At 35.2% G+C, this 72,089-nt stretch overlaps 2 protein-coding genes, 1 long non-coding RNA gene, 1 other non-coding gene and 1 pseudogene across 4 annotated transcripts in view; 3 read left to right on the top strand and 2 right to left on the bottom strand.

The window, feature by feature from the left end:
• The first annotated feature begins 13,592 nt into the window (after nucleotides 1–13,592).
• On the top strand, nucleotides 13,593–13,700 carry LOC146954962 (small nucleolar RNA R71). The gene has a single exon (XR_015025244.1). It is a non-coding gene; the product is annotated as a small nucleolar RNA R71 (small nucleolar RNA).
• A 26,506-nt stretch (nucleotides 13,701–40,206) lies between these two features.
• Nucleotides 40,207–41,620, top strand: LOC146954961 (uncharacterized). Its single transcript, XR_015015675.1, has 3 exons — nucleotides 40,207–40,420; nucleotides 40,664–40,718; nucleotides 41,408–41,620. It is a non-coding gene; the product is annotated as an uncharacterized LOC146954961 (long non-coding RNA).
• Nucleotides 41,621–42,689: 1,069 nt separating this feature from the next.
• LOC146954960 (ARM repeat superfamily protein) lies at nucleotides 42,690–58,475 on the top strand. The gene is made up of 18 exons (XM_085719321.1): nucleotides 42,690–43,253; nucleotides 43,926–44,472; nucleotides 45,024–45,275; nucleotides 46,188–46,279; nucleotides 48,056–48,266; nucleotides 52,117–52,298; nucleotides 52,399–52,620; nucleotides 52,865–53,031; nucleotides 54,195–54,288; nucleotides 54,388–54,444; nucleotides 54,521–54,652; nucleotides 55,550–55,621; nucleotides 55,740–55,853; nucleotides 56,322–56,483; nucleotides 56,572–56,700; nucleotides 56,835–56,936; nucleotides 57,575–57,648; nucleotides 57,742–58,475. The coding sequence occupies exons 1-18, from the start codon at nucleotides 42,768–42,770 to the stop codon at nucleotides 58,055–58,057; spliced, it is 3,411 nt and encodes a 1,136-aa protein (XP_085575447.1). The 5' UTR covers nucleotides 42,690–42,767; the 3' UTR covers nucleotides 58,058–58,475.
• A 5,992-nt stretch (nucleotides 58,476–64,467) lies between these two features.
• Nucleotides 64,468–66,321, bottom strand: LOC146954959 (uncharacterized; annotated as a pseudogene).
• A 4,048-nt stretch (nucleotides 66,322–70,369) lies between these two features.
• Nucleotides 70,370–72,089, bottom strand: part of LOC146954958 (Tyrosyl-tRNA synthetase, class Ib, bacterial/mitochondrial) — a 6,821-nt gene continuing 5,101 nt past the window's right edge. Inside the window, exons 7-10 of the mRNA XM_085719337.1 lie at nucleotides 71,619–71,764; nucleotides 71,357–71,462; nucleotides 70,684–70,743; nucleotides 70,370–70,576 (exon numbers count right to left, since the gene is read on the bottom strand). Coding sequence (XP_085575463.1) covers nucleotides 70,556–70,576; nucleotides 70,684–70,743; nucleotides 71,357–71,462; nucleotides 71,619–71,764 — 333 coding nt within the window. The 3' untranslated portion in view covers nucleotides 70,370–70,555. The remainder of the gene's footprint in view (nucleotides 70,577–70,683; nucleotides 70,744–71,356; nucleotides 71,463–71,618; nucleotides 71,765–72,089) is intronic.

Below are 72,089 nucleotides of genomic sequence, written 5' to 3'. Positions count from 1 at the left end.
GCTCTTCGTATGGGTAACTTGCAGGTAATCAAGATTAGCTGCGGTCGTGGGTGACTATCTCTCACTGTGTCCTTAGGTGCTCTGATACGTAACGGGATGAGAGTTTTGACATTGTTTCTATTCCTTGCGTATTGTTTTATGAGATTTTATAATAAAGATGTTGGACTGTACTAGTTATTATGTTTTAGACTATTTATGAGATTTTTATGATGAGGCTTTAGTGCCAAAGACTATTTTTAGATGTTGAATAATTCCGCTGTAAGATATTAAGTACTTTGTTGATTGAATTTTGAAGAATAAATTATTATTTATTCTTTTATGATTTTTTTTAAGAAATGTGACATTCCGTTTTGTGAAGAAAAATCTCTGATTTTATTAAGAAATATTTACGTTGGGAAATCGGGGTGTTACAATTGGTATCAGAGCAGGTCGGTCTGTCCGGCCAAGTAGATGAGTCGTGTGTCGTGTCGTCATGTTTTCTAGTTAGTAGTTATGTTTTATTATGTGATCATGTTTAACTGACTACCTTTGATGTGGTTTTTTGTGTTTGTTTGAAGAAGCAATAACTAAATTTATTTTCTCTTGTGCTTTGAATTTCGAGGACGAAATTCTTTTAAGTTGGGGAGAGTTGTAACGCCCTCCTTTTTATTTAATTATTTTTATTAAGTTAGGGTTTATTTATGTGATTTATTTTAAATATGTGATGTGTTGGTATTATATTAGGTGGCTTTATTCTATTATTTATTAGAATATGAGAATTATTAGTGTAAGTAGAATTGGAGGTTAGAATAGAAAAAAAAGAATAAGTTATTGGGCCTAAATAGATTTAGGAAGAATGATTAGTATTATAAATAAGGAAGCTTAGGTTAGAAAGAGTTTTTTTTACGTTAAACCACTTTTTGGAGAAAGAGGAGAACTCAGAGAGAGCTAGGAACGAAGAACACTGCTTTTGATTTCAGAAAAACAATCTAAGGTAAGGGTGAGACTATCTTTCACTAATATTAAGTCTGTAGATGATTAGATTGCATCTAACATGTTTTAGGATGAGTTTTGTAAGATTATGAGAATTAGGGTTGAGTGAGAATTGATGATTAGGTGATGAAAAACCGTTGAATTGATTTAAAGGGGGGAGTTTTATTCATCATAAGGGTTGTGTATTCATGTGGCTAGTGAAGGATTGTTAATTTTCGTTGTTTTTTTATATTTCTTTGATGAATCTATGATTAAATTTGTGTTCTTCTATGATGTTGTGATTATATGTTTAATTGTCGTTTTTGAATTGTGATGTTTCATGTTGAATTAGTGGTTGATATTTGGTTAATTCTCTAATTAGTAAATGAACCCTGTATTAGAATCGATGCCATTATCTAGGAACCAATGTGAATATGTTTTACGATAATTGCTACTAGAATATATTCTGAGTTAGTTTTTGTTTTGTTCATAAGTTGCGATTCCTTATTCCTTATAGGTTCATGAACTGAAGTTTATAGGTACTATTTTTTCTAATTGTTGACATGGCACGTGTTTAATCTCGTCTTATTTGAATTGGAAGTGACAAGATCATGTCTAAAGAAATCTATGTATCCAGAATATGTTAAGAGATTGGGATTAATGAAGTAAGGACAATTGATTTTAAAACAATATTCAAATAGAATATGGTACCATGATATTAGCTTCTAGTAAATGTTCACCTTTTGATTTTGTTTTCATATATACCACTTGTACTTATTCTGGTACGCTAGTGGAATTTACAAGAAGTAGTTTTATTTATTTATTTTGAAGTTAGGTATGACACGGTCCAAACACCTATATCCTAATTTATCTATTATCTTTGAACTAGTGTGAATTAATGTATTATAGTCCCATACATGTCTCTACCGTATGGCCTCTGATGTGAAACAAAGAGATAATAACTTACATGATTGAAATAATGTGTATTACAAGATGAATTAATTGAAGATGTGTTGTATAAAGAATTGCTATTTGGAAGATGTGTGATTTAAATATGTGTTATTTATGATGCTTATGTTGATGTGATGTTTAAGATGTTGATGTTTATCATTTGATACTGTTAAGTTATGATGCTGATAAGATGTGACTTTATAAGTGTTGCATATGTTGTTGTTGATCTTATTTAAGATGTAAATGTCGGTCTAAGTCAAAGAGTTTGTTAAGTCGTCGAGTCGTTATGAAGTCATCAAGTTGTTAAGATGTTATGTTGTCAAGATCTTAAGATGTCATAGATGTTCATTAAGTTTCTAAGACGTAAGATGTTGAGTCCATGCATACTCATTTAAAGATGAGGGCTCATGCCCTGGAGCTTTTCCTCAACCACGACGATGGAGCTTTTGCTCAACCAGAGACGAGGGCTCATGCCCTAGGAGCTTTTGCTCAATAGCGACGAGGGCTTATGCCCTAGGAGTATATTTATGCTCATAAGCGACAAGGGCTTATGCCCTAGATTGGTACCACATGCATTTGCATTTTCATGATGATTGAAGATGGTTTAAGACGTTAAGAGTTGCATAGTCGAGTCTAGATGCATTGTCAAGTCAAGTTGTTAAGTTGTGATGTTTTAACGAATTACTTTGTGATGCCTTTTAGTAAGATGATATGTGACGATGATTGTGACTGCTATATGATGATATATTGCTAAGATGAAATGATGATGTCTATGTATTTGATTATAATTGTTAAATTATAAGATGTTTATGTTGTTAAATGTAATTTATGATTTATGAGCTTAATATTATTGTTTGAGAAATCTCACCCCTTCTGCTTGAAAATGTTGCTCTTCGTATGGGTAACTTGCAGGTAATCAAGATTAGCTGCGGTCGTGGGTGACTATCTCTCACTGTGTCCTCAGGTGCTCTGATACGTAACGGGATGAGAGTTTTGACATTGTTTCTATTCCTTGCGTATTGTTTTATGAGATTTTATAATAAAGATGTTGGACTGAACTAGTTATTATGTTTTAGACTATTTATGAGATTTTTATGATAAGGCTTTAGTGCCAAAGACTATTTTTAGATGTTGAATAATTCCGCTGTAAGATATTAAGTACTTTGTTGATTGAATTTTGAAGAATAAATTATTATTTATTCTTTTATGATTTTTTTTTAAGAAATGTGACATTCCGTTTTGTGAAGAAAAATCTCTGATTTTATTAAGAAATATTTACGTTGGGAAATCGGGGTGTTACAATTGGTATCAGAGCAGGTCGGTCCGTCCGGCCAAGTAGATGAGTCGTGTGTCGTGTCGTCATGTTTTCTAGTTAGTAGTTATGTTTTATTATGTGATCATGTTTAACTGACTACCTTTGATGTGGTTTTTTGTGTTTGTTTGAAGAAGCAATAACTAAATTTATTTTCTCTTGTGCTTTGAATTTCGAGGACGAAATTCTTTTAAGTTGGGGAGAGTTGTAACGCCCTCCTTTTTATTTAATTATTTTTATTAAGTTAGGGTTTATTTATGTGATTTATTTTAAATATGTGATGTGTTGGTATTATATTAGGTGGCTTTATTCTATTATTTATTAGAATATGAGAATTATTAGTGTAAGTAGAATTGGAGGTTAGAATAGAAAAAAAAGAATAAGTTATTGGGCCTAAATAGATTTAGGAAGAATGATTAGTATTATAAATAAGGAAGCTTAGGTTAGAAAGAGTTTTTTTTACGTTAAACCACTTTTTGGAGAAAGAGGAGAACTCAGAGAGAGCTAGGAACGAAGAACGCTGCTTTTGATTTCAGAAAAACAATCTAAGGTAAGGGTGAGACTATCTTTCACTAATATTAAGTCTGTAGATCATTAGATTGCATCTAACATGTTTTAGGATGAGTTTTGTAAGATTATGAGAATTAGGGTTGAGTGAGAATTGATGATTAGGTGATGAAAAACCGTTGAATTGATTTAAAGGGGGGAGTTTTATTCATCATAAGGGTTGTGTATTCATGTGGCTAGTGAAGGATTGTTAATTTTCGTTGTTTTTTTATATTTCTTTGATGAATCTATGATTAAATTTGTGTTCTTTTATGATGTTGTGATTATATGTTTAATTGTCGTTTTTGAATTGTGATGTTTCATGTTGAATTAGTGGTTGATATTTGGTTAATTCTCTAATTAGTAAATGAACCCTGTATTAGAATCGATGCCATTATCTAGGAACCAATGTGAATATGTTTTACGATAATTGCTACTAGAATATATTCTGAGTTAGTTTTTGTTTTGTTCATAAGTTGCGATTCCTTATTCCTTATAGGTTCATGAACTGAAGTTTATAGGTACTATTTTTTCTAATTGTTGACATGGCACGTGTTTAATCTCGTCTTATTTGAATTGGAAGTGACAAGATCATGTCTAAAGAAATCTATGTATCCAGAATATGTTAAGAGATTGGGATTAATGAAGTAAGGACAATTGATTTTAAAACAATATTCAAATAGAATATGGTACCATGATATTAGCTTCTAGTAAATGTTCACCTTTTGATTTTGTTTCCATATATACCACTTGTACTTATTCTGGTACGCTAGTGGAATTTACAAGAAGTAGTTTTATTTATTTATTTTGAAGTTAGGTATGACACGGTCCAAACACCTATATCCTAATTTATCTATTATCTTTGAACTAGTGTGAATTAATGTATTATAGTCCCATACATGTCTCTACCGTATGGCCTCTGATGTGAAACAAAGAGATAATAACTTACATGCTTGAAATAATGTGTATTACAAGATGAATTAATTGAAGATGTGTTGTATAAAGAATTGCTATTTGGAAGATGTGTGATTTAAATATGTGTTATTTATGATGCTTATGTTGATGTGATGTTTAAGATGTTGATGTTTATCATTTGATACTGTTAAGTTATGATGCTGATAAGATGTGACTTTATAAGTGTTGCATATGTTGTTGTTGATCTTATTTAAGATGTAAATGTCGGTCTAAGTCAAAGAGTTTGTTAAGTCGTCGAGTCGTTATGAAGTCATCAAGTTGTTAAGATGTTATGTTGTCAAGATGTTAAGATGTCATAGTTGTTCATTAAGTTTCTAAGACGTAAGATGTTGAGTCCATGCATACTCATTTAAAGATGAGGGCTCATGCCCTGGAGCTTTTCCTCAACCACGACGATGGAGCTTTTCCTCAACCAGAGACGAGGGCTCATGCCCTAGGAGCTTTTGCTCAATAGCGACGAGGGCTTATGCCCTAGGAGTATATTTATGCTCATAAGCGACGAGGGCTTATGCCCTAGATTGGTACCACATGCATTTGCATTTTCATGATGATTGAAGATGGTTTAAGACGTTAAGAGTTGCATAGTCGAGTCTAGATGCATTGTCAAGTCAAGTTGTTAAGTTGTGATGTTTTAACGAATTACTTTGTGATGCCTTTTAGTAAGATGATATGTGACGATGATTGTGACTGCTATATGATGATATATTGCTAAGATGAAATGATGATGTCTATGTATTTGATTATAATTGTTAAATTATAAGATGTTTATGTTGTTAAATGTAATTTATGATTTATGAGCTTAATATTATTGTTTGAGAAATCTCACCCCTTCTGCTTGAAAATGTTGCTCTTCGTATGGGTAACTTGCAGGTAATCAAGATTAGCTGCGGTCGTGGGTGACTATCTCTCACTGTGTCCTTAGGTGCTCTGATACGTAACGGGATGAGAGTTTTGACATTGTTTCTATTCCTTGCGTATTGTTTTATGAGATTTTATAATAAAGATGTTGGACTGAACTAGTTATTATGTTTTAGACTATTTATGAGATTTTTATGATGAGGCTTTAGTGCCAAAGACTATTTTTAGATGTTGAATAATTCCACTGTAAGATATTAAGTACTTTGTTGATTGAATTTTGAAGAATAAATTATTATTTATTCTTTTATGATTTTTTTTAAGAAATGTGACATTCCGTTTTGTGAAGAAAAATCTCTGATTTTATTAAGAAATATTTACGTTGGGAAATCGGGGTGTTACAATTGGTATCAGAGCAGGTCGGTCCGTCCGGCCAAGTAGATGAGTCGTGTGTCGTGTCGTCATGTTTTCTAGTTAGTAGTTATGTTTTATTATGTGATCATGTTTAACTGACTACCTTTGATGTGGTTTTTTGTGTTTGTTTGAAGAAGCAATAACTAAATTTATTTTCTCTTGTGCTTTGAATTTCGAGGACGAAATTCTTTTAAGTTGGGGAGAGTTGTAACGCCCTCCTTTTTATTTAATTATTTTTATTAAGTTAGGGTTTATTTATGTGATTTATTTTAAATATGTGATGTGTTGGTATTATATTAGGTGGCTTTATTCTATTATTTATTAGAATATGAGAATTATTAGTGTAAGTAGAATTGGAGGTTAGAATAGAAAAAAAAGAATAAGTTATTGGGCCTAAATAGATTTAGGAAGAATGATTAGTATTATAAATAAGGAAGCTTAGGTTAGAAAGAGTTTTTTTTACGTTAAACCACTTTTTGGAGAAAGAGGAGAACTCAGAGAGAGCTAGGAACGAAGAACGCTGCTTTTGATTTCAGAAAAACAATCTAAGGTAAGGGTGAGACTATCTTTCACTAATATTAAGTCTGTAGATCATTAGATTGCATCTAACATGTTTTAGGATGAGTTTTGTAAGATTATGAGAATTAGGGTTGAGTGAGAATTGATGATTAGGTGATGAAAAACCGTTGAATTGATTTAAAGGGGGGAGTTTTATTCATCATAAGGGTTGTGTATTCATGTGGCTAGTGAAGGATTGTTAATTTTCGTTGTTTTTTTATATTTCTTTGATGAATCTATGATTAAATTTGTGTTCTTTTATGATGTTGTGATTATATGTTTAATTGTCGTTTTTGAATTGTGATGTTTCATGTTGAATTAGTGGTTGATATTTGGTTAATTCTCTAATTAGTAAATGAACCCTGTATTAGAATCGATGCCATTATCTAGGAACCAATGTGAATATGTTTTACGATAATTGCTACTAGAATATATTCTGAGTTAGTTTTTGTTTTGTTCATAAGTTGCGATTCCTTATTCCTTATAGGTTCATGAACTGAAGTTTATAGGTACTATTTTTTCTAATTGTTGACATGGCACGTGTTTAATCTCGTCTTATTTGAATTGGAAGTGACAAGATCATGTCTAAAGAAATCTATGTATCCAGAATATGTTAAGAGATTGGGATTAATGAAGTAAGGACAATTGATTTTAAAACAATATTCAAATAGAATATGGTACCATGATATTAGCTTCTAGTAAATGTTCACCTTTTGATTTTGTTTTCATATATACCACTTGTACTTATTCTGGTACGCTAGTGGAATTTACAAGAAGTAGTTTTATTTATTTATTTTGAAGTTAGGTATGACACGGTCCAAACACCTATATCCTAATTTATCTATTATCTTTGAACTAGTGTGAATTAATGTATTATAGTCCCATACATGTCTCTACCGTATGGCCTCTGATGTGAAACAAAGAGATAATAACTTACATGCTTGAAATAATGTGTATTACAAGATGAATTAATTGAAGATGTGTTGTATAAAGAATTGCTATTTGGAAGATGTGTGATTTAAATATGTGTTATTTATGATGCTTATGTTGATGTGATGTTTAAGATGTTGATGTTTATCATTTGATACTGTTAAGTTATGATGCTGATAAGATGTGACTTTATAAGTGTTGCATATGTTGTTGTTGATCTTATTTAAGATGTAAATGTCGGTCTAAGTCAAAGAGTTTGTTAAGTCGTCGAGTCGTTATGAAGTCATCAAGTTGTTAAGATGTTATGTTGTCAAGATGTTAAGACGTCATAGATGTTCATTAAGTTTCTAAGACGTAAGATGTTGAGTCCATGCATACTCATTTAAAGATGAGGGCTCATGCCCTGGAGCTTTTCCTCAACCACGACGATGGAGCTTTTGCTCAACCAGAGACGAGGGCTCATGCCCTAGGAGCTTTTGCTCAATAGCGACGAGGGCTTATGCCCTAGGAGTATATTTATGCTCATAAGCGACGAGGGCTTATGCCCTAGATTGGTACCACATGCATTTGCATTTTCATGATGATTGAAGATGGTTTAAGACGTTAAGAGTTGCATAGTCGAGTCTAGATGCATTGTCAAGTCAAGTTGTTAAGTTGTGATGTTTTAACGAATTACTTTGTGATGCCTTTTAGTAAGATGATATGTGACGATGATTGTGACTGCTATATGATGAAATATTGCTAAGATGAAATGATGATGTCTATGTATTTGATTATAATTGTTAAATTATAAGATGTTTATGTTGTTAAATGTAATTTATGATTTATGAGCTTAATATTATTGTTTGAGAAATCTCACCCCTTCTGCTTGAAAATGTTGCTCTTCGTATGGGTAACTTGCAGGTAATCAAGATTAGCTGCGGTCGTGGGTGACTATCTCTCACTGTGTCCTTAGGTGCTCTGATACGTAACGGGATGAGAGTTTTGACATTGTTTCTATTCCTTGCGTATTGTTTTATGAGATTTTATAATAAAGATGTTGGACTGAACTAGTTATTATGTTTTAGACTATTTATGAGATTTTTATGATGAGGCTTTAGTGCCAAAGACTATTTTTAGATGTTGAATAATTCCGCTGTAAGATATTAAGTACTTTGTTGATTGAATTTTGAAGAATAAATTATTATTTATTCTTTTATGATTTTTTTTAAGAAATGTGACATTCCGTTTTGTGAAGAAAAATCTCTGATTTTATTAAGAAATATTTACGTTGGGAAAACGGGGTGTTACAATTGGTATCAGAGCAGGTCGGTCCGTCCGGCCAAGTAGATGAGTCGTGTGTCGTGTCGTCATGTTTTCTAGTTAGTAGTTATGTTTTATTATGTGATCATGTTTAACTGACTACCTTTGATGTGGTTTTTTGTGTTTGTTTGAAGAAGCAATAACTAAATTTATTTTCTCTTGTGCTTTGAATTTCGAGGACGAAATTCTTTTAAGTTGGGGAGAGTTGTAACGCCCTCCTTTTTATTTAATTATTTTTATTAAGTTAGGGTTTATTTATGTGATTTATTTTAAATATGCGATGTGTTGGTATTATATTAGGTGGCTTTATTCTATTATTTATTAGAATATGAGAATTATTAGTGTAAGTAGAATTGGAGGTTAGAATAGAAAAAAAAGAATAAGTTATTGGGCCTAAATAGATTTAGGAAGAATGATTAGTATTATAAATAAGGAAGCTTAGGTTAGAAAGAGTTTTTTTTACGTTAAACCGCTTTTGGGAGAAAGAGGAGAACTCAGAGAGAGCTAGGAACGAAGAACGCTGCTTTTGATTTCAGAAAAACAATCTAAGGTAAGGGTGAGACTATCTTTCACTAATATTAAGTCTGTAGATCATTAGATTGCATCTAACGTGTTTTAGGATGAGTTTTGTAAGATTATGAGAATTAGGGTTGAGTGAGAATTGATGATTAGGTGATGAAAAACCGTTGAATTGATTTAAAGGGGGGAGTTTTATTCATCATAAGGGTTGTGTATTCATGTGGCTAGTGAAGGATTGTTAATTTTCGTTGTTTTTTTATATTTCTTTGATGAATCTATGATTAAATTTGTGTTCTTTTATGATGTTGTGATTATATGTTTAATTGTCGTTTTTGAATTGTGATGTTTCATGTTGAATTAGTGGTTGATATTTGGTTAATTCTCTAATTAGTAAATGAACCCCGTATTAGAATCGATGCCATTATTAGGAACCAATGTGAATATGTTTTACGATAATTGCTACTAGAATATATTCTGAGTTAGTTTTTGTTTTGTTCATAAGTTGCGATTCCTTATTCCTTATAGGTTCATGAACTGAAGTTTATATGTTCTATTTTTTCTAATTGTTGACATGGCACGTGTTTAATCTCGTCTTATTTGAATTGGAAGTGACAAGATCATGTCTAAAGAAATCTATGTATCCAGAATATGTTAAGAGATTGGGATTAATGAAGTAAGGACAATTGATTTTAAAACAATATTCAAATAGAATATGGTACCATGATATTAGCTTCTAGTAAATGTTCACCTTTTGATTTTGTTTTCATATATACCACTTGTACTTATTCTGGTACGCTAGTGGAATTTACAAGAAGTAGTTTTATTTATTTATTTTGAAGTTAGGTATGACACGGTCAAAACACCTATATCCTAATTTATCTATTATCTTTGAACTAGTGTGAATTAATGTATTATAGTCCCATACATGTCTCTACCGTATGGCCTCTGATGTGAAACAAAGAGATAATAACTTACATGCTTGAAATAATGTGTATTACAAGATGAATTAAGATGTGTTATATAAAGAAGTGCTATTTGGAAGATGTGTGATTTAAATATGTGTTATTTATGATGCTTATGTTGATGCGATGTTTAAGACGTTGATGTTTATCATTTGATACTGTTAAGTTATGATGCTGATATGATGTGACTTTATAAGTGTTGCATATGTTGTTGTTGATCTTATTTAAGATGTAAATGTCGGTCTAAGTCAAAGAGTTTGTTAAGTCGTCGAGTCGTTATGAAGTTATCAAGTTGTTAAGATGTTATGTTGTCAAGATGTTAAGATGTCATAGATGTTCATGAAGTTTCTAAGACGTAAGATGTTGAGTCCATGCATACTCATTTAAAGATGAGGGCTCATGCCCTAGAGCTTTTGCTCAACCACGACGATGAGCTTTTGCTCAACCAGAGACGAGGGCTCATGCCCTAGGAGCTTTTGCTCAATAGCGATGAGGGCTTATGCCCTAGATTGGTACCACATGCATTTGCATTTTCATGATGATTCAAGATGGTTTAAGACGTTAAGAGTTGCATAGTCGAGTCTAGATGCATTGTCAAGTCAAGTTGTTAAGTTGTGATGTTTTAACGAATTACTTTGTGATGCCTTTTAGTAAGATGATATGTGACGATGATTGTGACTGCTATATGATGATATATTGCTAAGATGAAATGATGATGTCTATGTATTTGATTGTAATTGTTAAATTATAAGATGTTTATGTTGTTAAATGTAATTTATGATTTATGAGCTTAATATTATTGTTTGAGAAATCTCACCCCTTCTGCTTGAAAATGTTGCTCTTCGTATGGGTAACTTGCAGGTAATCAAGATTAGCTGCGGTCGTGGGTGACTATCTCTCACTGTGTTCTTAGGTGCTTTGATACGTAACGGGATGGGAGTTTTGACATTGTTTCTATTCCTTACGTATTGTTTTATGAGATTTTATAATAAAGATGTTGGACTGAACTAGTTATTATGTTTTAGACTATTTATGAGACTTTTATGATGAGGCTTTAGTGCCAAAGACTATTTTTAGATGTTGAATAATTCCGCTGTAAGATATTAAGTACTTTGTTGATTGAATTTTGAAGAATAAATTATTATTTATTCTTTTATGATTTTTTTTAAGAAATGTGACATTCCGTTTTGTGAAGAAAAATCTCTGATTTTATTAAGAAATATTTAAGTTGGGAAAACGGGAATAACTCTTTATCCATGATCTGTGAGATGTGATCATCAGTCTACCCACATAATAGTCTCTATGCTTTAATGATATCCTACTTATCAATAAAGCTTGACTACGGATACTTTAAGAATAATTTGCTTATGTTTAACGGGGTCTCACAATTAAGTTATACTTAATGTTCCATTAAATGGACTAACTATTCTAGGGACTTTATTATTTTGAAACAAAACAAAATCAATAAAGAAATGCCTTATTATTATATATTCACAACATATATTTATATCAATATCATGATACAAAGCCAAACCCAATCAACATAGATTGGCTATTAGGGCTTACTCCAACAAAGGTTGGTTTAGTGATGTGGTTGGGGTTTAAGGAAGGTTTTTGAGTTTAATGATGAAGATTGGTGAAGAAATTGGGTTAGGGTTTAATGGACTATGATTTTGGTGTTTGGATGGGTGAAGGTTGGTTTTGATTGGTGGCTTATGTTTGGAATGATGAATGAGGATGATTTGGTTAAGAATTTGTTGGATTTGGTGGAGTTATGGAGGTTTGAAGGTTGGGGATTAATGGAGTTTTTAGAGAGAAGTGAGTGAAGGTAGAGAGATGTTTGTGTGTGAGAATGAATGAAGAAGAGAAAAATTGTGGTTATAGGCAACAAGGGATCGGGCACGGCCGTGCCAACCTTGGCACGGGCTGTGCCAACATTCTGGAATTTTGTTGGTGTTTGGCTTTAAAAATCTGGCACGGTCGTGCCAGCCTTAGCACGGGCCGTGCCAACCTTCTGGTCCAGGGGGCTTCAAAATTTTCAACTTTTCTCGAATCATACTCGGACAATTACCTACAAAACATTTAAAACAACAGAAAACAAACAAAATAAAGCAAATAAATGCATGGGTTGCCTCCCACGAAGCGCTTGTTTAGAGTCATTAGCTTGACGGTTAGAAAGTGGTTTAACTATCCTATACCCAATCTTTCAGAAAGGGACAATAACATCAAACTAACATTCTCTCCCAAATCACACATGGCTTTTTCTATAGTTTCAGATCCTATGACACAAGGTATGAAAAGCTCCCTAGATTCCTAAGTTTAGGTGGCAATTTGTTTGAGGTATTTCAATAAAATTCCTAAACTGGTCATCTAACTTGGATTTAACAAAACCTTGTGTTAAAGGAATTTCAGGCTCATGAGATGGTGAAACAAGTGACTTATCATTCTCTCCTATGGCTTTCTCCCCTTGAGGCTCATCATTCCCTATCTCTCCTTCATTGTTCTTAGTGTTGACAACGGAGTCTTCTAATTGTTTACCATCCCTAAGAGTAATAGTACTTAATTGGCCTTTGGGGTTGGTTTCAGTTTGACATGGAAAGACTCCCGGTGTTTGAGAAAGGGTGGCTACTTGTTGGGCCACTTGTGAGATTTGGGTTTCAAGCATTTTAGAATGAGTAGCAATAGAATCAACTTTGGTATTGAGTTTGGAAAGAGATTCAGTCAGAAATCCAGTTTGGTGTTTGAGTTCTTGAAGCTGTTTAGATTGATTTGCAATAGAATTTTCCAACAAAATTTCCAAATTAGATTTCTGAGTGACTCTCTGGTTGATTGCATAGCCAGGTGGTGCTACTTGTCCATAGGGATTTTGATTTTTGTTAAAGTTTTGGTTTTGCCTCATCCCTTGGTTGTATTGAGTATAGTTCATTTGCTCAACACCATTGATAGCACTACCTAGTTGGCAATCAACACCAACATGACCAGATATACCACAGATTTCACAAGAAGGAGATGCAGAAGTAGAATTGATGGCACTAACATTTAGTTTTTCAAATTTTTGGGTTAGTGCATCAAGCTTAGCAACAAGGTGATCATAGTTAAAGACTTCGTACATACCTGCCTCCTTTTTGGAGGATGAAGAACTAGTGATGGCTCTCTCGTCGGTCCACTTGTAATGATTTTGAGCCATGTCTTCAATCAAGGCGTATGCCTCCGTATAATTCTTGTTCATTAGAGCTCCACCTGCAGCTGCATCAACATAAATTTTTGTGGTACACAAAAGGCCATTATAAAAAATGTGAATAATAAGCCAATTCTCTAAACCATGATCGGGACAAAGTCTAAGCATTTCTTTGAAACGCTCCCAAGCATTGTAAAGAGATTCTCCATCTTTTTTAGTGAATTGTATGATTTGTTTCCTTAAGTGAACAGTTTTGGAATGAGGAAAGAATCGGGCAAGAAAAGCTTGCTTCATTTGATGCCATGAAGTGATAGAACCTGATTCCAATGAATGAAACCAAGAACTAGCTCTACCCCCTAAGGAAAAAGGAAAGTAGTGCAGCCTTACGACCTCTTGGTTTGCATTCACGATTCCACTGAGTCTTAAAAAAGTTGACACATGAAAATTCGGATCCTCAGTGGGTGATCCGAAAAATTGATTTTGCTGCACTAAGTGAATAAGTGCAGGTTCTATTTCAAAATTGTCCTCAACCGTTGGGTACACAATAGCATCGTATGACTCATTTGAAGATGGGATTGCATACTCTTTGAGAGTGTGTTCCTCAGCCATATCTTTATTACTTTATGCTTCCCAAGAAGTTAAAGGCAAAAGAAGAAATAGAAAAAGAAAGAAAGAAAGAGAAAAAGAAGAAAAGAAAAAGAATAAAATAAAATAAAAAGATTTTTTTTTAATAGAGAGAGAGAGAGATTTTTTATTTTTTTTAGTTAAGGAAAAGAAAAGGAAATAAAATATTTTATATATATATATAATTTTTTTTTTGGTCTAATCGTTAAAAAAAATTAATCAAATTGCAATAACTCCCCGGCAACGGCGCCAAAAACTTGATAGGCCAAATCGCAAGTGCACGGTCTATCGAAGTAGTAGTAAAAAGAGTATCGTTCCGCTAGGGAGTTATGAATTCAATTAACTTTTAGAAAATGATTAGAAAAGAAGAAAGATTATAAAATAGGGGGTTTTTAAATAAGAGAAAATAACAATAATAAAATAAAAGGAGCCTTGGGATTATTGGTTCATCCTAATGACAAGTCCTTTGCAAGGAAACCCTTAAACTTATAACTTTATGTTAGTCCCAATTTCTAAAGACAAGTTTCTCTTAAACGTATCAAAGCTTCTCTCGAAGTCAGTGAGTGTATCCCTCCAACAACCACACCTATTCTCATGGGTGATTGCCTTTGGGACCCTTGAAGATCGAAACTTTGTATGTCTCAAGGTTTGCTAGACTATTCTCATGTTTCGCAATCCTTGTCTAAATTCACTTGTTCGAATATCAAAGCTCCGCGTTCGCTTTATGAATTGATATTTGAGATAATGGATTAACAATTATCAAACCCTCCGCGTTCGCTTCCACAGTTTGATAATGGTTAATTCATGTTAAAGCGGTGAATTTAGATTAGAAATTAGGGTTACATAAAATTAAGGTTTAAGGCTTGGCTTGATTCGGATTACGTCATTAGACTTATCCAACAATCCCAAGACAAAGAAAGCTACTCACTAACGTTCATTGTAGATATGGAGAAGAAGAGGAAGAAGAACATAATATAAATAACAAGAAAATAAAGATGAACTTTTATTCAAAGAAACAATTGTCACATATTATTTCCAAGAACAAAAGATGAATATTTGTGATGGACAGCTACTCTATTTATAGCTTTACAATTGACTTAAAATCTAAGCAACTATAAGGGCATTCCGGTAAAACTAAAACAGGGTAACTTGGCCTTCAAGCAAAAGCAGTCCTGGGAGGTGGCACGGCCGTGCCAACATTGGCACGGGCCATGCCAAGCTTCTGACTTTGGGGCAGAGTATTTTTGTCTCCGAATCTTTCGTATTTTTGCTCCAAATCAGCTCCAGACTCCTTTCTTTTGCTCCAAGACACCTTTCATCATATATTCGTTCCTGAAATATAAAATATGCAATTGAAGTAAAATAGTTCAAAAAGGAAATAATATTTAAATAAAATAAAACTAAATCTAATTAAAACGAAACTAAATAATGCATAAAAATAGACTAAATAGAGCTCGTCATACAACAATCAAGATTCATGCAATGTGATATGTCTAAACTCGACACGTACATGCATGTGGTACCAAATCACCTCAAGGTCGTCACCTTCGATGCAACAAAAACATCGTAATCACCTCAATTGGATATAAAATCCGCCACCATCAGTCATGAATGCATGAACATATGACTCGACTACAATGCATATGTTCACATAAACAAATCACCTCATGTTATACCCTAATTTTGGACCTAAAAATACTTGTTCAAAATTTTCTTTCATCTTTGATATATGTCTATTATTCTTGAAGAATTGCCAATTTGCTATTGTTTACACTGACATTTTACTTTGCTTTATCTCTCAACTTAGCTTTACAAATCTTTTCAACTGTGTATTTGTCCATGTTTTCTTGCATTTCAAGTCATCCAAAACTTTTTCTTGCATTTCAAGTCATTTGAATTTGTCTCTAATCAATTGCATCTTTCTCTGCATTTTATTTCAATTTTGTTTGCAAAATTCATGAAAAAGGGTATTTTAGTCATTTCCTGCATTCAAATTCATTTTAGTCCTTTGAAAATTGTTTGAGTCTTTCCAATTGGTCTGAATAAGTCTTTGTTTCAATCCCATGCTAAAATCCATTTCAAAAGAAAAATCACAGTTGAAGTCATTTTGAGTCAGTTTGGCCCCAAGGGGCATTTTAGTCATATCCTGTGTTAAAACTTTGTTTAAATCCCTAAAACTTGTCTCTGAGTCTTTTCATTTAGTTTGTATAAACTCTTGCCCTAATTCCCTGTTAAAAAACCATTTTAAAATTGCATTTGAGTCATTCTGAGTCATTTTAGTCTCTAGGGGCATTTTAGTCATTTCACACAAAATTTCGACAGAGAGAGGTTACTTTGAAGTACCTCATTTAAGTAATTGGTTCATTTTAGTCCATTTTGTGTTTTTTTATTGGTTTCACTTTACGTTATTTTCCATTTCCCAATTTTAATTCAATTTTATTTTTAATTTTCATTTTAGTCCTCAAATTCCTAATAATTGCATTTTAGTCCCTAAAGTCTTTTTTATTTTGCATTTTGGTCCATTTCTTTTATTTCAGTCCTTTAAGTTTTTTTTCAATTTACGGTTAAGTCCTTTAGTCCAAAAGTTTGCACTCCAGTCCTTTTTTTTCAAATTTACAGATTGGTCCTAAATTTTCAAAAATTGCAAAGAGGTCCCCAAAGCAAAAACTCAGCAAGGCCGAATTTCTCAAGTCCAAGCACAGGTGTCGTATGTTCATTGGATCAGAAATCACAAGCTGGCCTATAAATACAAGCCAACTCATCACAAGTGTCAGAATCAATCATTAATCAGAAGCCACATCATACAAACACGTAGCCACTTTCTCTGTCTTGGCAGTTAGATCAAAATCCAGAAATAACCAAGAACATGAAGAACATTCATCAAACCCTAACTTTACCAGAATCCAATTAAGCTCAAATTAAAGCAATTTCTTCACAGTTCTCAGAGATTCACCACTGAATCATCATCATCGAACTTTAGAAACTGCAATTCAAGCACGAATTTGAAGAATTCGTACGATCACAGTTCGGGGAGGTGAGAAGAAGAGAGAATCGAAGCAGAATCACATCAGTGAAGAAGAAGAAGAGAATAACTGATTTATTTTCAGTTCAAGAACTTACCAGAAGCACTCGCAAGGATCTTTTGTTCGAATCTCCGAATTAAAACCAGGTATTCCTCAAAACTCCTTCGTTTTTCATCGCAAAAGCTCAACGAAGATCCACAAACACAAATAAACGGTGAATCGAAGAAGAACTTTGAAAAGATTCGAAAAACTTCGAAACGAAACCCTAAAAATATAAATCTTCAAAGATTCACCGTTTATTTCGTAAATCCAGGCTCATAATCATCATCAGTGAAGAAAATAGTGTAGATTAGGGTTTCATTTCAAGAAGTTACGAAGAGATTCGAAAACCTAGAAACCGAAGGATTCAAGCGTAGATCTGCTCCTATCAAAGCCTCGTTTCAAAAAATCAGTTTTAGAATCATAAAGAGGAGGCAAAGACGAACATAACGGTGTTAAAATTTTCAGAAAAACACTCAGGTACGGCGGCGCCACCGGCGGGCCACCGTACCTGCACCGTTGTGCTCGTCGGAGAAGACGACGGAATCTTAGAGAGAAGTGAGAGCTTCTCTCACTAGGTTTGAGAGAAGAGAGAGAAAGAGAAGTGGGAATGGCCTTGGACCGGCCTCTTATGTATTTAAGGGAGTGTGAACCAGACCGGTTCACCTGAACCAGTCTGGTTCACTCCTGGACCATGTGCTTGCACCGTTTGATCTAGGGTTTCAGGAATTGGATCAATCCAACGTCCCTGGTACGTTTGGATGATCCAGGATCCACTCTCCTTTGGGCCTGGACCTGCTCCTTTGCAGATTTTCGTTTTTTCACTTGTTTTTTGCTATTTCCACAGTATTTCTTTGATAATTGCACTCCTGTCATGACTAATTTGTTTTAGAAAATTCCATGAAATATACATATATTTTCTTGATAATTTTGTGATGTTTTTGTGTTACTTGGTTACTAAAAAACTTGATGAAAAATATTGTGACAATTTCTTGCTTTATTACTTAAGTTTCATATTAAAAAGTCTTTGAAAATTGCATGATTTGATTTCTTTTCTTGATGGATGTTTGTAATTCATGGTATATGATCTTGTGGAATTTTGTTACTGTTTGAATGTGTGTTTGTATTGAATATGTGCATGTGTTGGTTAATTGCTTGCTTTGCAAGTTATGTTTGTGAATAAATAGTGTAAATAGGTCTAAATTCACATTAAAATGTAAGGCTTACCATAACTCTTAGATCCTCATTTTAAACCCTGGATTTCATGTCTTGAAAACATGTTGGATCATGCGAATTACAAATCATATTTAAGCCTGGCCTTGGTGATGAATTCTAGGTCTATTACACATTGTTCTTGCTTATTTTATGTCAATTTTTCTTACCTTTTGTTATGATAGCTTTACTTGCCTATATCTCTATTCTTTTATGCCTTACATTACTAACAATTTCATCTATTGGTTTCATGCATAAGCATCCCATCTCCATCCCACTTCTTGCCATTTAAATTCATGCAATACTTAGTATGTAAAAATTTAGGTATTTTGTAATTTTCTTTATGCTTTTAAGTTCTTGCAAGACCATAGCATGTATCTAGGCCAATGATGTAAAGGACAATGGACTCTAATGATGTACATCGACACAAGCACCGACACATGCACACACATCACATGGATACTTTAGATGTATGGTTAGGATATGTATGCTTAGATGTATGTCTAGGAACTTTGAAACTTAGAAAAAACTCTCTTTTCCAAAAAATATGAACAAAATCACTCAAATCATTTTCTAAATAAACCTTGGGATCAAAATCCCATTGTATTTTCCTTTTCTTTTCTTAAATAAAATTTTAACGAATCTTAATAATACTTAGACTTTCTTTTGCAAAATAACTAACTCAACCTCACAATTTCACAATCTTATGCCCTTGAGGCCTCTTTCTATTCTTCAAAATCCCATTTTCAAACTTAAAATCAACCAACAAAAGCAAAAACATCTTTTGGAAGAGAACTACGGTGGATTTGATCCCTTAAAAGGGTACGTAGGCAAGGAAACAATATTCCTTCAATTCAAATAAAACAAAATTCAAACGTCTTCTTCTCCCTCCAATTCTTCACTTAGTAAACTCATAGGTGTAAATATCATTTTTCAAATAGCATTAAAAAATAAAGCGCGCGCGTAGAAAGTAAAGACGGTTCCTATAGGATACTATAGTCGTTATGGGTGCCTAACACCTTCCCGTAGCGAAAACAACTCCCGGACCTCGATTCTCAAGGGTTTTGCTTATTTTTTCCCTACCCAAGAAAAAATGAGATATCAAAGGTTAAAAGGTTCAAACGTAATCAATGTTTGACACCCGAAAACCAAGATAAAACAGTTGGCGACTTCACTGGGGAGATTCGAGAGTTACGCCTAGTCTTTATTTCCACGCTTGCGCTTCCGTTTTTACTTGCTTCTTTTTGTTTTCTTATTTGAATAAATGTTTAAATTCTTGCAAACATGTGGGGTGAGAATATCAAAAGTCCTACACCCGGGCTGAGTGAACTTAGGATTTAGGAGGGATATAATCGACAATTCATTCCGAGGGTTGCCTCGTGTATTGGATTATGCGATCAATCCCACATAGCTAAGGCATTTTGGGGGTGATGTTGTTGGCGCGTGTTGTCGCGTTTAGGCACTTTACTTCTAATTATTCTATGACGCTATGAACCGTAGATAACCAAACCCATCCATGGCCATTTTCTAGGATGTAGTGCGGAGGCTAAACCGAGTGTTGTCTCGAATTTTAGTCGTCACGCGATACTACACTCAAGTTAGACCTTCTTACGGATAATCATGGAGCGAGTGTTTGTCTCGTGGCACCATGATATACGTCGGAGAGGTTGCAACTTGGGAACCTTTTAGAACCCGGTTACTATTATCCAAAGCCCTAGTTTCACCGGACACCGTGTCCACCCATGACTCCTTGACTTTGAATTTCAACCCACCATGTTTTCTCTGTACTTGAACATAATCATGCATACATGCATACATGCATACATGCATAAACTCTTTTTCCATGCATTCATCGAAGGGCTTAGACCAATTGAATTTGTAAACATTGTAGGAATGGGGAAGACTAAGTCCTACAAGTTCAAGGAAGTGGATTTGGCTAGTTTGAGAGATTTGGCACTCAAGATCGAGGATCCGACTGGTTTCCGACATCGTTACGGGGCTTTACTTACTCTTCTCCAGACTAATGTGGACGAGAAGCTTGTGCACACTCTAGTGCAATTCTATGATCGGGACTATCGGTGCTTCACTTTTCCCGACTTTCAGTTAGTGCCCACACTCGAGGCTTATTCTTGCTTGATGGATCTATCTATTGCTAAGGGAGTACCCTTCGCGGGACTTGAGAATCCTCCTACTCCATTGGTTATTGCTAAAGATCTCTATCTCAAGACCACCGATGTCTCCAAGAATCTTGTCACTAAGGCTCACATCCGAGGGTTCACTTCAAAGTATCTACTTGAGAAAGCCAACTTCAAGACCACTTGTCAAGACACTCTTGAAGCTATTCTTGCACTCCTCATCTATGGGCTTATTCTCTTTCCAAATCTTGATGACTTCGTGGATATGAATGCTATTATGATCTTCCACTCCAAGGATCCGGTTCCTACTTTGCTAGCTGACACATACCATGCTATTCACGATCGATCCAGCAAGGGTCGTGGATACATTCTTTGTTGTGTGCCTCTCCTCTATAGGTGGTTTATTTCGCACCTTCCGAAGTCTTTCCATGATAATCCAGAGAATTGGTCTATTTCACAAAGGATCATGGCTCTCACCCCTAATGAAGTGGTTTGGCTCACTCCCGCTGCTAAAGTCAAAGAGATTATCCTAGGTGGTGGGAAGTTTCTTAATGTACCTCTTCTTGGTACCCGGGGTGGAATCAACTATAACCCGGAGCTCGCCTTGCGACAATTTGGTTTCCCGATGAAAGAAAAGCCCATCAATCTTGCTACATCTCCTTACTTCTTCCACTACTCCAATGCACCCACAGGAATAAGAGAAGATTTCATGGAGGCTTGGTCTAAGCTTCGGAAGAAAGAGGTGAAGCATATGGGTGTAAGGTTCGGTGTTGCTCATGAGGCCTATACACAGTGGGTGATAAGCCAAGCTGAGAAGATTGGTATGCCTTACCCCGCCATGAGATATGTGTTTGCATCTATTCCAACCATGCCTTTACCTCTACTCCCACCTACTCAAGAGATGTATCTGGAGCACCTAGCTATGGAGAGTCGGAGAAGCATCAGTGGAAGACTAGATACCATGAGGCTGAGAACTTGATCATGACTTTGGATGGAAAAGATGAACAGAAGACTCATGAGGTGATGACACTGAAGAAAGAGTTGGCTAAAGCTAGGAAAGAAATTGAAGAGAAGGACAGGTTGCTTATGAGGGACTCCAAGAGGGCTAGGGGGCCCGTAACTTCTATGCACGATACTGCAGCTATGAGTCTGGGTCTGAGTCTGAGGATGATGCTTCCACTTCCTATGCTTGAGGATTTCTGTTTCCTACTGTTGTTTCCAGTTGTTATTTCAAAATCTATCCCTTGGCTTAGTATTTCAAAGGGAATCATCTTGTAAGACTCTGTGATGTTTGACTGTTTTGTCTGGTTCTGATGTTTCAATTGATTAGTAATGTTTACAAATGTCTAGTTTGTCTAAAAACCCTTCGATAACACAAAAAAGAGTCTTTTTGCATATGCATTAACACATCTCATGCATCATATGCATTCATTGGTCACAAAAGACTTCTCTCGTGCTCATTGCCTCCTGATTCTTCTGCCGTAGTCTAAAAAGTGGCTCGTGCTCGTAAGGTTTACCAACCAGATAGAGTTCATCAAACAAGATTTTACAAGAGAAGAAACATGGCTAACTTTGAAGAGGAGAATGCTCAGCTCCGTGCCGAATTGGCTGCTATGAAAGAAGACTTGGCTAAGGCTCATGACGTTATGTCCACTATGATGGCTGCAGAAGAACAACCAGCCACATCTGTCCCAGCTTCTACTGAAATGATTCCATCTATCCCACTGTCTACTGTGATGTCTGATGCTCGGTTTGTTATGCCCAATGGACGCCCTTATGGACTCTCAGCTTTCTATGCTCCTAATACTGCGGCTGGTATCTCCGGTATTGGCAATCAAGGACAGATTCCCGTATCCACCTCTATGCCTCAAGTGACTACTGTTGTTACCGATCCTATTGTACACACTGTGCAACAGGTAATCGATGTTGACACTCCGCGTGGACAAGACCCTATAATGGAGGCTATGAGGAAACAGTTAAGGGAGTTAGCTTGGGAACTCCGTGAGGACAAAGCTAGCCGTGGGAACGGTGTTTCTGCTAAGGCCCGTGATCTATGCCTGGTATCCCGATTTGAGGTTCCTAAGAAGTTCAAAGTGCCAGATTTTGACAAATACAATGGAACTTCTTGTCCACATAGCCATGTCATTCGGTACGTCCGAAAGATGGCCAACTACGCAGATAATGATGCTCTGATGATCCACTGCTTCCAGGATAGCTTGATGGAAGATGCAGCAGATTGGTACACTGGTTTAAGCAAAGACAATATCCATACTTTTGAGGAACTCGCTGCTGCTTTTGAAAATCACTATGAGTTTAATACCCGCTTGAAGCCAAATACGGATTCTCTTAAGTCTTTGTCTCAGAAGTCAGATGAAACATTCCGGGAATATGCTCAGAGATGGAGAGGGGCAGCTGCCCGTGTTTCTCCTCGGCTTGATGAGGAGGAACTAACACAGACATTCCTGAAAACTTTGAAGAAAGAATATGTTGAAAGAATGATAGTCTCTGCTCCGAATAATTTCTCCGATATGGTTACTATGGGAACTCGCCTAGAGGAGGCTGTCAGAGAGGGTATCATTGTTCTTGAAAAGGGTGAGTCCTCAACTAGCGCGCCAAAGAAGTACGGTAATGGCCACCATAAGAAGAAAGAATCTGAAGTAGGGATGGTATCCGGTAACCAGTCTACAGCTGCTACTCAATTACCTCTACCCTACCAATATATGCAGTACTCTCAACATCCTTTCTTCCCACCATTCTACCAGCAATATCCTCTGCCACCGGGTCAACCGCCAGTGCCCGTTAATGCCATTGCTCAGCAGGTACAACAGCAGCCTCCTGCTCAACAGCCACAGCAGCAACAACAGGGTCCTCGACCCAAGACTTATTTTCCACCGATACCAATGCGGTATGCTGATCTGCTCCCAACTCTACTTGCTAAGGGCCACTGCGTCACCAGACCAGGCAAGCCTACACCATTGCCTCCTAGGTTCCGACAGGATCTCACATGTGAATTCCATCAGGGCTCTCAAGGCCACGATGTTGAAGGTTGCTATGCTCTGAAGTATGTTGTAAAGGACCTGATAGACAGAGGACGGTTGACTTTTGAAAATAGTGTTCCTCATGTTCTTGACAATCCACTTCCAAACCATGCTGCTGTTAACATGATTGAGGCCTTCGAAGGAGTTGGTGTTCCTTGAGAGGCCCCCACTTTAGATGTCTGTAATGTTGCTACTCCTTTGGTACCACTACATGTCAAACTTTGCCAAGCTTCTTTGTTTAATCACGATCATGCTTCCTGTTCAAAATGTCTTCAAAATCCTATGGGTTGTTGCGTGGTGCAAGATGATATACAGAGCCTAATGGATGATAAACACTTGATTGCCAGTGATTGTGCCAATGTTTCATGATTCTCCTGCTAGGAGTGTGCCTCAGACAAGGAATGTTGAACCCTTAGTGATCAGGTTACCTGGTCCAGTATCTTATGCCTCTACTAAGGCAATCTCTTACAAGTACGATGCAACTATGATTGAGAATGGGGTGGAAGTGCCTCTGGTATCCTCAGCCACGGTTGATAATGTTGCTGGAGAAATTACAGCTCTGAGAAGCGGAAAGATCCATCCACCCTTGTTCCAAAAGAAGGTGGTCACACCTGTTGCCACAATAACTCCACCAATTGCTCCTCCTGTTGACAGGAATGCCGGCCCATCAGGCCAATCTATTGAAGAGTCTAATCTGGACGAAATTCCGAGGCTTATCAAAAAGAGCGATTATAAGATTGTAGATCAGCTGCTGCAAACTCCGTCAAAAATATCCATCTTGTCTCTGCTATTGAGCTCAGAAGTTAACAGGAAAGTGTTAATGAAGGTACTGGAACAGGCTTATGTTAATCATGAAGTCTCCGTGGATCAATTCAATGGAATAGTGGGTAACATTACTGCTTGCAATAACTTGGGATTTGGTGATGATGAGCTCCCCGAAGCAGGGAAACACCACAACTTGGCTTTGCATATCTCAGTACACTGCAAGTCTGACATGATATCCAATGTGTTGGTGGATACTGGATCATCCTTAAATGTAATGCATGAGTCTACATTGAGACAGTTGAGTCATCATGGACTCTCTCTAAGAGGAAGTAGTTATTTGGTTAAGGCTTTCGACGGGTCTCGCAAAGATGTTCTTGGGGAGGTAGATCTACCGATTACCATTGGTCCTGAGACATTCCAGATCACTTTCCAGGTCATGGACATCAATGCTTCTTACAGTTGTCTCCTCGGAAGACCATGGATTCATGACACTGGGGCAGTAACTTCTACTCTGCACCAGAAGCTCAAGTTTGTGAGGAATGGTAAGCTTGTCACTGTACATGGTGAAGAAGCGTATCTGGTTAGCCAAGTGTCATCTTTCTCTTGTGTTGAAGCAGGGTCCGCTGAAGGGACGTCATTTCAAGGCTTGACTGTTGAAGGTGCAGAACCCCGGAGAGCTAGTGCTAGTATGGCTTCATTGAAAGACGCCCAGAAAGCTGTTCAAGAAGGGCAAGCTGCTGGCTGGGGTAAAGTGATACAGATTTTGGAAAACAAGCGTAAAGAGGGCCTTGGGTTCTCCCCGACCTCAGGCGCTTCAACAGGAACTTTCTATAGTGCTGGGTTCATTAATGCTATTGCTGAAGATACTGCTGAAAGTAGTTATGTGCCTGCATTTGTTGTACCAGGAGGCACTGTGAGAAATTGGGAGGCCGTTGATGTTCCTTTAGTCATGCATGCTTCCATGTAATGTGTCTTGTTGCTCATGTTTTCTTTGTTTTCAAAATAACAATCCTCTCGCTCTGCCCAAGGCGAAAGTGATATCCTTGTAAGGGCATGTTTGTTTCGGCATTGTCGTTATCAATAAAAGTTGTCGTCTTTTTTCGCGACTCTTTGTTTTTATACTTTTTAGTGCCTTTTTTTTTTGGAAATAATGGTAATGCCAGAAAAAACCAAAACATCTGTATTTTCTTATTAATTTCAAAAATCTGCATAAAAAACATTTTTTCTAAAAGCATCCCAATCATATTATGCAGATTGAACCACAATAAACCCGTTGAACACAATGACCCTATGGTTCCTCCAAATTTTGAATTCCCTGTGTATGAAGCTGAAGATGAGGAAGATGATGAAGAGATACCATATGAGATCACTCGACTGCTTGAACAAGAAAGAAGAGCCATTTAGCCTCACCAGGAAGAGATTGAGCTCATCAACCTGGATACTGAAGAAAACAAGCGAGAGATCAAAATTGGTGTTGCACCTGAGCCAGAAGTGAAAAAGAAGATTACTCAGATTCTCCATGATTATCCAGATGTCTTTGCATGGTCCTATGAAGATATGCCAGGTCTAGATCCCAAGATTGTGGAACATCGGATACCGACAAGACCTGAATGTCCTCCTGTCAAACAGAAATTAAGAAGGTCTCGTCCAGACATGGCTCTTAAGATCAAGGCTGAGGTGCAGAAGCAAATTGATGCGGGTTTCCTCATGACAGCTGAATATCCTGAGTGGATTGCCAACATTGTACCGGTATCAAAGAAAGATGGGAAAGTTCGAATGTGTGTTGATTACAGAGATCTGAATAAAGCCAGTCCGAAAGATAACTTCCCATTGCCTCATATTGATGTGCTTGTTGACAGTACTGCCCAATCCAAAGTGTTCTCCTTTATGGATGGTTTCTTTGGTTATAACCAGATACGGATGTCACCTGAAGATAGAGAAAAGACATCCTTCATTACTCCGTGGGGAACATTCTGTTATAAAGTGATGCCGTTCGGCTTGATAAATGCTGGTGCTACCTATCAAAGGGGCATGACAACTCTGTTTCATGATATGATTCATAAAGAGATTGAGGTATATGTTGACGATATGATTGTGAAATCAAGTGATGAAGAGCAGCATGTTGTGTATTTGAAAAAGATGTTTGAAAGATTGAGAAAGTACAAGCTGCGGTTGAATCCCAACAAATGCACATTTGGTGTAAGATCTGGGAAGTTGCTAGGCTTCATTGTCAGCCAAAGAGGCATTGAAATTGATCCTGATAAAGTCCGAGCCATCAGAGAGATGCCGGCCCCTCAAACTGAAAAGCAAGTCAGAGGTTTCCTCGGACGCCTGAATTATATTTCAAGATTCATATCTCACATGACTACCACCTGCGGCCCAATTTTCAAATTGCTCAGAAAGAATCAGCCTGTTGTATGGAATGATGAATGCCAAGAAGCTTTTGATAGCATTAAAGACTACTTGTTGGAACCACCTATCCTTGTCCCGCCAGTGGAAGGAAGGCCTTTGATTATGTATCTGTCAGTGTTAGATGAGTCCGTGGGCTGTGTCCTCGGCCAACAAGACGAGACTGGAAAGAAAGAACATGCTATCTACTATCTGAGCAAAAAATTCACCGATTGTGAGACTCGGTATACAATGCTTGAAAAGACTTGTTGTGCTTTAGCTTGGGCTGCCAAACGCCTGCGTCATTACATGGTGAATCATACAACTTGGTTGATATCCCGAATGGATCCAATCAAGTACATCTTTAAGAAGCCTGCTGTTACTGGAAAGATTGCACGTTGGCAAATGTTGTTGTCTGAATATGATATTGTGTACAAGGCTCAGAAAGCAATCAAAGGAAGTATCCTTGCCGAGCATCTTGCTTATCAACCTCTTGATGATTACCAGCCAATTAAGTTTGATTTCCCTGATGAAGAGATTATGTATCTGAAAGCAAAAGACTGTGAAGAGCCACTGATCAATGAAGGGCCGGATCCCAATAGCAAATGGGGATTGGTGTTTGATGGTGCTGTTAATGCTTATGGCAAAGGGATTGGGGCCATCATTGTAACTCCACAGGGGCACCATATTCCCTTCACTGCTCGAATAACTTTTGAATGCACGAACAACATAGCTGAATATGAAGCATGCATCTTGGGCATTGAAGAAGCCATTGATATGAGAATTAAGCACCTTGATGTCTATGGAGACTCTGCACTTGTTATTAATCAGATAAAGGGTGAATGGGAAACTCATCATGAGAAGCTAATCCCTTACCGTGACTATGCAAGACGTCTGTTGACGTACTTTACCAAGGTTGAGCTGCACCATATCCCTCGAGATGAAAACCAGATGCCTGATGCTCTTGCTACCTTGTCTTCCATGTTTCGTGTGAATCACTGGAATGATGTGCCCGTAATCAAAGTACAACGTCTTGACAGACCCACTCATGTGTTTACTATTGAAAATATGCCAGATCAAGCTGATCAAGGTGTGAATAATGGAAAACCTTGGTATCATAATATCAAACAGTTCTTGCAGAGTCATGAATATCCACCTGGTGCTTCCAACAGGGATAAAAAGACCCTGAGGAGATGGGCTAGCAGATTCCTTCTGGACGGAGAAATCCTATACAAGAGGAACTATGATATGGTCTTATTGAGATGTGTTGATAAACAAGAAGCTGAGAAATTGATGCATGATGTACATGACGGTACCTTTGGGACCCATGCTACAGGTCACACTATGTCAAGAAAACTGTTAAGAGCCGGCTATTGCTGGATAACCATGGAACGTGATTGTCACAGACATGCCAAGAGATGCCACAAATGTCAAATTTATGCTGACAAGATTCATGTGCCTCCACATGCCCTCAATGTTATCTCTTCCCCATGGCCTTTCTCTATGTGGGGCATTGACATGATCGGGAGAATTGAACCAAAGGCTTCCAATGGACATCGTTTCATTCTAGTGGCAATTGATTACTACACCAAGTGGGTTGAGGCTGCTTCTTATGCAAACGTGACCAAGGAAGTGGTAGTGAAGTTTATCAAGAATAACATCATTTGTCGATATGGTGTTCCCAACAAGATCATCACCGACAATGGTTCCAATCTGAACAATAGCATGATGCAAGCTTTATGTGAAGAATTCAAGATTGAACATCACAACTCTTCTCCTTATAGACCTCAGATGAATGGTGCAGTTGAGGCCGCTAACAAGAATATCAAGAAGATTGTTCAGAAGATGGTCACTACTTACAAAGACTGGCATGAGATGCTACCTTTTGCCTTGCATGGTTACCGTACTACGGTGCGCAGTTCAACCGGGGCAACTCCTTTCTCTTTGGTGTATGGTATGGAAGCAGTTCTCCCTCTGGAAGTGGAGATTCCGTCTCTTCGAGTGATCATGGAAGCAAAATTAACTGAGGTTGAATGGTGTCAAAGTCGGTATGATTAATTGAATTTGATTGAAGAAAAACGTATGGATGCTATGGCTCATGGACAGTTGTATCAAGTGCGGATGAAAAATGTGTTTGACAAGAAAGTCCGACCTCGTGAATTCATGGAGGGCGAACTTGTATTGAAAAGAAGAATAAGTCAGCAACCCGACCCAAGGGGCAAGTGGACACCTAACTATGAAGGTCCTTATGTTGTCAAGAAGGCTTTCTCTGGTGGTGCTTTGATTCTTACACACATGGATGGTGTTGAACTTCTGAATCCTGTTAATGCCGATATAGTCAAGAAATACTTTGTCTAAAAAGAAAAGAACAACGTGGTAGGTCAAAAACCCGAAAGGGCGGCCTAGGCAAAAATGCGCTTCCCGGTGGATCGAAAACCCGAAAGGGCGATCCAGGCAAAAGTTAGGGACAAAAAATGAATATGAAAAAGCTCGCTGAGATTGTACGCAACTCAGGCAAGAATGAGCGTCTCGATGAGTCGAAAACCCGAAAGGGCGGTTCATGCAAAAATGAGATTGATAATAAAAGACAAGTAACTATATCTGGCAAATCACCATCACTCCTTGGGGCATCTGCAACTGTCAATGATCATCTTCATCAGAAGCTTCTGTACTTGTGAATTCCAAATTTCCATGAAATGTAGCGGTCATCGTGTTCAATGTACCACCAACCAATAAAATTACCATTTTCCAAGCTTTGTAAATCCGTGAAGTCATGCCTTTGGCTGTCTCTCACTCTTCTACATCAATTTGAGCCTGTGCTATTGTTTGAAACTCTATTTTTCTTTCTATTTTCAATGCTATATACAAAATACTTTCTTTCTATTTGATAATGTCAATGTATGAAACAAACATTTTTGAAAATTGAAAAATCTTTTCTTGTCTATTTTGAAAGTAAACCTGAGCAATAGGGTACATTTCAATGAAACATGCATGAATAAATGAGTGTCAATGTCTATTTCAATACATGTTACGAGCAGGTTACTCCCCAGGATGATCTGTGGTCATTGGCAAGAATGAAAAAACAGAATGAAAGTAAAAAAAAATGAAATGAAAATAAAAGCTCGCTAAGTTGAAAACCCGAAAGGGCGGCTTAGGCAAAAATGAGCACCCCGCTGATTGACAACCTATGAAGGCAATTCAGGCAAAAATGGGGCGATGAAAAGAATCTACTCCCGGTGAATCGAAAACCCGAAAGGGCGGTTCAGGCAAAAATGGGATTGAAAAATGAAAAAAGAAAGAACGAAAGAATGAAAAGCATTGACCACAGATGCGAACATCCAACGTTTACCCAGCACTGACACGCCTAACAACGGCGACCTGTATCCAAGAATTTTCCAAGTTTCCCTCTTCTGCAAGTTTTGTATATGTGATGTGATATATTGCCCTCAGCCATGGTTTTGATACGTCTTCCAACGACGGTCTCTCCAAAGAGGATTTCCATATGAATATGTTATAGCACGAGCCACTACGTGCCCAATATTCCAATGTTTTGTCTGTCCCTGTGAAACTTCTCTATCAAACTACAAACCAATCATGCATTTCAAGCATTCATACATGCATAATCATGCATTTTACGTGCTCATACACTTAATAATCTTGTTATACCATACATACATGTTGCATTCCCAATCTTCAACTTTCAATTCAACTCAATCTTCACTTGCAATTCAACTCAATTTCAACTTTCAATTCAACTCAATCTTCACTTTCAATTCAACTCAATTTCAACTTTCAATTCAACTTAATCTCAACTTTCAATTCAATTCAATCTCAAATTCCAATTCAATTCAATTTCAAACTCTCAATTCAACGCCAATGTCTGTGTTTCTGTCAAAATTCTCAATTCAATTCAATGCTATGTTTACGTCTATGTCTCTGATTATTTTCAACTTTCAATGTCTCCTTCAATGTCAACTTTCAATACAATTTAAGTCAATTTTAATTCACTCTCAATTCGCTCTTGGGCCAACAATAATGGTCATGTCTATTTTCAAATCAAATCAATATCAACTTACTCTCAATTTGTATCTTGCTACATGTCTTGTTATTGGTCAAGTGGCCAGTTCGATCCAAAGAACAGCTTGTACCTGCTTATATGCCTATGCTTCCGGTCAAACGGCGAGTTCGATCCAAAGAACAGTTTGTACCCTACTTATGTTTGTTATTGGTCAAACGACAAGTTCGATCCAAAGAACAGTTTGTCCCTACCTACATGTTGTGATATTGATCAAGCGGCAAGTTCAATCCAAAGAACAGCTTGTATCAGCCTTTTGCCTATATCTCCAGGTCAAATAGCAAGTTCGATCCAAAGAACAGTTTGTACCTGCCTATCTGTTTGTATCTTCAATCAAGCGACAAGTTCGATCCAAAGAACAGCTTGTATCTGCCTATATGTCTATGTCTCCGGTCAAGTAGCAAGTTCGATCCAAAGAACAGCTTGTACCTGTCTCATATTTCTATCCCCGGTCAAGTAGCAGGTTCGATCCAAAGAGCAGCTTGTACCCATCCCCTGTTTGTGCTTCTTGGTCAAGTGGCAAGTTCGATCCAAAGAACAGCTTGTACCTATCTTTTGTCCCCTGGTTTGTCTACCCTGTCAATGTCTACCTAGATCCCCGGTGATATGGCATGCTCTGTAGACTCCAGTTGTTTGTCTTGCATTCATAATCAAAATGTTGCATGGCATTCAAGTTTTTGAAAATGTGAGAAGCGTATTTTTATGTCCAAAAACAGTGCAAATGTTAATATTTAAGTATCTTCGTCCCGTCAAATCAAAGACTTCGTCTCTTGACTCTCCGGACAAAGAAACTTAAATAGGGGCAGCTGTTATACCCTAATTTTGGACCTAAAAATATTTGTTCAAAATTTTCTTTCATCTTTGATATATGTCTATTATTCTTGAAGAATTGCCAATTTGCTATTGTTTACACTGACATTTTACTCTGCTTTATCTCTCAACTTAGCTTTACAAATCTTTTCAACTGTGTATTTGTCCATGTTTTCTTGCATTTCAAGTCATCCAAAACTTTTTCTTGCATTTCAAGTCATTTGAATTTGTCTCTAATCAATTGCATCTTTCTCTGCATTTTATTTCAATTTTGTTTGCAAAATTCATGAAAAAGGGTATTTTAGTCATTTCCTGCATTCAAATTCATTTTAGTCCTTTGAAAATTGTTTGAGTCTTTCCAATTGGTCTGAATAAGTCTTTGTTTCAATCCCATGCTAAAATCCATTTCAAAAGAAAAATCACAGTTGAAGTCATTTTGAGTCAGTTTGGCCCCAAGGGGCATTTTAGTCATTTCCTGTGTTAAAACTTTGTTTAAATCCCTAAAACTTGTCTCTGAGTCTTTTCATTTAGTTTGTATAAACTCTTGCCCTAATTCCCTGTTAAAAAACCATTTTAAAATTGCATTTGAGTCATTCTGAGTCATTTTAGTCCCTAGGGGCATTTTAGTCATTTCACACAAAATTTCGACAGAGAGATGTTACTTTGAAGTACCTCATTTAAGTAATTGGTTCATTTTAGTCCATTTTGTGTTTTTTTTATTGGTTTCACTTTACGCTATTTTCCATTTCCCAATTTTAATTCAATTTTATTTTTAATTTTCATTTTAGTCCTCAAATTCCTAATAATTGCATTTTAGTCCCTAAAGTCTTTTTTATTTTGCATTTTGGTCCATTTCTTTTATTTCAGTCCTTTAAATTTTTTTTTCAATTTACGGTTAAGTCCTTTAGTCCAAAAGTTTGCAGTCCAGTCCTTTTTTTTCAAATTTACAGATTGGTCCCAAATTTTCAAAAATTGCAAAGAGGTCCCCAAAGCAAAAACTCAGCAAGGCCGAATTTCTCAAGTCCAAGCACAGGTGTCGTATGTTCATTGGATCAGAAATCACAAGCTGGCCTATAAATACAAGCCAACTCATCACAAGTGTCAGAATCAATCAATAATCAGAAGCCACATCATACAAACACGTAGCCACTTTCTCTCTCTTGGCAGTTAGATCAAAATCCAGAAATAACCAAGAACATGAAGAACATTCATCAAACCCTAACTTTACCAGAATCCAATTAAGCTCAAATTGAAGCAATTTCTTCACAGTTCTCAGAGATTCACCACTGAATCATCATCATCGAACTTTAGAAACTGCAATTCAAGCACGAATTCGAAGAATTCGTACGATCACAGTTCGGGGAGGTGAGAAGAAGAGAGAATCGAAGCAGAATCACATCAGTGAAGAAGAAGAAGAGAATAACTGATTTATTTTCAGTTCAAGAACTTACCAGAAGCACTCGTAAGGATCTTTTGTTCGAATCTCCGAATTAAAACCAGGTATTCCTCAAAACTCCTTCGTTTTTCATCGCAAAAGCTCAACGAAGATCCACAAACACAAATAAACGGTGAATCGAAGAAGAACTTTGAAAAGATTCGAAAAACTTCGAAACGAAACCCTAAAAATATAAATCTTCAAAGATTCACCGTTTATTTCGTAAATCCAGGCTCATAATCATCATCAGTGAAGAAAATAGTGTAGATTAGGGTTTCATTTCAAGAAGTTACGAAGAGATTCGAAAACCTAGAAACCGAAGGATTCAAGCGTAGATCTGCTCCTATCAAAGCCTCGTTTCAAAAAATCAGTTTTAGAATCATAAAGAGGAGGCAAAGACGAACATAACGGTGTTAAAATTTTCAGAAAAACACTCAGGTACGGCGGCGCCACCGGCGGGCCACCGTACCTGTACCGTTGTGCTCGTCGGAGAAGACGACGGAATCTTAGAGAGAAGTGAGAGCTTCTCTCACTAGGTTTGAGAGAAGAGAGAGAAAGAGAAGTGGGAATGGCCTTGGACCGGCCTCTTATGTATTTAAGGGAGTGTGAACCAGACCGGTTCACCTGAACCAGCTGGTTCACTCCTGGACCATGTGCTTGCACCGTTTGATCTAGGGTTTCAGGAATTGGATCAATCCAACGTCCCTGGTACGTTTGGATGATCCAGGATCCACTCTCCTTTGGGCCTGGACCTGCTCCTTTGCAGATTTTCGTTTTTTTCACTTGTTTTTTGCTATTTCCACAGTATTTCTTTGATAATTGCACCCCTGTCATGACTAATTTGTTTTAGAAAATTTCATGAAATATACATATATTTTCTTGATAATTTTGTGATGTTTTTGTGTTACTTGGTTACTAAAAAACTTGATGAAAAATATTGTGACAATTTCTTGCTTTATTACTTAAGTTTCATATTAAAAAGTCTTTGAAAATTGCATGATTTGATTTCTTTTCTTGATGGATGTTTGTGATTCATGGTATATGATCTTGTGGAATTTTGTTACTGTTTGAATGTGTGTTTGTATTGAATATGTGCATGTGTTGGTTAATTGCTTGCTTTGCAAGTTATGTTTGTGAATAAATAGTGTAAATAGGTCTAAATTCACATTAAAATGTAAGGCTTACCATAACTCTTAGATCCTCATTTTAAACCCTGGATTTCATGTCTTGAAAACATGTTGGATCATGAGAATTACAAATCATATTTAAGCCTCGCCTTGGTGATGAATTCTAGGTCTATTACACATTGTTCTTGCTTATTTTATGTCAATTTTTCTTACCTTTTGTTATGATAGCTTTACTTGCCTATATCTCTATTCTTTTATGCCTTACATTACTAACAATTTCATCTATTGGTTTCATGCATAAGCATCCCATCTCCATCCCACTTCTTGCCAATTAAATTCATGCAATACTTAGTATGTAAAAATTTAGGTATTTTGTAATTTTCTTTATGCTTTTAAGTTCTTGCAAGACCATAGCATGTATCCAGGCCAATGATGTAAAGGACAATGGACTCTAATGATGTACACCGACACAAGCACCGACACATGCACACACATCACATGGATACTTTAGATGTATGGTTAGGATATGTATGCTTAGATGTATGTCTAGGAACTTTGAAACTTAGAAAAAACTCTCTTTTCCAAAAAATATGAACAAAATCACTCAAATCATTTTCTAAATAAACCTTGGGATCAAAATCCCATTGTATTTTCCTTTTCTTTTCTTAAATAAAATTTTAATGAATCTTAATAATACTTAGACTTTCTTTTGCAAAATAACTAACTCAACCTCACAATTTCACAATCTTATGCCCTTGAGGCCTCTTTCTATTCTTCAAAATCCCATTTTCAAACTTAAAATCAACCAACAAAAGCAAAAACATCTTTTGGAAGAGAACTACGGTGGATTTGGTCCCTTAAAAGGGTACGTAGGCAAGGAAACAATATTCCTTCAATTCAAATAAAACAAAATTCAAACGTCTTCTTCTCCCTCCAATTCTTCACTTAGTAAACTCATAGGTGTAAATATCATTTTTCAAATAGCATTAAAAAATAAAGCGCGCGCATAGAAAGTAAAGACGGTTCCTATAGGATACTATAGTCGTTATGGGTGCCTAACACCTTCCCGTAGCAAAAACAACTCCCGGACCTCGATTCTCAAGGGTTTTGCTTATTTTTTCCCTTCCCAAGAAAAAATGAGATATCAAAGGTTAAAAGGTTCAAACGTAATCAATGTTTGACACCCGAAAACCAAGATAAAACACCTCACCATCACCAACATTTAGTATATATGCAATCAACAACAATTCAACATCATATATATACAATCACCAACAACGTCCATAATTCAATCAACATGTAGTTGTCACATATTCACATCATCAAACATCTCCGCGTAAATTATATCAATTATCCACAAGGGTTCATAAAGCAATCGGCTCTTCAAACATTTTCAACAAAGTTCGTCTCTCAAAATCATAACATTAGAAATGATTGAGCTTTTAAGCCAAAACCAAGTAAACAAGTTCCAATGCCTCAACTAAGTATACCTCTAGGCCACATGTGGGTGCAGTAGAGGATACCTTGGCGTTTCACCGGCCAAACACGACGAATTCATGAAAATCACAAAGTTCGTCTCACTTTATCACTTTTACAAAAGAATGCAATTTTCAAAGCAAAACAAGTTAAGACTTGATGAAACCAATCACAACCATTTTTATAAATCACATAGACATTATACAACCTTAACCCCACTTCAATTTCCGGACAAAAACAAGTTTTCGGAAAAATCAACGTTTGGACCGTTTTTCCAAAGTTAAGTGAAAATTCACATTTAACACGTTAAAAGAAACATTTTAGAAGTCTCGGATTGGTCCCCAAGTGCACAAAGCGAAGGAATAAAAATGGCTGAACTGGGAGCTGCACGCTTAAGCGTTCTCTGCACGCTTAAGCGTCCAACTTCCAGTAGCTTCTGGGTTGTGCACGCTTTTGGTACTCTTCTAGCACGCTGGTGAGCACGCTTAAGCGTCCTCTGCACGCTTAAGCGTCCTACACCAGAATCAGTTCAAAAAGTTTCAGGTTCCAACCCCTTTCCACCCCAAAATCCCAATTTTGATCATTCCAAACCCCAAAACTTGATCCCAAAGATGTTTATAGGTCATATACACTATAGAACACTCAAACACACACAAGTTTTAAGATTAAAACATCAACACAACAAAATTCATCAAATCACCAAACTTCCACAACTTTCAACAACAACAACAATTCTCATCACCAATTCATCAATTCATGATACCTAATGCATCAATTCATCAACAACACTTGTTAAAACAACAACAACAACAACAACAACAACATTTGAACATGAATTCATCATCAATCTAACAACCACAACATTATTCATCATCAATTTCATGCAAAAACTCATCATGTTCATATCTACGCATTTTAACATACAAATTCAACAACAACAACACAAATATCATTCAAATCATGCATATAATCATATCAACATAATTAAGCACGAATTTCTACAACAAAATCTCAATTAACAACTTAAGCAAAGAATTAGGGATAAACTACAACTATTGATTATGCTTGAATTCTAACCCCCTTACCTTAATTCTTCAAAATCAACACTAAGGCTTCACTTTAGCTCCAATCCTAGCTCCAATCCTTGAAGCTTGACCTCCCTCTTGCCTTCTCTAGATTCTTTTCTTCAAACTCTTGTCTTCTCTCTATCTCTATCTCTATATCTTCTCAATTGGAAATGAAAATGTTGGTAAAACCCTATTTCCTCTACCAACTAGAGCTTATATAGGTTCCACCTAAATGGGCTCAACTCACAAGTCTTAATAGGCCTAACCCATTTCTATTCTAAGCAAAATGTTACTACTCACTTAACGGTAAAATGTAATACTAACGATCACTTACCAGTTATAATAAATTACTACACTCGCTGGTAACTTAGTAAGATAACAACTCTCACTAAAAATAACCCTCGTCAAAATTACTAAATTATCCCAACTCTCAAAATGACCAAAATGCCCCTAAGTCCAAAATGACTAAAATACCCTTCTAACACCGAATTCTACAAATCCCAACCAAAAATACACACAGAGGCAAATAATTACATATGAGCACATAGAAACACACATAAACAATTAAATAAATAATAAAACAAATCTAGCGAAAAATCGGGTTGTTACATACCGCACCGCAACTTACTAGTATAGAATATGCGCTTCATGGAGGCAAAACCCACATATTCGATATTACTCTTGAAGGGTGTTAAACTTTTGGAAAGCATTAAACTTAATATTTCATTTGAAGTAAATATATATATTTTAATCTTATTAAAATAATCTAGTTTAGTTAGATCCAAAAATAACAATCGGTAAATAGAATTACCGCACCACAACTTACTAGTATAGAAAGTGCACTTCGCAGAAGCGAGACCTACACATTTCGATATTAGTCTTGAAGTGTGATATACTTTTGAAATTTTTTTACTTCATATTCTATTTGAAGGATTTTTATTTAGTTTAATCTCATTGACATGTGTATCTCATACACGCGTTTTAAAGATGCATGACATTCATGCTCATAGAAAGTAAGTATATAAAACATTTAAAACATACATGCTAACCTACATCTAAAACATGTTAAACATACATCTCATACATGCGCTAACTAAACATACATTTCATGCATCACATACATAAAATAATAAATTAGGTAGTATGGTTATGACCTCCTAACGCGTAAGAATTAAATAAACTACTTTATTACAATTCTTTGACCCACGAGCAAACTTCAAAAGTTACTTCATCATAATCATCTTTTAGCGTCGTCTTCTCTTCAACTCTTGATGCAATTATAATATTTAACTCTTCAATAAAATAACTAAAATAAATCACGACGCGCAGGTCGTATTTAAAATAAATAAATCAATCAATCACGATACGCAGGTCGTATTTAATAAAATAAACCAACACCAAAATAAACTAAGGTCATAATCATACCCTATATTTAATTACTTAATAATAAATAACAGTAAACTCTTTTACTATTATGTATTCTTATTAAATAATCAAATAATTAAAAATATACAAACTACATAATGTAATTTGATTAAAAACAAACCGATTGATTCGTAAGCCAACTCATAAAATTTGTAACTAACCTTAACAAATATATGTGGCCTAAAATAAGGGAACGGCATATGCCATGACAAAATCAATTAATACCCAATTAATGATTTCTATTTGAATTGCAAAATGTTGAGATACTTTCTTATTTTATTCAAAACAATAAAACCAAAATATTTGGTACGAAGATTGCTTAAACAAAATGATTTCAAATTAATTATTATTGAAAACAATTAAAGATTCAAAGTCCTTTATAGAAAAATCTCGAAATTGCAATTCTCTTGATACATAGCAGTTTGCAGACTCATATCAGGACTCTTTTGATTCAATCGGTGCTAACACAACTAGGTGCAAATCAGTGCATACACAAATAAAAATTAATAGAACAACCACCGACAAACATGACGATCGTATCAAATACGAAAAATCTCGTTTTAAAAAATAAAACTCAAACGTATATACCAAAATCATCGATTCTTCATAGCTAGTGTGATTTATCGAATGAGCTTGTTTTAATTTGTTTTTAAAAGAGAAAAAATAGAGGGAGGTTGAAGCAAAAGACACAAAAGGATATAATTTTGATGACATGACAAAATATTAAAAAGGAGTAAGATTGTATTTTTGATAGACATTAAGTTTTATAATTAGAGAATAGAAGATAGAGAATAGACTATTGATTTTTATTTTTAACTTTTTAACCGTATCCCGGGCACATGTTAACTTGACCCCTTTTTTATCTTATCTTATATAATAAAGCTTAACCCCTAAAGCTATTTCTAACCCTAATATTTTCCCCCCATTTCTCTCTCCACTTTTCTGAGCCATTGTATCTTGCACATTTATGCGTCATTCAATTTTAGCCATTGATCATCTTACTTAATTAATGCCAGCCGAATTTTGTTATTATTTTTTTTTGAATTCCTATCCTCCTTTTTTTTATTCCTATCCTCCTTTTGGCCGGCCGAATCCTTATTATTTTTTTTCCTATCCTCCTTTTTTTTTATTCCTATCCTTCTTTTTTTTTAAGCAAATATTTTCTACACTTTTAGGTTTGCAATTATTTAACATAACAAATTCCATCTAAAAAAATGCATCGCACCAATTTTATTCCTATCCTCCTGCCTTTTTTTTTATCAAGCAAATATTTTCTACCCTAATCTATTTATCTATAAAAGTTAACCCGAAAGCTTATTTTATCTCTAATTTTAACCTAAACCCTATTGCTGAAATTTACTGTTTTAACCCTAAAGTTTAATTCCGATTTGTTTAACCCTATTAACCCTATTTTTTTGCAAGCCAAAAATCGTATTGTTCCTAATCGTTTCCTACTAAACAGATAAACATAAAAAAAAAAATCACTCCTATTAACAAATTGTTCCTATCCACTCCTATTAACAAAATATTATTAACAATAAAAACAACAAATCTGTTGCATATCCACTCTTATTTGTCGCTACAGTCCTTCTTAACAAATTCCACTCCCATTTATCTGTTGCATATCCACTCCTATTTTTTTGACAATACAGATCGCTCCAACCTTTATTAACAAAATTAACAAAATTTTCTTGCATTAATTTCGGTCATTCCTGCCAACTACCCACTGATCCATTAAACATTTAATGTGGCCTTCCATATCTCTCCATGCAGCAAGTGAATTTGTATTCCACGAGAAGTCTCTCCAACTCCCCAATTCATTGTGTACACATGTCACTTTGATTCAAATTCATTTTGTCTATGAGTCCGGTATAAATAGTGGCGTGCACATACCTTTGTGGTACAGTTAATCTTAATGGATTTCCATACAATTTCTGTTCTAATCAATCTAATCATGTTTCATTGAATATATTTGGTTCTAATCAGTTGCTTGGTGTTTTTTTGTGCAGCTCCTTTGAATCTAAATCCAGTCACTGATTTTGACAAAATTGTGAATGAATTACGACTTCAATACAAAAGGATTTGCATTCAGTTTCATGTAAGGGATGTAAGAATGCAACAGTGTCGTTTTTTTTCCTGTGCTGGACTTGAATCAATGTGGTAACAATTTGTTATTCTCTTTTTATGCAGGGCGCTAGAAGGCCTACTCAAGGAGCAGCAAGGATGATCTTTAATTTCCTATTTTCTGTATCACTCAGTTTCTTAAGGTTGTACCAGCGCCGCTCCTCCTGTTTACCTCGCTGTCGTCTTGAATATTTTGTCGTTGAGGTAATTTTCTCTCATCATTTTTATTCACGTGCAATTCCTTTTCTTTTGAGGATAGTTGGTTTATCTTCAATTGTTGACCTTTTTCTTAATGTGTACTGAATGGCTAAAATGGATTATTGATTTGTTCGAGGTACAAATTGTTTTCTTAATTTGCTTTGGAATAGTGAGTTTTAGGACTGTTCTTCATCGACAACATGGTTTGGGCTACAATTACATTGATGTTGTCCTTCCTCACTATTGCAGATTCAAGTGTGTATTGTCTTTAATATTCATCCAAATTCCCTCCTCTACAAATTATGTAAGTTGAATCATCTTTCATTTTCATTTTTTATTTTGTTTTATGGGTTTGATTAGAAACAGTTTAATAATCTTTTTGGGGATTTTTACCAAAAAAAATTCTTCAACAATGATTGATAAGGAGGATAATACTTCAGAGCCTTTTGATGCAGAGACAAAACGTTGGGTATATTGTGTTATTTGAAGCCATCCGAACTATATAAAATTATAAATAGGATTTCACCTTTAATTTATCCCATCAACCTATAAATAGAGTGATCACTCATGACTCTGACATTTAGAATGGCATATATAACTCCATTTTGCATATTAGTTTTAGTCCTTTTTATTTTTGAAATAATATTAGCTTTAGTCCTTGATATCTAAGTTCTTTGTATATTCCACAACATTTTTTCCCCAATATAATGGAATTGGGGAGCCAAAAAACTATATGTAATAGCACTAATCCTCATTTGAAATATATGAATCTTTTTTTTTTTTTTGCAAAAAAAAGCTTAAGTGTGTTTTATTGGATGAATATGATTCTTTTGTTGTTTTTTTATGCATAAACTTTTGATCATAAAGATAAAATAGGGTGTTGAATAAGTGTTAGCGAATATGAGATGTGTACATGTATCATTGTGTGTTGTTTCTTACAAGTTAAAGCTGTTTCTTTTTTACTGGTATTAATTTTTTTTCTTTCACTGACAGATTCATATTGTAGCATTTCAGAAAGAGAATGTAACCAAAAAGCTTTTCAGAAAGAGAAAAGAAATAGGATACTCATAGCATGATTCTCAATGGAAGAAAGATAGTAGCAATGACCAAAAAATAGAAAGTTTAAGCCACTCCACATTATTATTGTTGAGATTCTGAAATGGAAAATTCTATTGTTTAATGGTAAAAAATGGGAAATTCTTTGTATATATCTCTAAACTTAATACATATATTTAAACTTATATATAAATAATTATTCTTCTGGATTATATAATTGACTTTAAGCCTCAATGTGGAATCTCTAACAATCGGTTTAGTCATCATCCAAAAAAGTACATGGGTACCATACCACCTATAAATGGTTGTTTAAAGGGATCCTATTGTAAACTGAAAAAAGGACATCACCAATTTTACTTCAAATTTTAGTTAATATCAGTAAAATATGTGGTTTTTTATAGTTAACGGGTCTTAATTATTAATTATAGTTCTACTTATTTTGATTTTCGAGATCATGCTAACATGTGTGTTAATTTTCCTTTTAAAAAAAATATTTTCCTAACTTTTGTTATCAAAAAGCAAACAAATAAGCTTAATAAATTACTCCCTCCGGTCACATTTATAAGCAAAAAATCACTTTTTAGATTCATTCAATACTTAATGTATTTGGTCAATATATAGACCAAATTCATTATTTATTCAATGAACCTAAAAAATGCATTTATGCTTATAAATGTGACCGGGGGGAGTCGTTTTTGGATCTGCTAAAAGTAAATAGATGTTTTGGTAAGATTCAAATTTTATGAAGATTTTTATTTTTATTGCAACATTTATCTCTATTAATTTCTTTTGTAATTTTTAATAGTGTCAATCTGTTTTGTAATTTTAAATTTTTGACATTTCACCATCAAATAATGGCCATAACCGATGAAATCAATTTTCAATTCATTTTATTTTTTAATTTTTATATGACTTCTATTAAACTATATATGTTTACATTGTTGCGACTTATTCGTTTAACTTCTTCTTGGAAAGACCCGTACGGTTTTTTTAATTTTTATATGACTTCTATTAAACTATATATGTTTACATTGTTGCGACTTATTCGTTTAACTTCTTCTTGAAAAGACCCATGCGGTAGCACGGGTAAGAGTCTAGTTTTGTTTTTAGGAATACCCCAATTTTTGGTAAGAGTCTAGTTTTGTTTTTAGGAATACCCCAATTTTTTGATTTGTATGTACTTTGGAAAGCATAAACCCCTAAAACGTTTAAACCCTTCACCACTCGGCCGTTGTTTCCTTTCATTCCACAATCACCAAAACCTCTTCAATCAGAGAAATCACTCCATCGAAAAAAAATGGAAGAAGAGCACGCAGATTCCTTCAACGACGCATCCGACCTCTGCCAGCAGCTCATGGACCGTTACGCCAAATCCCCCGCCCCGCACCATCGCCACCTCCTTGCCGCTGCGGCCGCTCTCCGCTCCAATCTGTCCTCCGAATCCCTCCCTCTCACACCTCCCGCTTATTTCGCTGCCGCGATATCCACCGCCTCGTCGTCGGAGTCTCTAGACTCCGTATCGCTGTCCTCGCTTGCTTCCTTTATGGCAATCGCGCTTCCGCTTGTGCCGACTGGGGCTATCTCTACGGAGAAGGCGAGGGAAGCAGCGGAGATTGTGGGGATGTTGTTGGTGAGGGAAGGGGAGGGTTTGGGTGTTTCTAGCTTGAGAGCTGCGGTGAAGTGTGTTGGGGTTTTGCTAGGGTTTTGCGACATGGAGGATTGGGATTCTGTTAAATTAGGGTTTCAAATTTTGCTTAAATTCTCCATTGATAAACGCCCTAAGGTAGTAACAATCTTAGTTTTTTGTTATCTGTGTTTAATTTATTATTTATTATGCAATGGCTGGTACATGAATTCCAAATTAATTGTTAGTTTTATCTTGCAAAACTATAATCATTGTGCATTTAACATTGGTTTTGCCTATAAAGCAAAGAGAGAAACACCGTACACGACACGGATACTAACACATTCACACCGATAAAATTTTGAGAAAATAACATAATTTAGTGTGATCAAATATGTTGGAGTTGGACACTGGTACACCCTTCGATTAGAAGTGTTGGTGCTACAGAGGTTCATGCCACTATTATCCCGAATTTAGCTTCAATACTCTTAGCTACTATAGGTCGTCTTCTGTGTAAAAGACTCAGAATAGTTTAGGCAAAAATCATCAGTTGAGAAAAGGTGGAATATAATGCAGTTGGTGATATTTTAGTTTTTGGTACTGTTTTAGTAGAAAACAGTACTGACAATGCATATTATTGTATTGAAGTATTATTTTTTCTTTTAATTGTTATGATGATATTGTAAGATGTGTTGTTATAGAAGTTTAAACAATAGAAGTAAAAATAATAGAGTCCAAATTATTTGTGAAGCGTTTGATACTTTATGAACATGGCTACTATCCTGAAGTGTTCATGCCACTTAATTGGTTGGTTGTTGTTTATTTGTTTAGGTTCGAAGATGTGCTCTAGAGTCGCTCGAGAAGTTTTTTAGGTCTCTTAAATCTTCCACTGTTATCAAGGAAGCTAGCAAGTTAGTTTTGTCTGAACTAAAGAGGTGCATTGATTTGACTATGAAAGTAACTGCTTCGAGGACTGTTGATGAATGTAAAGATAACGGGACTTCGAAACCCGAGCACCAGGAAGTCCTACATGTACTAAATGTAGTTAATCTGGTTGCTCCTAATCTTTATCCTAAAGTTGTTCCTAAAGTTCTTTCAGAAGTGCATAAATTATTTGGTTCTCAAGTCTCGGCACTTACAAGGCATGTCCTTAAAACCGTAGAAGCTATTTTTGAAACTTCAAGAATCCGAAATATAGTCCTAGAGATAGAGAACATTGTAGTTTCTCTTGCTTCTTATGTATCTTTGGGTGATAAGAACCCACTGGATACTGTGATTTTTGCAGCAACCATATTAAGACTTGCAATGGACTTACTTTATACTGGACAACCAAGCTTGTGGGTCAAGAACCTTCCTCTAGTTTGTCAACCTATGATGGGTATGTATGATGCTTCTATGTTTATCCCTTATAGAAATCATTTAATTGTAATTAATCTGATTTAGGTTTTTAATTCAGATTATTTTATTTCACCTCATTGTGTTTAGAAACATCTTCTGATTTTTCTTTTAGGACAAAAAAAAGGATTTGTGTTTAACAATTAATCATGTCAATGCATCATTAATTAAATTAGAAATCAAAATCTATTGAATATTGACAGTTCCTCTATAAAACATTTTCCATGTGCTTGTCATGCATTGGATGGTGGTTTCCCCCCTTGGATTCCTACTGCAGCCTGTACGGACTTTTTATGGCATGTTGTGTCTTGTTCCAAGCATAAAATTTCCATACCATGAATACACAGTAATATCTAAATAACTTGCTATTGATTAATGCTAAAATCTTAAGTGTTGCTGATAATTTTACTGCGGAGACTTTGTAGTAAAAGCAATCTTTCATGTACATTTTTAAGTATTGCTACTTTCTCTTGCCTTATATTACGTTTTTAGTATTACTAATCTTCTGATTCAATCTGCAAATGTTGAACTTAGGGCTTCTAACTTCTGAGGGAAACACTGCATCACAGGCATCAAGTATCTTGAATGATGTGCTCAAGCATCGTATTGGTTCCCAAAGCTTATTAATTAGTACAGATCAAACAGTTCATGATGATAGTCAGCTAGGTTTGGAAGGTGATGCTATAAAATCAACATGTGCAGTTTTTGAGAACACCCTCTCTGCTACTGATGGGCTCCCAAATGAGCATCTTTTGTCAGTCATATCTGTTTTGTTTCATGAGCTTGGTATGGAACTGTCTTCTACTATATTTGCACTGTAGATGATATATTATTTTTTTAAATTCTTTGGTCTATCTTATTGGTCTTAGTTATCGATTGTTAGATACTCGATGGCATAATTTTGTTAAGCATGTTACTTTATTCTTTACAGATACTTTGGTATATGGTTGTGTTTATGGTCTCACTTTGATGTTTTGCTGTGCATGTTTTGGAAGTGTTGATATTTTAATTTCAAACCTCTTAGGCTCACTGTTTTCTTTTAGTTTCTTTATGTAGCGGGATATCTTGTCCGCTGACTTCATTATACTTTCCTTCTTTTCTCTTTTATAAGAAACTGGATAATCTCTTTCTATCTCTTGCTCTTTTTTATTTTGTAAGGAGCAAATATGTTGTCTGTTATTGCACTTCTCTATCAATACTAAAGTGATAAGCATATAACCACTTGGGGAACCTCCATTATAAGCAAGCTATCAAGGGGGAAGAGCTAAGTCACTTAAATACTCCATCGAGTATCCCATACCCATACCACTCGATGTGGGACTTGGGTACCCCATAATACCAAAGTTCCCTATCATAGCACCGCCCATTAGAGCCGATGTCCCGGCGAATTGCACCCTACGCCACTTTACATGGCCTGCCCCTTCGTAGGGTAGTCCTTTCCGAGCCATCGACAACCTGGCTTTGATACCAATTGATAAGTATATAAGCACTTGGAGAACCCTCCCTTGGAGCTAGCTCTCAAGGGAGAAGTACCAAGCCACTTAAATACTCCATCAAGCATCCCATATTTCTTAATGTGGGACTTGGGCATCCCATAATACCATAGTTTTCTATTTTACAGTTTCTTGTGTAAAAGAAATTTGTAATCAAACTATATTTCATCCCAATCTTATTCTTCGTAATCTTTGTTGGTTGCAGGGGAATTCTCATTTGTATCTATGAGGAATATTGTGCTTAAACTTTCTGACCTGATGATTCAGACTTCCGATAGCAAGGCTAATAATGAGCATGTAAGTACTGGTGAAAAATATTTTGGATGTATTGGATGTTTCCACATTGATCTAGATGTTTGGTAGGTTAATCTCAATACCTTAATTAATCATGTTATGTATTTCTTCATTATGTGTTGTTTCTCACTCATTTTAGAATTATGGGTAGTTCATTTTAGGAAGTTAGTATATTGAACATAATTGTCTTTCTCATGTTTGGGCAATCCTTACATCTTGAGCTAACTTTTTAGGTTGAATTAGATCAGGCGATCAGCCCAAATTCCAAGTCTTAGAATGTGATGGAACAAAACATAAGAATAACTTTTTAGGTTGAATTAGATAAGCCCAAATTCCGAGTCTTAGAATGTGATGGAACGAAACATAAGAATTGCTCTACATTGAACATATTTTAAAAAATATAATTGAACTACCCATGAGCATGAGGATAAAAAATGGTACCTTTTGGTTCCATCAAATGTGTGGAATCAACAAGAATAGAATAGAACAAAATCTTGTACTAAAAAAGAAGAGTAGAACAAAATTGTTCCATTCTGTTATATCTGTGCATCAAACACTACCATAAGCGTATTCAAAATCCAAGTTCATTCATGGCTCAACTTTGGTAACTCTACATTGGTATAATGACTTTTTTCACTTTATATTTTCCAAAACCTTGATTAATATTGTATAGACTACTACAACAACAGCAACCAAACTTTATCCCACTAAGTGGGATCAGGATCTGCTGCATGTATCAAACGACACCATGATATTCTATCGTATATCATATCTCTATCCAATCCATTAACTTCTAGATCTTTCTTAACTTAGATCTTTCTTAACTAATAGTTTCTCTTATAGTTTTTTTAGGTCTTCCTCTGCCTGTAGTTTCTCTTATTGTAGATTACTGGTAGAAAGATTTGAAAAATAATCTGCTATTTAATATTCTGTCATAAATATGTTTTCATATTAGTTTTCATATTTCATTTTTTTTCCATGATTTGCTACCAATTTTAATTAGAATTAAGATATTAGTATAAATAAAGACTAGTGCCCTGAATAAAGTTTCTTGGATTAGTATAAATATGATTTGCTACCATAGTTTTTTTCATGACATCCAACATATCAATATAGTTTTTTTATTCTGTATTATATTCCCTTCACCTGTATTTAAAGGCAAAGTCGTCTGGGTGTGTTGGAAGGGTGCTGCACACGTTTTGATGCAGCATTTTGTGAGACATGAAAAGTTTTCTCATTGGGTTAGATGCCTGTTGAAAGGCCTTGGGAATTGGGATACCAACACAAACCCAACATAAAACCCTACAATTTCAACATGGTATGAGAGTACCACCCTCCACAACTTTTGCTGTCTTTATTATGTTGTTGAGTTCCTTAAAATCTGGAACTCTATGAAAACGTCATTACCTCCATGATTTTTCCTTCTCGTTGGCCATTAGTCTGACCCTGGTTTTTTGTCCCCTCTTTTATCCTAATTGTAATTGCGTTTTGGCCTTGGTTTTTGTCCTAGTTGCAGTTTAGTCTTGACTTATGTCTGATGTTATTTGGTCTTGACTTTTGTCTCAGATGTGGTTTGTGGTTTGGTCTTAAATTTTGTCCCAGTTACTATTATTTATGTTTTGGTAGAAAATAAACTAAAGCTACTTTACTGATTACTCTTTCATCTGGTTTTCAATGTTATGTCCCAGTTACTATTATAGTATTATTTATGTTTTGGTAGAAAATAAACTAAAGCTGCTTTACTGATTATGCTTTCATCTGGTTTTCAATGTCATGCAGCTTCAGAAATGCATTGGGTCTGCCGTTTTTGCTATGGGACCAGAGAAATTTCTCATACTTGTACCTATCTCTCTTGATGAACACAGCTATACTTATTCAAATATTTGGCTAGTACCGATCTTGAAGCAGTACATTACTGGAGCATCACTTGCTTTCTACATGGAGCATATCGTGCCTCTTGCAAAGTCCTTTAAGAAGGCTAGTCGTAAAGGTATATGTCAACTTCTTGAACATCTATATCTATTGATAAGATAACATGTTTCTCCTGTTATAATGTTCCTCTGCTGCACTTCGCTACTTTGAGCATGGTGTTGTATTTTTGAAACCCTTTTCCTGGAGGTAACCGGTAGGTATTTTTTGCCAATGGCTACCCCTCTACCTTGACAGTTCTATTGTGATAGATAAGTATTGGAGAACATACGTAGGTGCAGACATATTCAAGCAGGTTGAATAAAATATTACAATCTTTTGGAGCCTTGGGATATCTCGACCCTAGTGTGAGACACAATCTGTAGGATCGTGTAGGATTTCAGTTGTTGCACATTGGATGAAAAGAAATGATTTTGGTGATCTTTGGCGTCAATCAACTATTGGTTTGGGTTTTGTGACCTGGTTGCTACACAACCTATTTTCTTCGGTGAAAATGGAAAACCTTGGCCCAATTTTGAGCATCCATTACCCACACACATTTTTGCATGTTGTCTGCCCTCTCCTTTGCACATTTCTCTTGATTCTAAGCCTCTCACCCGTACACATTTCCTATTTGTTAAAAACCTGGTTTGTTATATCTGCTTATTTGGAGTTGTTAAGTTGTACTTGTTACTGCTTTATCGAAAGCTAATATTTTATGACTTGACCTTTTTGATTTTGACTTTCAGTTTGCTTAAGTGTTTGTATTGAAAGGTTTTTTGATGTTATTTTAGTATTTGCATATATTTGACTATCTATCTCTACAACATTGAGCTTACCTTTATGAAAGATAATAATATTGCAAGTTTGCAACTGATGAGTATTGCATTAGGTGAAACAAGATTAGGAATTGAAGTATTACAGAGAATGCTGGGGTAACACTTATTGTGGGAAACCCAGAAAAGCAGCAGTAGGGATAGTACTTGATGGGGGGATTGTTCAATAGTTAGAGTTAGAGGGTGCACTACAAAGGAAAATACAAGGCTTTGTTTGACAACTCTTTTATGATAACAACTAACAGAATTGACTAGTGGATGGTGGATTAAGAGAGTACATATCACTCCACAATACTGTCACAAGGACATTTTTTCTTCCCTTGGGCCCTTCTGTTTTGTGTTTAGCCACTGGTGTTGTTTCATGTTTGTGCAAACCTCGTCACTCCACTCCTAACTAATTCCAACTTCCTCATCGTGATGAGAATTAATGAGTGGTCGCAGGTCAAGCCAAGAAGAAATTTCCCTATTCCTCTCTTGGCAACTGGCAGCTTTCTAATGTTTTGTACAGAATACAAATTGTAGATATGTGTGAATGGTTGCAGTTGTCTATAAAACTACACCTTGTACCTATTTATAATAGAAGTAGAATCAATTACAATTAATGTTAGTTAAACATAAGTGATATGACAATTTAGCAAATCATATAGTTTTCATATCAATTATGTTTAATTAGCATTAATTGTAATTGATTCTAGCATTAATTGAAATTGATTCTATCTCTATTATAAATACAAACAAGGTGTGCTCCGTTTAGACGCACAACATCTAACACATATCTTAACACATATTGTCTTCTCTACAGATAGATTGTAGATATGTGTGAATGGTTGTGCCTATACAAGCACACCTTGTTTGTATTTATAATTTATAAAAGAAGTACACTCAATTACAATTAATGCTATAATCAATTACAATTAATGCTAATTAAACATGATTGATATGACAATTTAGCAAATCATGTAGTTTCCATATCAATTATGTTTAATTAGCATTAATTGTAATTGATTTTATCATTAATTGAACTTGATTCTATTTCTGTTATAAATACAAACATGGTTTGCTCTGTTTAGACACACAACGTTTCACACATAGCCACTCCATTGTCTCAGAGTAGGTTATGATTCTGTGACCTGTTTTTGTGCTTCAGATAGGTCTACAATCTGTACATCTTCCAACATCTAATCCAGATGATATGTGGTATATCGATTCCAAAAGACTCTTTTCTTCCCACCTTGTAAATATTTGCCTAAGACGTAATGGAATGAGAATTTGCCTTAGAAAATTTAAACATTAGTAACAACATTTTGCTCTTCAAGAGGCAGTTCCATTCTCAGTAACTTGCACATCATTTTCTCTCCAATCTCATCATCAAATTTGTCCAAGAGCTCAAACTCAAACATTTTTATCCCAGTGTTCATATACTCAAAATGTTCAATACTCCATGATGAACATAGTCCCACTTAAACAATTGACCAAGAAATTAACAAATGTCCTCAACTTTCTGTCTGCCCATGCACTGGAAATGTTGGAGCATCCATATATTCAGCTCGCTCTATCTCTTGCCCTTTTAACATTTGCTTTGTGAGCTCTAGTTCCTTTTTCTAACTAGGGAACTATGGTAACTTGGAGGCTTCAACTGGGGACCATAATTTTCAATAGTTTCAACCATCAACTTTAAGTTTTTAAAGAGCACAACAATATATTAAATGGTTAAAGCCCTTGCATCTTTCACACAAAAATCTTTTATAGATGCTTGCCTTCTTTAAGACATTGCCTCTGCTATATTGGGATACTTCTGGATTTCTAAACATAAACACATCCAGGGCCTTTGACGTTACTTTTAGTAGCACCAGTTGCAGGTCTTTTTCCTGGTTAGACATTTGAAATTTCTGGCACCATAGCATCCTCCTTCCCTAGTCTATATTCATCTCATTCTCACTCAATGAATTCCATTCATGAGCCATATCTAGGTTGTTATTGGCACGTCTGACCTTTGCAACCAAACCAGTTGAGGAAGCAGGACGCTAGAAAGTTGTTTCTTGAAATGATGCCATCATTGAGTAGAAACCGAGGCAAAAAATGTCGAGAACGGAGGCGAGAAGAACAACAGAGAAACTGAGTAGAAACAGAACTGAGAAGAGCACAGAACTTGGCTGTAACTGTCACTCCAGCCTTTGCTGTCTCCCGTAATAGAAGTCGCCGAAGCTAAAAATGAAGAGGGATGGAGAGCAGCTGGGTCTCGCAGAAACGCGAAGAACAGAGGCTGAGTGGGAAGAGGGTAGTAGGGCTACATAAAATTATAAATGGAAATGTAATCGTAGAATATTTCTAATTAACTTTTGATCTGAAAACTGTTTTTCATTGATTGATCAAAAACTATTACAACCAAGCATTTATAGTAGCTTGGTGAGTTACCTGCTATAGCAGGTTGCTATATGGATGACTGACACTTGTCAGTCACTTAACAGCTGTCAATAGCTGTTAAGTGCCCGCTGTGTACAGCTGGCTTACTCTAACTAGCTAGCTCCAAGACTAATTAACTGTAACTAAACTAAGTCTGAGCTCCTTCTTTATAGAAAATGACAAGAAACTTACTAAAAATGTCTTGAACAAATATAACCGAGGGTATAATAGGTATTTCAAACCCTAACTCCTTTAGCTGCTGCAACAAGCTGTTTTCGCTGCAATTTGTGGCTGCAAAAATTTGTTAGAGAAAAACTAAACACACCAGCGTTCATTGTCGCATCATTTTCCAATTGTGCTTCGCGATACTGAGTTTTCCCGCAATTGCAGTGTTATTTGGAATATAATTCAAAACAGTAAATGATCTTTTTTTTTTTTTTTTTGATAAATCTAAATAAATAATCTATTTCCATTTTGTGTGGCGGAAACATAGTAAAAGGAAATTAAATTTTGACAAATAGTCATTTTGGGATATTAGTATATTACAATGTTGAGAGAAATGTAAAGTTGTCAATTTTGTTCCACTCTCACTTCAAATATTTTTTCGTTAAGCTTTTGGACATGCAATTTTTCTTTATGACAATAATTAATTTAGTCAAATTCTTGAGCTAAATTGTTCTGGTTTCTTTCCAGTCAAAAAGTCAAAGGTCAGTCAAGATCTGCTGGTTCGTGCCCAAGAATTATGGGGATTACTTCCCAGCTTTTGTCGTCATGCAACTGATACATACAAAAGTTTTGCTCGTCTAAGTGATGTGCTGACTACTTTTCTTAAAAAGAACCTCTCCATGCATGAAAATGTTTCCACGGCACTACAGGTCAGATTTTCATACTGATGATTAACTTTATACTTCTCGTGGCTTTATTTGTTTGTTTTTTCAATTGGCTTCCATGTAAATGATCTTGAATTTTATGTAGATTCTTGTGAACGAGAATAAAGCTGCACTTAGCCCTAAAAAGGAGGAGGCAGAATGTGATGCAGAACAGGATTCTTCATTAGAATTCAGCATGCTACCTGCTTATTCAAAGAAAGCTGCCACCAGAAATATGAAGGCCTTGGAATCTTATTCGAGTCAATTGCTTCATATTTTATCAGATTTATTTATAAGTTCACCTCCTCAAACACGCATTTCATTAAAGGTTTCACAATTTTTAATTATTTTACCGATAATCCCCTGTATATTGATATTTGATATCATTCTCTTGTGCTCTTGTCCTGAAAATTACTTTTTTTTGTTACTCAAGTATTTAAAATGCACTCTTTTGTGTCATTTAAAATTTCTAGGCCGAACATTGCTCTGTTACTATAACATTGCCTCTGGCTTTTCTTGCCCACTAATACAACGGTTTAACTAATTTGAATTTTCTTGCCTTTCTTTTATAGGGTGCAATCAGCTGCCTAGCTTCGATAGCTAATTTTTCTGTAACCAAAGAAGTTTTTATGTCTCTGCTCAAGAGGTTTGAGCTTGTAGATTGTGAAGGTGAAGTATTGACTAGTAACAGCAGTGTGTTGGACATTGAGCCAAGTGATGAGACGGGATTTTCTCAAAGGTGAACCTAGTAACTAATTTATAAAAGATTAATTGCGCCGGTGGAGATCTAATGGCAGCCAGAATATCATATAACAAACAGATTTTTCAGATTTATAATGACAATTCATTGTTTCAGTTTCTCTTCATTCAATTTCTCTCCTTGATAGACTTGTAATATCCACGCTTAACCCTAAAGAGCTCATTTGAAGGAGTGTAATGATAGGAACCATTGGATCCTATCACAAACCAACAAGAAGATGAAACAGACGATGATTAAAGAAAATAGGGTGCTTTATTGATATGAACGAAAATAGTAAAATAGTAGAAGAGTGATTCTCTAACTACTCCCAGAGCAAAGCTCCGACACAACTCAGAGAGGAATCCTACTCTGGCCCTGAACAGAAAACTCAATCTGTCATGCCCTCTAAAAGACTATTACTCCTACTTAAATACTACTAAAGAGATAAGCCTACTTCTAAGGGATAAACTCTGAATGAGATCTTTCTAGAAGATATTATTCAGAGATTATAATTATTAAATAATGCTAGTAAAATAATTCTACTTAGACACCCTGTAGTTTACTAATGCTCCTCACTAGTAACTTCAGCCACTAGTCTTCTTATCTCTTCTTTTATAAACTCTCCATATCTTTGGTCTTCCTATAGTACCCTTCTTATTATCAGCATTCCCATCATGTAATCAGAGAGGCCCATTCACGTGCTTAGACCTGTCTGCTTATGTTTTAGAGAGAATTGGTCCATAGCTACAGTTTTCTATACAACAACAAACAACAACCAAGCCTCAACTGGATAAAATTAATCGAGTTCTTGACTTGTTGATTTCATTCTAATGTCAACTTTAATATTTATTGGCTGCTTTGTATATAATTGAGGGTTCAAGTCTTGGAAACAGCCTCTTGTGTAAAAACAGGGTAAGGCTGCATACAGTACACCAAAAATGGTGGGGCCCCGTCCTAACCCTGCGTATGCGGGAGCTTTAGTGCACCAGGCTGCCCTGCCCTTTTGAATATGATTGAGCTTTACATCATCTTAAACTATAGAAAATGAATGGGAGAATAGGAAATAGGGAAACCTGGCCTATTAAAACTATCCCCTTTCTTTCTATTCCTTGTTATTACATATTACATAATTGATGACAAGCCAGAGTCTTCTTATTCTTCAGGTGCTCGATATTGGAGATATCATCTTGTCTTGTCAAAGGAGCCAATGATAATCTTGTTGAGATAATTTATAATTTAACAATACATTCCTTTCAGGTATTTCTTAAAGGTTGTGCAGTACTTTATTTTTGTTGATATAATCCCTTTATAATTCTTTTGACTAGTATATGCAGTTAATGTATGCTTGATATGTAGGCAACTAATGAGAGTGTTCATTATGAAGCATACAACACTTTGAGCAAAATTTTGAAGGTATGCTTTGCGTGATTCTTTTTTCTGTTTCATTTTCTCTTGTTATATGTCTCAGTGCTGTTACTGGATGATGCAGGAGCACCCGTGCTATTCTTCTAAATATATGGAGCTAATTGATTTATTACTTAGTATAAAACCTCCAACTGATGTTGCTTCTCTTAGAAGCCGGTTTGTTTGTTTCCACGCGCTGATGGTTCACATTGTGAAGGTCGGAAATCTTAATTATGATATTATTTCATTTTATATATATATTATGTGTCGATCTCCTTGGGTCTTGGGTATGAGGATGTGTAACTTTCTGTGATATATTTCTTCATCTATGTATGTATTTGGAAAATAGTCTTTTTATGGTGTGACCGGACGTACAGAACAAAGGTCACACATATGTTGTCTAAGGTGGGTCATTCTGTGTTTAAAGTTTGTCCATTGCGGAATTAAACACACTGTTCTTTTTGTTGTAGAAATCCAGTTTCAGCTTTGCACGAAAGTACTTGCTGTCCCCATACCTTGTTTATAAAAAAAAAATACCTAGATTCCGACCGGTCTAGCATGATAGCAACTTGAATATCCATATTTTTACCCATTGGATATCTATGTAATTAGACTTGAGCCGTAGGTAGTCAATAGCAGAAGATGGCACCGCTATCACGACGGAGTGGTGGAGAGCGGTGGCCCACCTCCACAGCAGCCCAAACGTGTTGCATATTAATGATGTGGGTAACGCGGAGGATATCGTGTGTGGCGTGGAACCTTATGGCCGCAGCAATGGTTTTTTGTGGAAAACCGAAAAGTAGGAAAAAAATGTGGGTCAAGTCAAGTGGAGCAACTTGGATCCTGAATGTATTTGATGCAGTGATTTGTGTATCTTAAGAAATTGTGCTGTTTGCCTCTGGCTGAACTGTGAAATTGCGTTAACAAATGTTACATATCTGCATTATTTGTTTGTATGAGCCCGGTTCATTTGCAAATTAGAGTATCTTTCTGAGATTTGCTTGGGAGGTTCATAGCCAATTTATTTTCATGCTCTTTTTGTTTTTTGAACAATGAATAAAGGTGTACATACTCTTTAAACTTAAGTGGTCTTCTCTTGATATGCATTCTGCAGATTAGTTTAGAAGAGGATGTGAACTCGAAGGCTTTTCTTATTCTGAATGAAATCATTCTCACATTAAAAGATGTAAGTTCAAGTACATACCATACACATTTCTTTCATTGGTTTAGCTTGGTGTGCTATGTATCATATTGGTAAGAAGAGATAGTAGCTGTACTAAATCATATGCATTGGTACCATGTAGGGAAAGGATGAAGCTAGGAAAGAAGCTTGCGATTTACTCTTAAATATAAGTTATAGCTTGAGAGACTTATCCTGTGTTGGTCCTACTGAACCGTATCACAAACTAGTTAGCATGGTAAATTCACTCTTCTTTTTAATGTTATTTATTTTTGTCAATCTAGTTTATTTTGAATTTTCCAAATTACACATCTTTCCTGTTGTTTCAAGCCAATAATTTTGCAATAAATGCAACTTCACACTATGTGTGCTTGGATGAACTTGTTTTATGTAGAAAAAAAAATAAAAGTATACCATGTAATATTTGAGGTTAATAAGGGGGAGCCTTGGCGCAACGGCAAAGTTGTTGTCACGTGACTGAAAGGTCACAGGTTCAAGTCCTGGAAACAACCTCTTGTGTAAAAAACAGGGTAAGGCTGCGTGCAATGCACCAAAATTGTGGGATTCCCGAACCCTGTGTATGCGGGAGCTTTGGTGCACTAGGCTGCCCTTTTTAATAGTTCAAAGTAATGATTTGCATTTCCTAATGATTTGCATTTCCTGGAATATATTAATGAGTTATAACTTCAATACTCTCAATATACAGATAATGGGATATCTTTCCGGTTCATCTCCTCATATAAAAAGTGGAGCAGTGTCTGCACTGTCAGTATTGGTATATAAGGATGCAAACCTTTGTGCCTCCATTCCTGATCTCGTCCCTTCTCTTTTATCGTTGCTGCACACCAAAGATACAGAAATCATAAAAGTGAGTGTTGCCGTTCGTTTTAAAGAGCAAATAATTGTTTGAGCCTATTTATGTTTTTGCCTAGAGTTTAACTTTACATCTGTAACAGGCTGTCTTGGGCTTTTTTAAAGTGATGGTGTCTTGCTTAGAAGCAAGAGAGTTGCAGAATATTCTCTCAGATGTTGTGTCTGAAATCATCCGTTGGTCGTCTGTTTCAAGACATCATTTTAAAACGAAGGCATGTCTAATTTCTAATGTTAAGCTACTAGTCTTACCCATGCATGACGTGTACTTAAATAAGTACACCAACACAACATGGACTCTTGTCTATACTGGATTGAACCATAATAATGTTTTCTTTGTTGTCTATAGGTCACAGTCATATTTGAAATATTAATTCGGAAGTGTGGTTCTGCTGCTGTCAGAGTGGTTACCCCAGAGAAGTACATGGATTTTCTCAAGACAGTTTTAGAGGTACTGCTTTTCATATTAAATACCTACAATGGTAGTATTACCTTAGGTTTAGTCCGAGTCTAGCTATATGTGATGGAATCATATCCAAAAGCATGAATGTTGCTGACAGGGGCTTCAGGTTTTATATCAAGATTAAGCTCTAAAATGTTAAGGGTTATGGCTTTTATGGATAAATGACCAAGTTGCTTTAGAAAGTATATAAATACATTTTTTTGTATGTATGCATCCTATTGAAACAAACAGATATTTTGTTTCTGGGGGAATTTTAACAGAGGTGTAGTTGCTATCCATCAGGTTCGGTATGAAAGCTAAAATCATAGCGAATTTTCTGCCTTTATTGTTAGTTTAGTTGTTTTTTCTTTCTTTTATCGTTTTTCTTTTTATGCTGTAGTTTTACATTAACTTTTGCATTTGGATCAGATCTTTAAATAAGTCCTTTGAAATTTAGTTGACTCAATGACTCAGGCAAAAACGATCTTTATATCAAGCTTTAGTTACTTGTGGAAAATGCTATTTTGTTTTGGATTTTGTATTACTTTCAACTCAGCCTCGTTCAAAATTTGTAGTATTTCTAGAGGGTGATTATCAGACTGATTTCGTGTTTGAAAAAAAAAATTACGATGCCTGTTGGTGTGCAGAATCGACATGGAAAATCAAATGAAGCAGCCGCTAATGATACAGAAAATGCGCCTGAAGTTTCAGCTGCCAAGGGGTATGATTTTATTGCTTGTAAAGAAAATGTTAGCAGCTGATTTATTGTTTCCTTGAAGCTGAATTCTATTGTCTATCCGTCACTCCTTTGTAGGTCGGAGCGGAGGAAACCTGATATTTCGAACACCCAAGAGAAAGACTTGTTTCAGCAAAAAAAGAGAAAGGGGAAATTTGAGAGAGACTTGTCAAGCAAAACTGAACCAACTAAGTTTAGGAGCAATGATGAATTCAGATCAGCCAAGAGAAGTAGGCATTCTAATGATACAAATTCAAATTTAAGGTCAGAAGGAAGTATGAAGGGCAATAAAAGCCGGTTCAAAAGTTTCACTCACGGTGATGGGAAGAGAAAGGATAAAGCTTCTAATGTACGGATAGGAGCTTCCAAATCAAACAAGTTCAAAAGGAAGTAATAGATGCTGGAGCTGCACAACACTAAAGGTGGTAAAACAGTCCATAGAAGTGTGCCATATATTTATGCTGTGTTGGTGTTGAAGTAGAAGATCAAGTTAGTGTTTGCTCTCTATTGCTGCTATATAAGTAGGGATATATCAAGTAAAGGATTATAAGCACGAGTTTTTACTTGCCTTTCCTGCTGAACAAAGCATTACAGAGAGAATGCTTACTTCATGCATAACTTATGGGAGGAATTCAAGAGGCTGGTGTTGTGCTATATAGCTATGTATTGCATGCCCTGACTGATGGTATAGATAAATCTTGATTTCTCATACCAATTTTATATAATCGTTATTCATGTTGAGACTTGTGGACATCGAGTATGCCCAAAACAAATATATTAATTGTTATGAAAACACGTATTTTTCTCCTTTACCATTTTCGTTATATTTTTTCCCTTGTGCTTGCAAAACAGCTAATCACACACTTGATGCAGTTAATATTTTTACTCTGTCAAGTATTAAATGAAAAGGATACCATTGTCAAAAAAAGAAAATAAATGAAAAGAGCACCAAGCATCATCAGACCAACCCTAGTGGGTTAGGTTTAAAGTATTATTTTTTACAATAGAAAATAGTGTTCGCAAAAATATTATTACATTGGACTAACTTAGACAACAAAATTATTAATTAAACAAACAAAAATTAGGAAATTAGGTTATGTTTCCTTCCATGTAGAATTTTTTTATATTTAAGTACTAGAAACACTATAGTAATTTAATAATTTACAAACAGGTATGGATCCATCTACATATATAAATATCCATATACCGAGCATGTATCCGTGATTGATTTTATTCACAGGTATATGTGGGTGTGGAATTTTTAGCCATCTTTAATAGAAATCGTTTATATATCAACTCTTGTGATATATATTAGTGAAAAATAAATAAGAGTTTAGTTGAGCTATACCCTAAACAAGCCTTAACTTCTATGATATAATTTTAAATAAATTATATGGGCAATGCTGCAGTAGGCAGTAGCTATGTGTTTTTTCTTAGTTTCTTAACTTTTTATTGACTGTTGAATTTCATAACAACTAAAAGTTTAGAGTTATCAATATACTTTCTTAAAAGTTTATCGTGTGATTTGTAAGTGCCCTTGTGATAAATAACCAGAATCAAAAGCACAAAGCAAATTGATTTTGAGCCTTTTGCTCTGAAGTCAACAAGCTGTACTAACCATTGACTATTGACATGTATATTTTGAACTAGATTAACTATGAACTTATATTTGGAACTACATTAACTATGGATTTATATTTCTTTCTTCTGTTGTGCCCATTTCCTAGATTGTACCAAAGGATTGGAGATGTAAAAGTTAGATATATGTTAATTATATTATGGTGCCGTGTTTGTGTCAACGCGAACATGTGTCATACATTGAGCATCCCTTCAATCTTGAGGCTTGATGTCTAGATAGTTTGAAATTCAATTAATGAGCCAATTTATTCATTTTTTTCAGTTTAATGAAGGGCCTCACTTTCTATTTGTGAAGAAGTACAAGACATACATCCTGGCGAGGTATAAATTTCACATTGACATTCTGAAAACTGGATGCATTTGATGTTTATTTAAAGTTGAATGAAAGTTAACACTGTTACTTAATCTGTCCTGCATTTGTTTTGGATATTTTACTGAGATTTTTGTTCATTTATATGCCTTTAACTAGTTCATATTTTGGCTTCACTTGAATGGTTTTGTTTTTTGCTGAATCGATCTTTGTGTATTGAGTTAATGTTAATTATATGTGAACATAATTAAAGAATTGCTACAGAATTCCAAGTAGTGAATACTTGCCAAAGTCAAGGCAGTAAGAAATTTGCTTAATTTCATAGGTTCAAAATATGTTTGATTGATCCTCTTATCTTTGTTTGTGCTGGAACAATATAAAACTGAAGCACTGAACAAACAGTGTTTTTGGTTTATACCTACATTGATGTGTGCTTAGAAGATTTTTGGCTTATCCTTTACTTTGAATATTCATTTAGAGAGGTTATTATGATAATGAATGTTTTGCAGGTGTGACTAATAACTAACTACTAGAGAAGCCTCATAAAAAAGTGATTTTTTCTATCATCTCTTTAGATATATGGTTGCTTCTATGATGTCATGATGCACATGTTTTGGTTGCTGCTAAAATTTGTAAATGTTACTAATCCTTATAACCTGTTTATGCAAGGTTTTTGTGAACATAGATAGGATGAAGTATCACATAAAATGTTTGAGTTATCGAAATGATGCGCATGGAATCAGCCAAATCATTGTGGAGGCATACAGAGTAGCAAGGAAAAGATTAGAAGTGGGACAAGAAGCTGGACACTTTGAGTGGTGATTTTTATGCATGATCTCTATTGTATGACATGTCAACTGTTGAAGGTTTTTCCCTTCAAAAAAACTGTTGAAGGTTTTTGTTATATTACATGTGAGCATAGCATGGTTTATGTATTTTAAGATAAAATCTGTTTGATCTGTTAAGGTTTTTATTATATTACATGTAGCTATCTTATTTTGTAGAAATGTATACTTGTATATGATATGTTAAAATTATTATCATTGTCCACAATTTTATGTTTCTTATAATTTTTTTATAAATGTCATATTTTTATTATTTTTGGGCCATAAAAAGGTTGCTATCTATCTAATAATCATTATTTCAATATTTTTTTATTAAAATAAGTGGCAATTGTGGCAGTTCAAAAACTGCCATAATTTCCAAATTTTTCTATTACAAAAAGTGAACATTAGGGCGGCTGAAACCACCATTAGTTACAACATAAATAGCCGCCGTCATAAACTTGGTATATTGTGGCGGCTCATATGGCGTTTTATGGTAAACTGCACCGTAAACCGCCACAACAACACTTTTTTAGCCGCCAGAAATCCCCAGTTTTTTTGTAATGAATGTTATTTTTCTATTTTTTTTCTTCTCTCAATTATGAGTTCTATACAAGCTTAGTTGATTTATCTTTCTTTTCTTATTTTATTCTTGATCAATCTATTCATCTTCCAAAATAACCATTCTTATTTAACCTTCTTATTGTTCATGACATAATTAGGAACACAATCATGTTCTTTTTAAAATTAATTTAAATATAGACAAAAGAGTTTTTTGGTAAATAACTAGTAGGTGCAGCTTGTTAATTTGCACCTTAGTGTTTTTAGGTGGGTGCAAGTTAACAGCTCCTTATATATATATATATATATATATATATATATATATATATATATATATATATATATATATATATATATATATATATATATATATATATATATATATATATATATATATATATATATATATATATATATATATATATATATATATATATATATATATATATATATATATGGATAATGCTAATACACACCCACCTTAATTTTAGAAAGTGTACATTAGCATCCTACACCTATTTGCTTTGGACAAAAACTTCATTTTCTCTCTTTTTAAATTGTTATTAGAGTTGTGTTATTTGAACATCCATATATGTGACAACTTTTGTGACAACCAAAATTTTACAAAGGAAATGAAGTATTGGCACAAAAACCAAAGCAATGAAGAGAGAAAGTAAAAAGATAATGTGAGTATGAGAGAGAAAGTTGTCACAAAAGTTGTCAAAAATAGTTGTTCAAATATTATTTCTCTTGTTATTAAATGCATGTCCTATAAAGTAATTTTGTCACCCTCACACCCATAATTTCCCTCTCCTTCACCTAATCCCAAAAAGAAAACTCATCACGTGACTGGCTTGTTTATTTGAATTGAACAGAAGGTGAGTAACTATGGAAACCAACAAATATGATACAACAACAACAACAACAACAATCAAGTCTTATCCCACTAAGTGGGGTCGACTACATGGATCAAATGACGCCATAGTATTCTATCAAAAACCATGTTTGGATCCAACTCATTGACCTCTAAATCTTTTCGAATGGTTTCTCTAATGGTGTTCTTAGGTCTTCCTCTACCTCTTTTAACCTGACTCTCCTCCATTTGATATACTCTTCTTACAACGGCATCTACGGGTCTTCTCTCTACATGTCCAAACCATCTAAGCCTATTTTCTACCAACTTTTCTACTATAGGTGCTACCCCCACTCTCTCTCTCTCTAATGGTGTCATTCCTAATCCTATCCTGTCTAGTCTTACCACTCATCCAACGCAACATCCTCATCTCCGCTACGCTTACTTTACTCTCGTGTTGGCTCTTAACCGCCCAACACTCATACAACATTGCAGGTCTGACTGCTGTTCGATAGAACTTTCCTTTCAGCTTAAGTGGTACTTTCTTATCGCACAAAACACCTGAGGCTCTTCTCCATTTCAACCACCCGTCTTGAATACGATGATGTACATCAGCTTCTATTTCTCCGTCATTTTGTACTATGGACCCAAGATATCTAAACCGTGTAACTTGGGATATGATATGTGTAACAGCCCGATTTTTCGATAGATTTATTTTATTATTTATGTATGTGTTCTCGTATGTGATTATTTACCTCTGTGTGTATTCTTGGTTGGGAATTGTAGAATTCGGTGTTAGAGGGTATTTTAGTCATTTTGGGCTCAATGGTATTTTGGTCATTTTACGAGTAGGAGTAATTTTGTAATTTTGTTGACAATTATTTTTAGTGCTTAGTGAGAGTGGGTATTTTACTAAGTACTAGAGAGAGTGTAGTAATTATTTTATTTACCGGTAGTTGACCGTTGTTATTACATTTTACCGTTAAGGGGGTAGTAACATTTTGGGTTAGAATATAAATGGGTTAGGCCCATTAAGGTGTGGTGAGTTAAGCCCAATTAAGTAAAGCCTATTCAAACACTAGTGTTAGTAGTGAAATAGGGTTTTTACCAACATTTGTCATTTGGGAGAAGAGGAAGAGCAAGAGAAGAGAAAGGGTTTGGAGAAGGAGAGCTAGAGAGAGCTAGGGATTCAAGTTGTAGGAGCTAAATTGAAGCCTTAGCTTGAGTTTGTGGAGGATTAAGGTAAGAGGGTTAGTCTTTACTCATAATCACTTAGTTGTAGCTTCTACCCTAATCTCCTACATAAGTGTTTATTTGAATAATTGATTATTTGTGAAATTAATGGTGAAATTCGTGCTTATGTTGTGATGCAATGTTTGGGTATGTAAATTGGATGTTAATTCAGTGGTTGTTGATGGAATTGCAAGCTTAAATCATGTACATATGTATGCTTTGTGTTTTACCCAAAAATTGTTGATATGAGATGTTGTTGTTGATGAATTGTGATGAATTCATGATTAGTTGTTGTTGTTGATGTTGTGAGGTGTTGTTATTGATGAATGGAACCTTGGGTTACCATAATCTTTGCACTTGTGATGATTTGTGTTGTTATTTTTGAAGTTTTATGAAATGGGTCAAATGATAAATTTTGTGGGAAGAATGTTTTGGTGCAAATTTTATATGGATTTGAGTGTCTTTGTGGATTATGATTAATGTAATGCTTACCCCCAGTGGTTTTTGCCGCCTACCTATCTGTATGGATGGGTAGACGCTGTGCAGGAGTAGTTCGCTTGCGGTGAGTGCTTGGATAGCTGGAGTTAGCCTCCACTATCATTTTGGAGTTTAGTTTAGGGCTCTGATTAGGTCGAGTCGGTGTCCCTTATTTGTTGGATTTTATTTATGTTGAGATGTACTCTTTGTTGAGACTTTGGAGGATTTTATGTTGGTGTTGATTATTGACCATGGCAGATGTATTGTTTTTGATTTGGAGATGCATGATTATACCCGCTGTGACTGATGAGATATTATATATATATATATATATGCATGACTGTGGTTATTTGGTTTAGACGTAGCGTCTAATTCTTGAATATTTGCTATATTCGCATGTTTTATTACTTTAATAGAGTTAGGGCGTTACAATATGATCTCTAACTTTCACCTCCAAGGTAGACCTACTTCTCCTTTTGCTGAAGTTACATTCCATATACTCCGTCTTACTTCTACTCAGGCGGAAGCCATACGCTTCTAAGGCTTGCCTCCAAGTCTCTAGCCTCCCGTTTAACTCTTCCCTCGACTCACCAAGCAAGACTACATCATCTGCAAAAAGCATACATCTCGGTGCTAACTCTTGGATGTGTTCCGTCAGCACATCCAAAACTAAAGTAAAAAGATAAGGACTTAGGGTTGACCCTTGGTGTAGTCCTATTGTTATGGGAAAATCTACGGTATCCCCATCCTGCGTCCTCACACTAGTGGAAGCCCCCTCATACATATCCTGGATAGCTCTAATATAGGCAATCCTCACCCGTTTCTTCTCCAGGGCTTTCCACAAAATCTCTCTAGGTACTCTATCATACGCCTTCTCCAAATCAATGAAAACCAAGTGTAAGTCTTTTTTATCCGTCCAATATCGCTCCATCACGCGTCGAAGTAAGTAGATCGCTTCCATAGTAGACCTCCCAAGCATAAAACCAAATTGGTTATCCGTAACGTGAGTCTCTTTTCTTAGTCTTCGCTCAATTACCCTTTCCCATAACTTCATGGTATGACTCATTAGCTTAATTCCCCTATAATTCGCGCATTGTTGTATATCCCCCTTGTTTTTATAGATTGGAATTAAGGTGCTTCTTCTCCACTCGTTTGGCATTTTCTTCGTCCTCATAATCTCGTTGAAAAGTTTTGTGAGCCACACAATTTCTCTATCCTTAATATCTCTTTCTTGCACCAAAACTCTACCCTCTTCATCCTTAATACACTTCACTTGGTCCAGGTCTCTTGTCTTTCGTTCTTGTCCCTTCGCAAGCTTGTATATAGATTTCTCCCCCTCCTTGGTACCTAAAGATTGGTATAATCCTTCAAATGCTTGAGTTCTCGCTTCGCTCACCGCCTTCTTAGCCTCTTTCCTAGCTATCTTATATTTATCCCAAGTTTCGGCATTTTTACACTTAGACCAATCTTTAAAACAATCTCTCTTGATCCGAACTTTACTCTGAACACTGTCATTCCACCACCAAGATTCTTTACCCCTAGGTCAAAAACCTCTAGATTCTCCCAACGTCTCTTTTGCCACCTTCTTAATCTCATGAGCCATCCTCTCCCACATATCATTAGCGCTTCCATGTGGTTGCCTGAAACCTCCCTCTAATATCTTGTGTTGGAATATCCTTTGTTTGTCACCCTATAAATGCCACCACTTGATTCGCGGAGCCCCGCTACGATCTCTTCTCTTTGCCCTCCTCTTAACTCTTACATCCATCACCATTACTCTATGTTGGGTAGTTAAGCCCTCTCCAGGTATGACTTTACAGTCTAAACAAATCTTCATGTCTGTTTTCCTAATGAGAAAGAAATCGATCTGAGAACATGAGGCCCCACTCTTGTAAGTGATGAGATGCTCCTCTCTTTTCCTAAAACACGTATTTGCTATAGTAAGATCAAAAGCCGATGAAAAATCTAAGATGGAATTACCCTCCGCATTTACCTCCCCGAGACCATACCCCCCATGCACGCCCTCGAAACCTCTCGAAACCCTCCCTACATGCCCATTCAAATCCCCTCATAGAAAAATCTTTCCTCCTAATGGGATATCCTGAATTAAGCCTTCTAGCTCCTCTCAAAATAAATCCCAAAACTTTACTTTAAGGTGTTCTTCTAATCCTACCTGAGGTGCATAAGCGCTAATTACGTTAAAGGTGTCTTGTTCCACTACAAACTTTAGGGCTATAATCCGATCTCCTATCCTTTTAACATCCACAATATCTTTCTTCCACTCCTTATCCACAATGATGCCTACCCCATTTCTCGATCTAACTTCGCCTGTGTACCAAAGCTTAAATCCTGAACTATCTAATTCTTTCGCCTTTTTCCCCACCCACTTAGTTTCTTGTAGGCACATAAAATTAATCCTCCTCCTAGTAATAGTGTCTACTACTTCCATAAATTTACCCGTAAGAGTACCTATATTCCATGTTCCAAAACGAATCCTACTCTCATGAACTAGCTTCTTTACACGCACCCGTTCACGAAGATGTGGGAACCCTTGCTTATTTTTCACTACATCCAGGCGGCGATGCAGCGGCCCTTGCTCATTTGACACTGTACTCGAGCTATACAGCGCGTTGCTTCCGGACAACGACCTAGCATTCACACTATTTCGTATTTGGTCCATGTCATAGAGATTCGACAAAGTTTTACGTTGGCTGTCGAGGCCTAACACAACCCTCTCCTTTTACCCGGGCTTGGGACCGGCCTTGGCAGGATTCAACAAATATGATAAACCATAAAAAAAGTGATCTCCATGCTCTTCCGTTAAAGTAACTTGCAGTCCTCCGTCGTCTTCCACCGGACTGCAGTCCTGTCCTTCCATCTTCTGTTTCACTCCGCCCTCGAATGGAAACTGGCCCATGAACCCTCCTTGCCGGATTCGAGACCAAGAAAGCTTGTGGCCAAGGTTCTGTAATATCCTCCGACAATGAAATACGGCGGCGCGTAGCTGTCCTTGCACTGTTGGTGTTGCAGCAATAAAGGACATGGGCGCGTGGGGTGTATTTTTTTGAGTTTTTTTGTTCCAAAACGTGAATAGAAGCTGATGTGATGGGTGTGCGTGAGAAAATTACAATTAAGGACATGAAAGTAACAATTGTTTCTTTTTTAAAAAGGGTAGTTTTTGTTTTAAAAAAAAAAGTTAGTTTTTGTCCCAAGCAAATAAGTGTAGGATGCTAATGCACACCTTCTAAAATTAAGGTGGGTGTGTATTAACATTACCCATATATATATATATGGGTTTTGCTAGAAGACACTTTTTATGAAGGTGTCTTTTAGCAAAGTTATAACTAAAAAGTTGATATCACATCTTGAGGTGTGGCTTGCTAAAAGACACCTCTAAAAGGTGTCTTCTAGCAAAACCATATATATATATATATATATATATATATATATATATATATATATATATATATATATATATATATATATATATATATATTGCTGCGTGGCTTTTCTTTGTGCATTAATAGTCCATATTGCCGCAATTAACAAGTGTGGTTCCAAACTAATTCCAATCATTCGTTTTGCTCCTGTTGTTGCAGCTATTCCCTTTATTTATTTTTTTTCAGTATACATCGTTAACAGATTCCATCTGCTACAGAATTGGTATCTTTTTCAATTTTAAGAGTTGTGTTATTTAAACATCCATATATGTGACAACTTTTGTGACAACCAAAATTTTGCAAAGGAAATGAGGTAGTGACACAAAATCCAAAGCAATAGAGAGAGAAAGTTAAAAGATAATGTGAGTATGAGAGAAAAAGTTATTACAAAAGTTGTAAAAAATGATTGTTCAAATATCGTTTCTCCAATTTTAATTGTCCATAGTGTTGTCGTGGCTGCTCTCCAAATCAAAGATTCCATCAAAAAGAGAACTGGTGGCCCCTTTGCATTTCTTTTTTTAATTTCTTCTTCATGCATTTTTATTTTCTCTAGCGTTTTATTTTTCTTTTCGCATGCATTTTTATTAGTTTGGATATATTATTCTGCATTTTTATTATTTATTCATGCATATTTCTTTTCCGTCATTTATTTTTATTGCATAGATTTAGAATGTGATTAGGCCTGTACAATACAAATGAGAAAAAGTGTGTGTGTGTGTGTCTTTTATTTTTTATGCTTTGTATATATTGAAAAATGCAAATATAGGTTAGGTTAAAGATTTTTTTTGTAGTGATCCAACTTCACTACAAAATACCTACGTTTTATTTTTTATTGTTCCGTTAGTTTTATTTTAAGTTTCACTTATTATTTAAAAACAACAAAAACATGCAAATAGTATCAAACTCACAAAAATATTTTTATAAATAAACCTTGATTCAAAAAATCAAGTGACTCCTTTATTTTTTTTATTTTTTCTTAAATCAAATGTTTAATTAATTTAATCTCACTTCGAGTAATTATTTTTAATATTAAAAACACAAACAAACTTATTTGCCACTTGGCTTTTACTTTAAAACCTTTTCATAACTAATAAAAAACACAAAACAAATCAAACATCAATTTCTACCCCAAACTACGAGGTTTTGATCTCTCACGGGTACGTAGGCAAAGAACACTTGTCCTTCCAAACCATAAAAAATGTAAATAAAAAATGTTCTTTTTTTCCTTTTCACCATTTAATTCTATTTTCAAAAGCAAGATAGTTATAGCACAAAACGTTGAATAAAATCAAGAGGTTCTCGTAGAGTACTACGAACATAAAGGATGCTAATACCTTCCATTTATGTAACTAACCCCCGAACCCTAATCTTTTAAAAATGGTATTTGAACTTTTTTCCAATCTTTTGAAAAAATAAAAGGTTCAGTCGTGAAATGAATAGAGAGTCAAACGCTAATCAAATAGCTTTGATCTCCAAAAAATGACGCGACAACATGGTCGGTGGATACCAATTAAATACTTAAAAATGAAATATAACAAAGTTACATTCTTATAATATATAATTTGATGAATGTGTAATGTTTTTTTAAACAGTCTGTAGTTTTTAAACTCACAAAAACAAAAACAAAAACAAAAGCAAAAACTCAAAAGGGCATATTGCCAGAGTTGAGTTCTCCTGAAACTCATTCTATTTAGATAATAAAAGATGTAAAACAGATCTTTCCAGCTTCCTTTGATATGCTTGCCTTGGGACACTGGAATGAGCTATGTGCTTTCTTTTCACGAGGACTCTCTTTCTTTGATAAATCTTCTAAACACCTTACATCTGATAGGGATATGAAGGTTCTAGATTTTCCTTTATAGTATTTTGAGAGCCCCCTCCTATATAACGCATGGAAGAAATTCATTTGTGCCATTAAATCAACAACAAAAAAAACCTTAGATTAGAATGTTTAGTAATACATTACTAAAGAAGTAGTTTGGATTTTGTCGACACACTTGCTTGATATGAAGTTGGACCAAAAGCTCAGAAAAATCATTTAGATGCATGTGCAAAATAATTGAACACTGACAAACTAATTACTGAAGTTGGATGTTATATATTCAAGCTTATTTATTTATTTACTAATATATTTAGGAGTAAGATGATAAGCACTTTAGCTCTTTTAATATTGTTCTTAGTAGCTTTTCGTTGCTCTTTAAGATCATTATTTTGTATATTATATTGAATATAGGGTGGATTTCAAGGATAAAGGTTAGTCATTATCTATAAATCCAACTCCATTTTTGTTTTCATTTTATGGGGTATCTATTAAGAAACGAAAAGTTTGTGGAATTGGATCTTTAAAATCCATCAATAAGTTTGGCGTGTTAGGTCATAACAAATGATATTGTAAAAAAAAAAAAAAAAAAAAAGTTCATACCAAATAAAGTTATCAAGCATAGCTTAGCACAAGACAAATAAAATCCAAATGCAATTTGGCAAAGCATTTTCTCCTTTGCTAATAGACTTGGTCTCGCCATAACCTTACACAACTCATCTTTAAGATCAACCAAAGCATAGAATTAGACAAGTCATTGATATGTTGGGATTCACTATGAGTTTGAAAGAAAAATTTAATTATTATACCGTATCGGTGTATAATTATTTTACACATGCATCAAATAATGTATGATTACATCAATTTATTATTGAATATGACAACTCGTGTTTTTAAATTTATTATATGACATAACAACACATCATTAGATGCATGTGCAAAATAATTGAACACTGACAAACTAATTACATTCTTGAAAGAATGACAAGGAGCCCCGTGATTTCTGCAAATCGACCTTGATACTAAACATCAACGTAGACCCTAGTCCATTCCAATCATTCTACAAGTAGAACACAAATTAGTGATAAAAATTACAAGACTGTATATAATTTGTTCAGTTTAGAAAACTCTAGGCCAAACCTTGCCTAGTTAAACCGATCTCGTAGTGATTTGAATCAAACTGTACAGAATATTCTACATGACAGCCCCTTTCTACAAACTAAGAAATGTCATTGCAATTGTAATTGACAATTTAGATTTGACCAAAGTAATGAAGCGAAACACAATGGAATGAAACTATATAGAATTTAAAAAACATAAATGTTAACGACACATATTTTAACACACTTTTCAGTGAATTTTAACTAATCAAAAAGAGTGTTAAAATATGTGTCGCTAACATTTTTCATTCAAAAATTAAACATTGCACCAATTCTATGTTATACCACCGATCCAAACATACCCTTAAGTTTCCGTACTTTATTATTGCTTTGATTTTGTTTGTTCTTTATAAGAGATAACCGCAACAAAAAAAAACTACACGAATATTCGTACAGATGCCAAAGGGTTCAACAAACCCCAAAGATGCATACCACATAATTTGAAACTCATACAAGTATTTATTACATTTTTCATATCCACTGTATTTCACAAGTGAAAAAAATGTATTCTAAACAATGAAAAATTCTAGATCTGTTTCGAGATACAAAAATTAGCCTGAAGTCTATAGTCAGAACATTACTTGGTGACCCTGTAAGCCTGCAAACCAAAGACAATTTCAGTTTAGTCTATAATGATAGATAAACATATATAACAACATTAAAATGACTGTTTGATGTATTTTACTAATTCTAAACGAGGCTGACCTTGACTCTTTTTAGTAGCTCTTTAGCATTGCTGTCATTTTTGAAGTGTTGCCTTACAGGCTGCATATTTCCAAGAAACAAACATTTAGTAAACAAAGTAAAGGTCCAATGCCACTTGAAAATTGCTTTTCTAACATAAAAAAACTTCTTAAAAACACATGTAAAATACTTAAATGCCCCCAGCGGCGCTAACTTATAACTAGAAAACATATATGCCATTCCCACTATTTTTCTGATAATACTACACCGTAAAAGTTGTAACATTTTCTTATAAATAGGATCAACAAATTTTTTGGAAATTTTATTATAATAAGGACCAGAGGGGGTATTTAATTAAAACACCTCCCCTCTCTTACCCCACCTTCCATGAAAATCTCTACCCTCAGTTTGAACCAAACCAACCCTTAGTCGTCTTTCAGTTAACCAAAGAATTGTAAAATCAGAGAACATTTCCTCTAGCTCTCCCCTGATAGTGTATACTAAGGGTCTCAATCTATCATATATTATCCATCACATTAAATTTTTAAATTGAAATGTTAAAGCATATTAACCAATACTAATAAGACAATTCTGAGTAAAAATATTGTCAACCTAGTACATAGATAGTAGAGATTTCTTTTAAAAATTAAGAGGAGGTATACAAAGATGCATAAACATAACCAGGAAACATTACCTCTAGAATTTTATTCAATGACTTCGACAAAGCCGGTTTAAGGTCAGCTGGATGTAACTCTCCGCTTTCATAGTCGGCAATCAACTCTTCAAAGCTTTTGAACGTCCTACGTAGAATGAAAGCATGAACATATATCAACCAAACGATTGAATACAAGAATCAAAATGTTAGCATCAGACTGAAGCCAACCAGAATGGTTTAGGAAACTACTACTATTATAAATGGAACATGAAGTTCAAAATGAGGAAATAGAAGGACTTACTTATTACCACCATTATCTGCATTACGCTCCACAGTAAACTCGTTAAACCAAGGTAAGATAAGATATTTAATGTACTCCAAGCATGGGTTTCCTTCCACAATCTTTGGCGGGCAATATGCCTTTTTTATTTTCACATTCACTTCGGCCTGTGATATCCAAATACAAAGATTGAACAGTCAATATTTTTAAAACAGCTTATCAAAAAAATATTAAAACAGAATCACAAAAAAAAAAAAAATGAAAATCTTTACCAGAAAGGAATAAATAGCCACAATCTATATCAAATCACAACCTTTTATTCCTTCATTCAAAATATTTTTCTGTCAAATTCTCTTTTTATGTTTTTGAAATTTTAGCAAAATAAATTTTTTCTTAGCTGTCATCAAGTTCAAAACAAAACATAACTAGATAGGACAATTGAACTTCTCCTTTTTAGTAATGACAAATTTAAATGCCCTTTTAGCAGCTTAC

This window comes from Medicago sativa, chromosome 1 (assembly GCF_051527215.1).
Source record: "Medicago sativa cultivar Bolivia chromosome 1, Bolivia_mono, whole genome shotgun sequence".
Classification (NCBI taxonomy): Eukaryota; Viridiplantae; Streptophyta; class Magnoliopsida; order Fabales; family Fabaceae; genus Medicago; species Medicago sativa.
The sequence above is the reverse complement of the archived record's forward strand: the minus strand, read 5'-3'. Positions and strand labels throughout refer to the sequence as shown.

Coding starts and splice junctions, on each gene's coding strand:
- LOC146954960 (XM_085719321.1), top strand. CDS start 42,768: ATGGAAGAAGAGCACGCAGATTCCTTCAACGACGCATCCGACCTCTGC. Junction 56,937..57,574: donor TTCTCAAGACAGTTTTAGAG/GTACTGCTTTTC, acceptor GTTGGTGTGCAG/AATCGACATGGAAAATCAAA. Junction 57,649..57,741: donor GAAGTTTCAGCTGCCAAGGG/GTATGATTTTAT, acceptor ACTCCTTTGTAG/GTCGGAGCGGAGGAAACCTG.